We start from the raw sequence: 72,089 nt of genomic DNA, 5'->3' as shown, positions 1-72,089 counted from the left end.
CCTAGAGACAATCTTACTGAGAAGATAGTCTTACTGACACTGGCTTTTGGACATTTAGTCTCTAGAACTGTGAGAGAATAAACTTTTGTGTTTTAAGCCAATCAGTTTATGATACTTTTTATGACTGCCTTAGCAAACTAGCGTAAGACTCAACGGAGATCAACAGCACACTCTTCCCCAATCACAGTGGATTAGATGCACCTTTAGGTCACAATGGAACATTTTCAAACATAATTTATATACTAGGCCACAAAACAAACCTCAATTCATTTAAAGGTTGTTATCATATGAAATAATTTCACAGAAATGAAATTGAAATAAAACAGAAAAATTAGGAAATTCATAAATATGTGGAAATTAAATGATAAAGTCCTAACTAATGTTAGGCTCAAAAGAGATATCACAAAAAGAATCAGAAAATACTTTAGCATGAATGAAAAGTAATGAGGGAAATTTGCAGGAGTAAATCCCCACAATGAAACAAGGACAATCCTAGATCAATACCAAACTTCAACATGATGACAATTGAAAAAGAAGAACCAACTAAAACCAAATGAAGCAGAAAAAAGGAAATCACAAGGAAAGTATGGAAACAATGAAAAAATGTATAAAAAATCAGTAATATTAAGAGTCGGTTCCTTGAAATCATCAGTAAAATTGACAAAAATTTAGCTACAAAAATGAGAAAGAATATTCGAGTCATAAAAATTAGAAATGTAATAGGATATGTATTATTATTTACCTTATAGAAATTTTAAAAAGTATAAGAATACTCTGAACAGCTATATATCAAAAAGTTCAAAAAAGTGAAGCAAAAAAAGAATTAATTTCCAGTAACATTTTATAAAATCTTATGAAACCAAAGTAGCCTTATTCTATTACTAATTTGTCCAATATCATTGCAATTTCCCAAAGAATCTTATGACTCAATATAAGTTACTTCAATCTGCTTTCTTTAAATTCCACATGTAGGTTTGCACATACACACAAGGTCTTGCTGAAACATGTGCTTTCATAGCAATGAACCTTCTAAAATATGCAGCTTTTAACAATGAATTCCTTCAAAGTTAGACTCTCTTTGATAGTAGTCTTGTAAAGTTGCCCATAAACAAAATTTTATTTCACTTTTGACATCATGTGTAACATTAAAAATATTCTAATTTATCTGTCAGTATAATTGTGGAAACAATTTCCTCCATCATTTTTAGTTTCCTAATTTTTTTTCTTTTTTTTATTGTTGTTCTAGGTGGTGGTACATTGTGCCAATTTCTCTTCAGATCATATAAATCTCTCACCTTTTCCTAAAATTTTGAGACATATTTTCGCCTATCTTTTGCTAATTAATATTTAAAGAGAATAAGAAGTTCCCATTTGATTTAGAGAAGTGCTACATACTAAAGTTATAGACAATACACTCACATTTATAAACACCAATCCAGAACAGTATAGATGAGTATGAGAATCAACAACAAGAACATGAACATTTCTTTCTTTTTTATTTTCTCCCTAATTTTTTATTTTTTGTCTTTTCTTTTTTTGATGCTGGGATCAAACCCAGAGCATTATGCATGCTAGGCAAGCGCTCTACCACTGAGCTAAATCCCAGCCCTCTCCCTAGTTTTTAACTTCTTTCTCCATTTTTATGAAAATTATGTGCTCTTACAGTAATGCAGTATGAAAATTAGGACAAACTCTCTAGGAAAAATATCATCAATTTCACCAAATAGAGACAAATACTATTTAGTTCATTGCACTTTTCCTTTCAAGACTTGTTCTAATTCTACTTTTGATAACACACACATACATACCAATACTTACACACACATACATCTGCATGTATAATTTCAAGTATATTATATTTCTCAGTTAAGATGAAATCATATTTGTCATGGAGATATTTAACAATCTTTAAAATAGTTGTGTCATATTCAACATATTATTTTTATTTCTCCAATCAGGATTTTTTTCCTTTTACTCATTAGTTCCTGCACAAATAGAAACAAAGGGATGAAAGTGTTGTACCCCATATAACCACCATATAACATTTATTAGGCTGAATAAGTCTGACAATGAATAGATAACAAAGGTTAAGTCTTGTGACCTCCAACTGGAAGTTTTGATATCATGGCATTGAGCTATATCTCAATACATCAGAAGCAAAGTGCATGTCAAGGCACCCAACTATGTATTTAGAGCCCAGTTTCATAGTGTGCCCCAGAAGATTTATTTTCTGTACCTTCCTTTCCACTCTCAGATCAAGATAGGAATACTTCATTGTTAGTTCAAGCCTTTTAATGCCATTTCCTGAAAAGAATGGACAGCCTCTTAACTGACTTTTGTTTTCAATCTGGAGAATAAGACCTAAATTTTGGAGGCTAATTTGTTAAGTTTTGTTTTTGGAAGGGGCAAAGAGTGAGATAATAGTAAATCAATTAATTTTAATTTATTCTTTAATCAAATTACATGGTTAAGTCAGATCTCCTGTCTTCACCATTAAATCCACCCTTGCACTCCCTTTCCTTCAGCTGTGAATGCTGAGAAGACTGTTCATGGAAGATATTATCCAGACTTCTTTTTCTTTTTCTCTTGACTTCCAACTGAGATCAGCCTCTCAAAAATTTTTAAAAAGTACTCAGCGTTTAAAAAGTATTCTGCTGGGTGCCAATGGCTCATGCCTGTAATCCTAGATACTCAGGACGAGGACGCAATCAGGAGGGCCTCAGTTCCAAGCCAGCCAGGGAAATAGTTTGGAAGATCTTCTCTAGAAAAAATGAATCATAGAAAATGGCTGGTGGAGTGGCTCCAGGTGTAGGCCCTGAGTTCAAACTCCAATACTACACACACACACACACACACACACACACACACACACACAAAAGGAAAAAATTCTATATTTGAACATGTAAAAGGTAAAAATTTGCTGACACATTTAGTGTGCTCCAAAATTCTGCTATATATAAAATTAAATTTTATGTATTTATCATTTTGAGGTTTACTTTGTGCTTTGTTATTGATGTCAATTTTCCTCTTACTGTTTTCAGTATGTATTGTTGACATGTGCTATGTGCCAGCTAGATTCCAGACCAAAATATAAAAGCTACTTTCAAGAATATAAAATATAATCATATAGAATTCTCCTTTGACAAAACAGCTAAAACCTCTAACATTTCAGAACTAAGCCTCAAGTCAATTGCTATAGCATAACTGCCTTCAAAGTCTACTTAAATAACACACACTAATGAAAGTCTCTACTGTAGACAAGCCAAATATCTACACTTCTAGAAATGCCTAAACTTCTCTGATAAGCCAATTTTGGTCACTTTTGAATTATATTTTTCCAATTCCCTGAAAAAATTAATTTCTGTATTTTAATAATACTTTTCCTTCTGCTTTATTTTTGAAATGGAGCATAAATTGAATAAATTGTCTTAGGGGCATATTAATATCTAAGACAGAGATTGAAGAATGCTTTTCGCTTTGTCTGGAATTTCTCACATATTGGCCCATCTTTAATTATTTGCAGAGTGTAGATTAAAGGATTTGTTTTCATTAACTATAAATTTGACACTTTTTAAAATTAAACTTTATAAATTGTTTTAAACTTTATTCTAGTTGCTGTCAGGGGCTCAGAGTTCAATTTAAGGCCAAATATAGTAGGATTAATTAATAACAATTACTGTCTTATGTTTTTAATCTTTTAAGTAAATATGAAATTTCTTATCATGTGTGTGATTTTTTATCATGTTTTGAAGTTTTGAAGTGGGTATCAAAGCCAGAGCCTTGTAGAAACCAGGGAAACCACTCTACCACTGGACATATCCCAAGCCCCAAATTTCACACTCTGGAAATCTTTCCAGACTTTTCTTTGTTTACGTTTTTCACTTGTTGTAACATTTGAACTTTGAGAAAAGCTATTTTAGAAAAGCTTTCAACTTTGAGAAAAGCTATTTAAAATGAGATGACACTTATAAAATTATCATGACTCTGCATCTAGGATACTGAATGAATATACAAAATATAGAAGAGGCTTAGAGACCAGCTAATAGTTGAAAATAAGTTGTTGGAATCATTTTGAACAGTTTTTGCTTCTAGTGGAAATATCTTTGCCCTCTTCAGTGACTTTACTTTAGGATTTTCATAAGCTCTTAATATTTTTCATAGAAATTCCATCACATCTAAAGAAAAGAGTGTAGTTAATAGAATTAAAATGTTTTTAATTAACATTTGTAACATTTAATTAAAATGTTACATTTTAAAAAAGCAGATACCTTAAAACAACTGAGGCCAATAGGAAAAGGGGAACAGGTACTAGAGAAAAGGTTAGATCAAAAAGAATTAACCTAGAAGGTAACACCCACACACAGGAAATCAATGTGAGTCAATGCCCTGTATAGCTATCCTTATCTCAACCAGCAAAAACCCTTGTTCCTTCCTATTATGGCTTATACTCTCTCTACAACAAAATTAGAAATAAGGGCAAAATAGTTTCTTCTGGGTATTGGGGGGGTAGAGGGAGGGGGCGGAGTGGGTGGTAAGGGAGGGCGTGGGGGCAGGAGGGAGAAATGAACCAAGCCTTGTATGCACATATGAATAATAAAAGAAAAATGAAAAAAAAAAATAAAAGGAAAAAAACTAAAACTAAGTTACTTATGAGCTTCCAAGGAAAGAAACATGTTTGCAACATTTATACCTCTTCCTATTAAGCTAACAATGTAAAAAGTAATGATTGATATCTGACTTTCTTACCAAATAACTACGAACTGAATTATATGGCATTACATCTGTTGTATGAAAATCTCCAAGGAATTTTGAGATTCAAAAAGTCTCAAGATAAAATCCAGTAAAATATTACATAAATGTACTAAAACACATTCAGCACTGCGACTAAATCAATAGAGACAATCAAGAACAGAGAAATGTATTCACATTTGATTTTAAAACTCAAGATCATATAAATCATCCCATCTATTTGTACTATATATGTCTTTTTATGTTTTCTATACTATCCTTCTCCCCTATACAAAAGTAGCATATCTTACACCTTCCTTTAAAAAGTGATCCTTACATTATGTTAATCAAATTATCCCCCCCCTTTCCTTCCATAATAGTGAGCTTAAATATCAAGCAAGATTAATTGTATTGTTCCTCTTCCTTAGGGTACTGAATATTGAAGAGAGAGAAGTGGATAGGGAAAGATAATATAAAGATAACTGAGGACTTTCTGGTGTTATAAAACCATGGAAAAATTTGAAATGTAGTACATGATACAGAGAAAGTCTATCTGCCACAAAAAATCAAGTGAGGAGATAATAGAGATCTGAAAAGAGAGAGACAAGGCTATATAGACAATCAATAGATAGATATAGATAGATAGATGGATAGATAGATCTAAATATATATGTGGAATGCAAACACAGATATAGATATGTCTATCTCTAGAGAGATAGCTATTTCTATTATATCTATAGAAACATGGATAGTTGATGATATAAACAGATTTTATACAAAAATGGATGATAGTTTCACATCCCCCATGAGCTTGTCCTACAATCCTGACCAAGGACAATAGGAGATGCAGAAAAGACAACAGACAGAGGATCAAACATGCATAAAGCTGGGGCCAGGTAGGCTGGGTGCTTGGATGGAGACACACCAGTGCCCTCCACCTCCAGTAAGTTTATTGTATACAGTGGCAAAATGAGGTAGAGAAGCAGTTCTGAAGGGAGGGAAGAGGAGGAACCTGTGAGGTCTTCTTTCTGAATGTAAACATCTTAGGAATAAACAGCTGTACTGCATCTTGCCTGCTTCTGCAGCTGAGGATGAGCCAACTCAAGTATGCAATTTATTAGGCATAACTATGCTTGCCCCCTTCTGTGATTTGGGGCTGTGCCAAACTTAAACCCAAAATTTGATACACCTGTGCTTATTTAGTCTGCTCTCCACATGATAAACAGATGGATAGATAGATAGACAGATAGATACCTGAAGAACCAATGTGGAAAAAATTGATTAAAAGTGGACAAGATGCAGTACAGTTGTTTATTCCTAAGCTGTTTACATTCAGAAAGAACAGCTCACAGCTTCCTCCCCTCACATTGGTTCTTCTCAGTTGCAATAGGAAATACATTTCTTATTTTGTGTAAGCTAATTTTGCTTTAAGGTCATTGACTTCTGGTCAAATAAACAAATTTTTCTACAATTATTTTAAGCAATAAAGCTCCTTTTTTCCTGATAATATGTTGCCTAGGGCTCATTATATATAAATTAGATTAAAGCAGAGGCTAAGATTAAAGATAGAATGTAAGGAAGGAAAAAGACATATTTCATTCAGCTACCACAGTAATCTTTTTCATACCTTGGCAAGGTTCTATTAAAGTTTAAATATTGGTCATTTAAAATATTATATTAAATGATACACGAGTCAGGTTTCAGTCATATTTAGATCTTGGGCATCCTACATAAGTTAATTGGCTAAAAATACTAGGGAAACAAATCTAGTCTTCATAAATGCAAAGATTCAAGGACACTTTTTAGTGCCTACCATCTTTGACTCTGTTGATATCCCTTTAAACCAACCACTGTAAGTCCCTTTTCTCTATTTTTAATTTCTTATCAAATATAATCATTTATAAGGCCTTATATGTTGGAATGGACATATTAGGTGACATAAGATTTACTAAGGGGATAAAAATATGTTAAAAACAAATGTTAAGCAAACTGATCCGTGAGCATCTTAAAAATCCAAGAAAGTTATAAAATGCTAAACAGTAAAATAATTTTATTTCCCAAAAATTCTTCCTTAGATTCAAACTAAAGTTGGAATAGAAACATGGGCTGGAGAATTATATGAACTCTCAAAACATTTTATAGATATTCTTATTGAGGGTTCACAGATTACAGTGGTGTTTTAGTTGAATTATGCTACCAGCCAGAGTAGAATCCTACAAACTGGGTAATTTGTGACGAGCCAAACTTTATTTGGCTCATTGTTCTGTTGCCTGAGAATCTGACAACATGGTGCTGGCATCTGGTAATCTTGCTTCATCATAACATGGTGGAAGGCAGAGAGAAAGAGAGAGAGAGAGAGAGGGAGGGAGAGAGAAAACTGAAATCGTTTCAAAATGAATATACTCTCCCTGTATTGCATCCACTCATTCACGAGAGCAAAGCCTTAGTGACCTACAATGCACTTTAAGTTCCCAGGTCTGAACATTATTGTTGGAAAGATTAAGTTTCCAACACATGAACTGTGGGGGACACAGTCAAACCATAGCACAGGGGTACATAGAATTTAGATGTTCTATAAACTTAGATTTTTTTCAACAGGACATTATATGTTCATGAATTGTATCTAAAATAAAACATTAAAAAATTATCTGTATATGGAAAATATTCAAATAGTATCAAACCTATGATTAACAGAAAGTATAGGTGATTTCATACCACATCTGCATTGTGGCATATATCACAAATAATACTCTCTTAACAAATAAAAATCATTGACTCAATATAAAATTTAACATACTAATAAAAGTAGCACATATATTACTGTATTGCCATTTCTTATAATATCTTGTTAAATTACATTCAGCAAAATTTATTTCTCTATATAACACTATGAATTCTATTTTATATTCTTAAAGCATTATTCTGAAGAAGGACCATGTTATTTGCAAGATTGTGTCCATAGTCCTGCCCCCCAAAAATAATAGTTAAGTGCCTCTTACAATAAAGAAAGAAACAAATTAAACAATGATTGATATGTGTCCTCACAAAAACAAGCACAGAGATATTTATCACATCATAATTTATATTTTTTCATACTTAGGAACAATCAAGATATCATTCAGTAGGTGAATGAATTTAAAAAAATTAAAAAGCACTGAAGGAACATTATTCAGTACTATAAAGAAATGAGATAACAAGCCATGAATAGATATGAAAGAAAATTAAATATATATTATTGAGTGAAAGAAGCCAATCTGAAAGGGGTTTATACTGTGTGATTCCAGCTACTGTTTATAAAATTCCAGTAAAAAGTGAAACTAAGGTGACACTGAGAAGATTAGTGGTTGCTAGAAGTTGGGTGTAAGAAATAAGTAGAATATAAAGGAACTATAGGACAGTAAACATACCCTGCATGTTACCAAAATGGTGGATACATATCATTATTGATTTGTCCAAACACTCAGAGTGTGCAGAACCAGCAATGAATGCAATGTAAATTATGGACTTTGGGTATGATAATGTGTTAATACAGATCTATCAATTGTAACAAATACTTGGTCTTGATGGGGGTAGTGATATGGGAAGCCTATGCGAGTGTGGAGGCATGGTACAAATAGGAAATCTTTGCTTGTTCCTCTCAGATTTGTTGCTGATCCAAAAACTGACCTAAAAATCCTAAAAAATCAAGTATTCTCAAAAACAGTAACTGTTAAGTAAATGCCAAAAGTCATTTAAATGTCCTTTGGCAAAGCTCAAAGTGATTTGAAATTCCACAGTACATTGGTACTTCTAGAATTTATTTTAGCTATGTTACTGTCACGAACATACAAGATACATATATCTTTTCCACAGTTGTGGGAGTGGGAGAAGAGTGAAGAAGAAGAATGTAATGGGAATTAGTGAAAAAAGTCTTTTGTAAGAGAGGTGGCACCTAAATTCAGTAAATTTTAATTTGTTTTTCTGCAGAAAGATGATTTTCTTGTTCTTGTTCATTGCTTGTCTGTGTTGCTTAAAATACACCTTTACTTCAGGGCGTTCTTTCAGTTCTGTCCTTATACTTAAATTTATTTTAAAGAATCCTTTTCTTTTATGAACTTTTCAAATGGTAAATTACAAATAAGAAAATTACCTGCGCAATTTTCTTTCCAGGCAACAGTAGTAATATGATTTTCAACTTGGTTCTCATTCCTCATTCATTTATAAAACTTGAGCATGGCTCTGCACTATTGAGCATGTTAAATATTGGGTCTTACATTTATTTTCAATTTCATGTTTTTGCCTTGAGGTAATGGGAGATTATTAAATAGTATAGACACACACTGTGTATGTTTCAACAAGTTTCCTCCAATTGTAATATCTTGTAAAATGTAATGTAGTATCACAGCCAGGACATCAGCATCGAAATATGGTCATGACACAATGCCTCTTTTGCCATAAGCATTCCTACCATTTCCCTCTTACACCAGCTACTTCTTGTTTGTCCCAATTGGTCCTTAAGTCCGTGTATACTTTAATTCATTTTCCATTTTTACAATTTTATGGTTTTCAAAATGTTATGCAAACGGAACCACACAGTATGTAACTTCATAGGATTAACTTTTTGTTTGCATAGTTTCAATCACGGTAATACCCCTGATCCAAATTGTATCGATTGTTTTTACTTTTAGATGTACCAAAGTTTAGTACTCTGTATGCACAGGTTGGAATGCTGTGATCATTTGAATACAGGCTGTTATATCAGCTTGAATGGTCATTTTCTTGGAATACATACCCCAAATATAATTACTCAGTTATATGATGCCATATATATACATAAAAGAAACAAAACAAAACTTAGGTTTTCAGTTCATTAAAGTATTTTCTAAATTAATACTGCATGTTTGCGAGGAAAATACCACAGTTTTTGCTTCTATAAGTCTAGCTTATATCTAATTGTGAGCTCTGAAAAATGTTTTGGCCATGTCTGGGTAAATACATATCCTATACCCCAGAAATTGATGCCCAAAGACACATAACTCAGCTTCAAATGGTATGTAGTATAATGTTCACAGTAGTTTTCAAGCACCAAAAAGAAAGTCCGAACCTGAAAACCACTCAAATTCCCATTAAGTTTAAAACCAATAAATAATTTATGTTCTGTGGACACAATAGAGAATTGCATACCAATGAAAACGAATGACCAGTCTATTATATAAATCATCACAGACATAGTTCCTAAAAATAAATTTGAATATACCAAGGCAGACACAAAATAAATATACACTCTGTGTAATCCATTTAGATAAAATATAACTACAGAAAGAGGTTTAATTGGTTTATGTTTTTAGAAATCATGAGAGTAGTTGTCCTTGCACATAAGTGACTATAGGAGAACACAGGGGAAGGGGTCTTCCCTTGTAATTTCTTGTGATTCTTGTAATTTTTTTTTTCAGTGCTGAGGACTGAACCCAACATCTTGGTCAGGCAGGCTAGGCACACACTTTACCTCTAAGCCCAGCATGTCACTTCTTAAGTTAACACACATTAATTTTTCTTGCATTTTTATATCTTATGAAGTAAGGTGTACAGCTTAGCTGGGTCTGTTGCTTGTGTCTCCGACGGTTTAAAATGGAGGTATTGCCTAAGGATGTAGTCACCTCAAGACTTACCTGAAAAAATTCATTTCTAAGGTCATACTTGTGGCTTCAGGAAGGATTCAATTTCTTGAGAGTTATCGGTCTGTCAACCTAAATTTCTTTCTGGCTGTTGGTCAGAAGTTCACCCCTGTTTTTGTCCTGTGGGGCCCTCTAACACAGACATCTGATGAAGCAAAGCCAACAAGACAGGGTCTGTGTTGTCATGAGAGAAGTTATAATCTTTTGTAGTCTGATTATGAACAGGACAACCCTTTAACTTTGCCAGTTACTACTGGATGGAAAGTGCTCAAATGCAGAGTACAAAAGACTATGAAAAAATGTGAGGATCATTGTGTGCCATTTAGAGGTTGCCCTGTCACCTTTGTCAACTGTAAAATAAATACATGATGTGGGGGGAATGGGGAGAGAGAAGATGTGTGCATGACTCTTAGTTAATTCTCTATTCTGTTTCAATGATTTCTATATTGTTTATATGCCAATGCTATGATGTCTTGATTACTGAGTTACATATGAAGCCATACACTTAGGTAATAAAGGTCATGTAATACTGAACCTCTCTCTCTCTCACTTTCTTTCTAGCTTTTTCTAAGTCCTTTCCTACTCATTCAGAATTATCTTGTCATTTTCTACAAAGCAATCCACAGAAAATTTGCTGGAATAACATTGAATATATAAATTGGAAATTGGAGAATTGCTATCATAGTAATGTCAAGTTTTCCAGTATGTGAGTGAACTTGATACATAGTTTTACTCAGTCATGCCTTATAATTTTTTACTGTCTAGGGCTTGCACACATATTTGTAAAGTTTTCCTCAAATAAATGTTCCCTAAAGCTATTGAAAATAACATTTCTTACATTTCAATATCTAATTATTCATTGTTAAAGTAGTACAGTTTTGCTATGAATAAGTTCTACCAGCTTTTACTTCTCTGAAAATAAGATTTTCATCTTGACTTTGGCTTAAAGAATATTTTTATTAAATATGAAATTCTGGTTTGACTTTTTTTCTTCATATTTTGAGTACTTTATTTATATTACTCCCTTCTTATTGCTTTCATAGTATCTAAATAAAAGACTCAGCCTTCATTTATATTCTTATATTTGTCCCATTGTGTATATGATATATTTTTCCTGTTTTACATACTTGTATTTGTCAATATTATTTTAGCCATTTAAATTATTACCTGAGTTATTTTGTATGTATAATTTTCCTTTTTGTGGTTAGTTAGCACCTGAATGTTAGTTCATAATTTTGATCAATTTTAGAAAATGTTCACTCAATTAAAAAAATTTTTTTTGTTCCACTTTCTCTTTTTTCTTTTTTTGTGGCTCTAATTGCATACAAATTATAGTAAATTGTATTGTAGCCAGCTCACCTTAGTTTCTCTCTTCTCCTCCCCTCCCTTCCTCCATTTCTTCCTTCCTCCCTCCCTCCTTTCTTTCCTTCCTTGTTTTCCTTCTTTCCGTGCTTCCTTTTAGACAATTTTAAAATTTATTTTTTAATTTTTTTTCTCTGTACTATTTGCTTATAATTTCTTTTTCAAAAAATTTTTATTTTATTCATATGTGCATATAATATTTGGGTCATTTCTCCCTCCTTCCCCTCACCTCTTCCCTTACCCCCCTACTTACCCCCCATTACCCCTTACTATCTGCCAGAAACTATTTTGCCCTTATCTCTAATTTTGTTGAAGAGAGAGTATAAGCAATAAAAGGAAGGACCAAGGGTTTTTACTAGTTGAGATAGAAGGTAACACACACGCACAGGAAAATAATTTTTAAATTTAAATATTCATCAGTCTTCTGTAATATTCTACTCATCTCCTTCAATAAAATTTTCTTTTCCGATAGTATATTATTCAATTGTAGAAGCATTATTTCTTTATTTATTGTCTTCTAACTGTTGGTTTTATTTAAATTTTTTAAATGAATACAAATAGCCTCAAATATTTTTGTCTTTTATATACATTGTGTCTATCTTTTTCAAAGTTTGTTATATTTACTGACATTTGCCTCTTAATTGGTTACATATCCATCCATCCTGGTATATCTTGTCATTGTTGGTTAGATGATGGATACTGGTATGATGTGAGTATTTTTCCAAAAATTGGTATGTTGAAGACTTCACCCCTAGGATGTTATTTATATATAAGGCCTTTAGGGAGATAATTAAAATTAAATGGAATCATAGAATAGATCCCTGATTGGATATGATTGGTGTCATTATAAGAAGGAAAAATGATGTCAGAGAGTTCTTTTCTTTCTCTGCATGCACTGAAGAAACACTCTGTGAGGACACAACAAGAAGACAGCTTTATTACAAGCCAAGAAGAAAGTTCTTACCAGAAATAATTGCATCTTTATTTAACCAGTGCTATTTTTTATTATTATAGCAGGCAGTTAAATTACATGTGGGTTAACCTGATTCTTCCCAGGCCTTCTAAAGCTTTGTTAACAAGGTCTAAAGTACCTTACACTTAATGGCTAGCACATCCTATTGCTAAGGCACATCCATTTAGGGCATATTCCTGACTGTTCCCTTGATCATTGGCTGGATGTAACTCATCTCCTATCCTGTGTGTGTTTCAGGAATTGTTAAATTTGTAATTCTCTGGTCTGTTTTTATATAAGTGAAGAGAACCTCATCCTCACATGCACTGTAAACATTCAAGCGGACTCCTGCACACATCTGGATTTCTTTCTCTTTGTAGCTCCCTCTTCTTTGCTATTCTTTGTTTTAACTCTCAGCCACTATGGACTGTCCAAATGTTAACCCCTGTCTCTGCAACTTAGAAATCTGATGACATCTGAATGAATTCTCCTTTCCTGGCCCTCAGTTTGGAAATTTCCACTGGGCAGAGAGCTATGGAAATCATATAATTTATTTCACTTTTATTAAGGATCACAATTCTGTGTTGCCTTTAGTACAATTTCTGAAAACAAGATAGATAGATAGATACTGTAACATATGTTTATGAGGCTGAAGTGATAAAGGTAAACTTCCTTCCAGATTCAGAGCTTTAAATTGAAACTCATTTGTATGCATCATAAAGTTGTGGTGCATGGCCACTAGAAATCCCTTCACCTAGAGAAGCTTTGTTATTTCTTGTAGTCAATAAAATTCTATCACAGGAAACCTGAAAGAAATGAAGGAGATTTTTGACTACTAGAAATAGTGAGGGCAATTGTTCTGAAGTATAATGTTTGACAAATCCTATTCTTGAAGACCATCTGGATGGAAAAAGGGAGGGTAGTAAAATCTAAGACATCGTTTGTGAGTCCAGAATCTAGTTTTTGCAATTTGTGAGCTTGGAATCCAGTGCAGACGTTGAACAGTCTTGATCAGTTCTGATCTGAATTTTTAAAAAGACTGCTCTATGGCATAGTCTACAAATATAAACTGTAGAATAAAATGGGTCCTTACTGTGTAATGTTCTTACTATTTTCCAGGCACTCTTCTAAATACTTTCCATTTGTTAATTCATATAATTCTCACAAACTATAAGGAGATGTGCTAGCATTGCCCGCATATTACAGATGAGGGAATTAAGGAATAGAAGATAAAAATTTCTTCAAATTTACACAAGCTATTTGGCTCAAGGACTTTGATTCACTAGCTATAATAAACTGTAAGAACTTCTAAGGTTTTCACAAAGAATAGCTGAGATAACCCATATACAAGACATAAAAGAAAGGTCTGGTACATGGTGCTGAAGAAACATTAGTTTTGATGATCTATTTCTAACCATCTGACCATTCTCACCTTACCTTTCATATTGAAGCCATATGACACTAATGGAGTTCCTTTAGTATTCATGCTTTCCCTGACTGCTAGTTTTTTGCAGACATTATCCTCTCTTAAACTTGCATCACTCTAGATAAACTTTACATACACTTTGATCTTTCCTGGGTAATCTAAAATATGAACATATGACTTTATGTATCAGTTCAGGCTCATGTAATTCCATGTATCCTTTGGCTACTAATGGAATAGCTGAATTGTTTCTCCACTTGTCATGTATTTCCCTTAGAAGGAAAGCAGTAATTTTCTGGGCCTGTAAGTCATTTTGAGCATGTTTTAAGTATCTAATGAGAATGGAAATTTTTGACCAATTCCCCTTGAAATAGCAAATGTGCTAGTCATAAAATTATTTCCCTATTAAGAATTTAGTGTTAAGTTCATATTTACTTGTTTATACATTTACTTATTTTCATATTTCTATAAGAATTCCAATCAAAATGAGAAATTTTTCAAAAATTTTATATAAAATATACAAGATAACATAAACACAAAATTGACAATTTTTCTGCCAACTGTAAAGAAAAATTGAATGAAGAGATATAGGCTTTATGTAGCAAAAATATACCTAAATTGTTAATCAATCAATCAATATTTAAGTCATTACAATACTATTTACCTTTAACTGGTCAATTATGCTAAGTATAAGTTGTATTTAAGTGAATCTATCTCTTTTGAACAACTCCATAAACTACCTATTAATATCCTGCAGATGTCAAATATTGTAATGTTATTTAAATTTTCTTGCAAACTTAAGCAAATAGCACTTCTCATATACATTAAAAAACTAATGTATATGTGCATATTTCACCATTTCATAAAAGTGATCATTATAACCAAAGAAACATATATCTATATAAAATACAAATTGGAAAAATTATAAAGAAATCATTCATCTAAAAAGTATTTTTATCTTCTTTAAATTGATCTTTTATCACTAAAATTAACTTACTTTAGTCAAATTTCCTAATTTACATTTTTATCTTTTGATATTTATCCTTTTAATAGCACTCTTCACTTTCAATACCTGTCTTGTTCTATATTATAGGTTTCTTGTGAAAGGAATCATGTCTGGGTCATTTAATATAGCACCCCATAAGTCAACAGAAAGCCCAGCTCACAGAAGATTCTTAGTAAGCATGTGTTCAGTAAATGTACAAAGAAGGTTATGGTTATGAGATGAATTCTTTTCCTCAACTCCAATTCATATGTTACAGATCTAAACCCCAATGAGACTGTACTTGAAGACAGGTCTTTTACTGAAACAATCAAAGTTAAATGAACTCAGAGAGTGGGGCCTTCATCCCATAGAGCTGATGTTTTTATAAAAAGAGGAGACACGAGCATATCTTCTAGTGCACATACAGAGAGGAAGGCAGGTTGAAGACAGAGAGGGTGGTAATCTGTCAGTCAGGAAAAAAGTCCTCACCAGAAACAAGCCCTGACCTTGATCTTTACTTTCAGCCTCCAGAACTGTGAAAAAAATAAATTTGTGTTGGTTCAGCCACCCAGATTGCAGTATTTTGTTATAAAAGCTTTAGTGGACATAATATAGGTAGTCTTTAACAAATTATATGCATTTTTTTTTCTCTTAGAACAACACTATTCTTAATGTATGAGGTTAAGGGCAACATGAAAAAATATATAACTCTATACAAACACACATTCCCTACATAATTATTAAGTATGTTTGTTTCTTTCCAGAATTTATGAACAATCTGCCTATGTGAAATTAATACTAATAACAATAACACATTCCAAGTAATTTGAATGCTCATTAAACTGTTCTCAAAATCTTCTTAAGCACAACTATTTAAGAAGAACGTTGGCTGCTTAAATTCAGTGTACTAGAGAATGACTCAGGCCATAAAGGAAATAAAAAGCAAAAGTTAATCTTTTACCTCCAGTTGCTTGTAACCTACAGTTTTATTTTATTTCTTTCTGAATTGCAATGGCCCATAAACTAAAAGGGTGTAATAATTTCTAAAAATGGACAATATGACACAGCAAGTTTACTTCAAAATTCCAAAGTACTGCAGATAAGAATGGCAATTTTCACAAAATAAATTGGAGTTCACATAAAACAATGTGAAATTATTAACAATCTGCCAAAGTTATTATTTATTTCAAAAATGTTTTTCACATTTGAATAATAAAACCTCACTAACCATGACAATTAAAAAGCAAAATGTTTCTCTTGAACAGTGTTGTAATTTCTAGAATAAGTTCAGGCCAAGAATGCTTAAGAAAAATTTATTGCTCGAAGGGTACAAAAGGATGTTATTATTTTATTCTGCTTTTATAGAAAGACTGCTGTATATTGAAATATTTGCTATGGCTCTTAGAGTCAGAAAATCTTATTTTTATTTTTTTCCTTAAAAAACTTTAGAAATCAGTGGAAGCAATGATCCATTTTGTATTTCTTAAGTAGATAACCAAAAAAATAACTTTAGACTTTTATGTTTAGTGAATGTAAAGATACATTTTTCTCTGGATTAATTTTACTCTAGTACTACTAAGCCTTCTGCTCCTGGAAATAAAACCATGATTAGAGTTTTTTTTTTTTTTTCTCAAAGAAAAGAGATTTATTTTGGCTATGGTTCTGGAAGTGCAAGATCTATCGGCCTAATTTGATGGTCTTCCATTTCAAATAGTCCTGAGGTTGCACAGGAAATCACATGACAAGAGGCAAGAAGTGTGTGGTGATGGGCGTGTGTGTGTGCATGTGTGTGTGCACATGGGTCAATCCTGAATATTTTTGTCTTAGGCATTTTCTGTACAATAAAGAAATAACTTCATGATTTAACTATAAAATCCATGTTGGCTTTTGAATTGATAATCTTCAAATGTGAATAAGTCACATCTAACTAAAAAATGTCTTTTTATTTTACATGTGTTGTAAATATGCCATGTATCATATAAATTTTGAGACAATTTGCAAATATCTCATTTCTTCTTCCAAAATATATAGGGTAAAGATTATCCTCATTTTACACATAAGAGTCTTGGAGTAACTTATTCAACCCACAAACCTATTCAACAGTAGGAATGAGATTAAACATATTGCAGTGATAATCACAAGACAGTGAATGTCTCACATCTGAAATGTGTGCATTATCTCACATTTCAGTTAAAGACTTATTTTTAAGATTTTTAATGAAGTTTTATCTACATGACTGGTATAGTAAGATCTTTGGTATTTAATTTAAATTTACTTTAAAAACTAAATATCTTTAAAATTTTTTTAATTGTTTAAAATATCTTTTTTAGAATTTTTAATTTTTTTCAAAAATAAAAAATATTTTAATTTCTTAAAATTGGAAAGTATTTAATTTAAAGTAAGACATATATCTCATAAACTGTTTCTCTTCTGGCTTGGTAATAGTGGCCCATGGGTGTAATCCCAGCACTGGAGAGGCTGAGGCAGGAGGATTCCAACTGAAGGACAGTCTGAACTATTTAGCAGGATCTTTTCTCAAACAAAATCTAAATAAAGAAGAAAATACATGACTTGTGTTGTACATGTACATTTTGATTTTTTTTCCCATTTTTAATTCCCTCTCTCTGTTTCTGGTCTGAAAACTACAAATATAAGTGAACTATTTCTTCCTGATTTTCATGTTTGTGGCTCTATTATTTTTACTATGTATGTTCCTACACTATTAATGTGCATTTATCGATTAAATTAAGTAAAAAATTTGGCAAAAAGACATTGTGCATTTATTAACAGTCAAAAAGAGGTGAGTTGTATGAAATGCAATCATCTGGTTGAGTTAAGAAATTCTCCCAGACTGTTTTGACATCATTGCATACTATAAAATCCTACATAGATGTGATATACTTAAATACTATATTAAATGAGACCATAGTTTAGGAACTTAATTGGTATTTATAATTTTTCCACTTTAAAAACTCTAAGTTATTTTGCTCTTCTATTTTCTTCTGTTTCTCAATAGATTACACTGAATTTAGAGGCTAATAATTCTTGAAAATGAAAAGTACCACTGTTAACAGTGTAGTCACCTTATAGGGGCATGCCTTTTTCCCATTTTCATTTCTTAAATGCAGGGAAACTACATTTGAATGTAGGAATTCTGAATGATATTTAATGACTTTGGGATAAAAGAAGTATATTCAAAATTCAGCCGGAAATATGATTGTATGGATTTATAATTTGCTAGTTCAGTTTATTATAATACCCCTCAAAGATATTCCAGAAACTTAATATCCCCAAACTTTAAAAAATCATTTAAAATTTTTTACTTCATCAAAGAGGTAGTGCAATAGTACAAATCTTAAAATAGCAATGCCTCCTTTTTCTTTTTTGAACAGAGAACACAGAAATTGGAATTGGTTCCTAATGTCCCAAGACTCTCAGAAGTTCTTAGACCTCTTTCCCCAAGATGGCACCTGTGACATCAGTGATTCATTTTGAATGAGCTAATTTGAGGCTTAAATAAGATACCTTTTCTCCTGATGATTGGCATGTATTTCCTGGACTTTTCAGAGAGATGATATATTAGTCTTCAAATTCTTTGCATAGAAGAAGCTTAGTTGGGTGTTTTTTGTAAGATAGAAATTTGTGTATCCAGAACACTCAGAAAATGAAGTAGCTGAATAATATTAGGACTTCACTTTATAACTTCTCATTAAACAAATATTCATTGATGCCTATCACAGCAAAAGTCTGAGCTCTGGAGATGAAATAATGAAAATGAAGATGAATGAGCTCTGCTCTCATTGAGTTTATAGTACTCTGAGGAAAACAAGTATCAACCAACTACCAAAAATGCATCAAATAAGTGCTCTGAAAATATTAAATAACTTAAAAAAGTATCACTACAATTGTCTTAAAAACATCAGAAACAACTAAAAATTGATTATGTGATAAAAAATAGTTCTTCTAATATATATATATTTTTGTGTTTTCAAAGACAGCTTATCTGACTTTTAGATTCATACAGAATTTCTGGAAACACTTTATGTACGTAACATACAGCAAATATTTTCTTTCATTAAACCACTTCAGCTAACTTCTGCTGAAAGTGTGTATGGATATGCCCTCTTTTGTATGTATTTATGCATGTACTTTTGTGATGATAATATTTTATGTTATTTTAATATCTATCTTATCTTTATAGTTTCCTATTTGTTCATAGTGATACTCAGAAAAAATATGCTATTTACATTCACCTAATGTAAACAGAGGAACTTTGAATTTTCTTATCATCAATGTTCAACTTTTAAATATTTAGCATTTTTCATAAGGTACAAAGTAATTCATATTGATTAAAAAGAGACTTACCAAGAAGGAAATCATCTTAAGTAACTGTCTGGAAAAGACATCTTGCAATTACTTTGCCTTGTTCTTATTTGCTTATTTCACCAAAGTGAATGCACTTGTGTACAACAGTCAGAGATAAATGCTTCCATGGTCCCACAACCATGGTGGTCCAATTCATGTGGCTGTCAATAGTGCTCTTACTCAAAACAATATTTATTTTGTAATGATGCACATATGCAAACTAATATTGGTTGTCTTAGTTTCTTGGACTACTGAAGAAAATATCACAAATTAAGTGGCTTGAAGAAACACAAGCATTAGCTCAAATTTCAGAACATAAGAAATTTGGGATGAGTCTCATTGGACTAAAACGGAGGTGTTGTAGTCAAGGTTGCTTTCCTTTTGGAGGGAGGAGCTCCAATTAATTCCAGACTCTTAAATCCTTTGCTCTATTCCACCAGCTTCCTCCAGCCAGCAATGGTGCAAGAAGTCGTTCTTACAGCTAATCACTCTCACTCTTACTCCTTCACCTTTACCCTGTTCCACTTTTAAGAATCTTGTGATTACATTTGAGTACATTTGGATAATTCAAAATTCTATTTTATTGTCATCTGCTTACATAAACTTTATTCTATCTGCAACAATACTTCTCTTTTCCCATATAATCTAACATATTTACAAGTTCTAGGTATTAGTTAACAGGCATCTTTGGGACCTTTATTTTTCCTACCACCTAGAATAACTCTTAAATCCTAAATATTTCATTCCAATTAATTCAGTATTTCTATCAGTTAAGTATTTACTACTCACCCAATTATGAGTGAATAGTTAAATAACATTCCTACTTAAATGTGTTTCTCATAGTGGAAGAAATTAAAAGAGCACTGATATTGTTTTGTTTGTGACCAAAACAAAATCATTTTCAAAATGCTTATATAAAGTAAAATCCATAGCATGTGTGTGAAGCATTCTTAAAGATTTAGAAAATATTTCACATTCTTTGTTTCATTTGGTCTTTGAAAAATATGCAGAATGGACAAGCAAGAGAAAATGTTAGTACCTCTATATTCTAGACAACAAAATTCATAGAATGTATAATTAAAATGTAAGCATAATGAAAGGGACAATAATGAAAAGGAAAGACATCATCTTTCCATACTTTCCACAAAACCTAATTTATTAAAAGCTGGCCTGATAAATATTTGGCTTGCCTTATATATATATCCAATTCAATCTTTTATAGCTAAAGGGAACATGAGAGGGATTGTTATTCTGTACTTAATTCTAACCAACAAGAATTAACTGACTGCCAGGGAAATTGAAAAGACAGAAAATCTGGAACTCACCTTGGAGTCTTAGAATTTATTATTGTCAAGGTTTCCAATTTGGGCTTAATCAAATATACACCCTTCATAAGGAAAGATTTTTTTAAAGAGTATAAGTAATAAATGAGAACATAGACATTATAGTTTATGCATTTATAGTGTAATACAGAATTTATTAATAGGAAAAGTATTAATAAGAGTAGATTACTTTCAGAACTAAAATTCTTCAGATTCAATCACAAATAATCCTGAGAGAAGAAAGTAGTAAGAGTGTCTTCAGAGTTCCATTATTGAACTATGATATATAAAAGGTGGAGCAGAGCATTTAAACTCTAAGGTAATTATATGAAACTGACAGGAAGTTGGAAACACAGATTTTTCAAGAAAATTAGTGTGAATTGATCTTTGTGAAAAAATACAACCATAAATGGTTTTTGACTTATATTTAATATAAGGCAAAAATGCTTTAAGCAAAATTAAGTTTACTTTAAAATAATGATTTATTGATAACACACAGGAGCAAAGAAATGCATTTTCAGTTTTGGCTGGATGGATGTCTACCCAGACAATGAAAGCCAGACTGAACATTGGTAAAGTGATAGAGAAACATGATAGGAGAAAAGATTTTAAGAAATATTTTTAGGGAGCTCTTGCTCTCTAAAAATATAAATCTCTTGGCTTGGATGACATCTATTCAAGAACGTAGAGAACAAAATTAAAGATGAAATCTCTGAATAGCTGTCACCTGTCTTAGAAATATTGGGAAGAGTAGAAGGGAGGGGAGATGAAATGATGTTTTAAGTTTCATGATGGAAAATGGTGATTTTTCCCAAATTACAGAACATGATGTAAGTTAATACAGTGTTTAAAATGTTAATTGTGGAAATTTTATTTTATAATTTAGAATAGATTTTTGAAGTTATAATTCATATAAAACTACACATATTTACATGTACAATTTGATGAGTTAGAATAAATGCATACCCTGTGAAACCATCACCACAATCGAGGTAAAGAACAAAAATTTCCTTGTGCTCTAACCTCCATTTTGGAGTGGGAACATTTTTCGTGAGATCTACATTCTGAAACTTTTAAGTGTACGATACAGAATTGGTATCTATATGAGCTATGTTGTACAACAGATCTCTAGAAATTATTCATCTTATATAACTGAAAATTCATACCAGTTGAATAACATCGTTTTCTCCTCCTCCTAACCAATGGTAACCACCTTTCTACTCTTGTGTCTATAAGTCTGACTATTTTAGAAACTTTATGCAAGAGAAATCATGCTGTATTTGTCCTGTGTCTGATTTTACTTTGCTATTAAGTATCTTCCAAGCACATACATGTTGTAGCAAATGGCAGGGTTTTCTTCTTTTTGAAGACTGAATAATTTTTCATTATTTTACACAATTTCTTGATCATTCATCAGTGGGCATTTAGATTGCTTCCATCTTAGCTATTTTTTTCTTTCAATTTTTTTTATAAAAAATCTTCAGACACAGAAAAGTATGGTGAGTATCTGCAAATTTACAACCTTTATTCAATAACCATTTTTTATAAATTTAAATAATATGTATGCATGAGGATACACACACATATTTGCATGTGTGTGTATACAATGTAAGTCTGCAGTTGAACTGAATGTAAATCTGCAATGCAGATAGATGTACAGATATTTCTTCGAGATCCTGATCAAAACTGGTATTGGTGCATGTTGTGGCAGTTCTATTATTAATCTTCATTTTGCATTGTAACTGCATGATTTAATACTCTCAGTAAGAATGTACTGGTTTGCAATTCATACATTTGTCAGTTTCTAATTATATAGATTTAAAAAGAAAACAGTTTTATTTCACTGACACTTTTGGACTGGAGGCCAAAAATCCAAGATTGAATAGTGGTATGAACTTGGCCTTTCCAAGAGCCCTCTTTATGGCATCACATTGTGATAGGTTGCAACACGACAGGTATATATGTAGAAGTGAATGATAGTATTGCCTATCAGAAATCAGCAAGTTTCAGGGGAGGTGCTCACTATGATAATAACTCATTCTCCCAATAATCACCTTAATCCTTGCCAAGAGAAGCTCTCCCAATGACCTAAGAGCCTCCCTTATATTCTATGTATCACTGAATTTCTTGGTCCCATCTCTTAAAAGATTCCATTGCCTTCCACATCACAATGAGGACAAAGCCCTCAACACATGAACCTTTGTGGGACAAAGCACATACAAACAACACAATTCCATACACTTGCTAGCATTGCCTTTGTGTGTGTGTGTGTGTGTGTGTGTGTGCCACCATCACAGGTGTGAGGGATATATTATTGTAGTTTTGATTTGCATATCCCTAGTGATTAATGATGTTGAACATCTTTTCATATCCTTTTGGCCATTTTATGTATTCTTCAGAGAACTCTCTAATCAAATACATTTCCCATTTTTAATTGAGTTTGTTTTTTTATTTTTGTAAAATGTTTTTTGTATATTTTAGATATTAATTCTTTATCATATATGGTTACTAATAACTTCTTCCAATCAATAGGTTTCTTTTACAGTCTCTTGATTGTTTTCTTGCTGTACAGAATCTTTATTCAGATGTAGTCCAACTTGTCTAATTTTGTTTTTGTTGTTTGTGCTTTAAGTGTCATAGCCACGAAACCATTGCCAAGCCCTATAGCATGAGGTATTTCACCTTATTTTGATTTTTTTTTTTTTTGCAGTACTGGAGTTTGAACTCAAGAGTCTTCACCTTGAGCCACTCTACCCGCCCTATTTTTGTGAAGGGTTTTTCCAGATGGGTCTTGTGGAACTGTTTGCTCAGCTGGCTTTGAACCACAATCCTTCTGATCTCTACCTCCTGAGTAGCTAGGTTTACAGATGTGAGTCACCAGTACCCAGACTATTTTTCTTCTGGTAGTTTTACAGTTTGATGTACCATTTTGACAAAATAGAAGGTAAAAATCACATGACCATGTCTATAGATGGAGGAAAAGTATTTGACAAAATTCAACACTCTTTCTTGATAAAAATCTCAACCAAGTACATAATAGAAAACATTTACCTACAAATAATAAATACCACAAATGAAAGCCAACAGTTAACATACTCAACTGTGAAAAACTGAAAAGTTTTTCTCAAAATCAGGAGTCAGGTAATGCTGTCCACTCTTACCACTTACAAAAGTACTAGCCATAGAAATTAGTCAAACAAAGAGAAAAGAAAACAAAGAAAGAAAGAAGGAAGGAAGGAAGGGAGGGAGGAAGAAAATAACAAAGGAGGGAAGAAAAGGAAGTAAGGAATGAAGGAAGGAAAGAAAAGAAGGAGAAGGAAAGAAAGAGAAAAAAAGGAATGAAATTTAAATTGGAAAGAAAGAAATAAAATTATCTGTTTTCAGGTGACATGGTTTATGTGTAGAAAACCCAAAACACTTTAAAAATTAGAACTAATCAATATGGTTTCAAGATACAAACTCATCATAAAAAATGAGCTCTATTTCTGTACTTTGACTACAAACTGTGTGAAAAGGATAGTTTAAAACATTTTCATTAGCAACAACATTAAAAGGAAAAAAGTACTTAGGATAATCAAGGAACTGGAAGAGTGGGTTACACTAAACACTGCAAGTCATTTATGAAAGAACTTAAAGAATGCATATATAAGTGGAAAGACCTTTGTTCATGGATCAGAACACAGCATTGCTAAGATGTCCTTAACCCACAGTGAGCAATGGATTTGCTTCATCCTTAATGGTGTTTTTTTTCCACAAGTAGAGAAAAATATTTCTAAATGTTTCTGAAATTCACATAGAAACCACAAAAAGGTTGAATAGACAAAGCAATCTTGAGAAAGATGAGCAATGCAGGAGTTAGTTACCATGCATCCCTATTTCCAAATACAAAACAAGAGGAGAAGCAAGATGGCTTGATCCTTGATCTCTCAGGATTCCAGAAGAATACTTCAGATTCATGATAGCAAGGATCACTCATTTTTTGCCATCTAAGATATCAGGAACACATGGGGTGCACATAATGCACAATGACAAACACTTAATGTTTTATAGCACATAACAGCTCTGGAGGCCTGGGTACTGTGGACTGGTAGCTGCTAGTCAACCCACTGGTAAGCCATTTTTCCCTTTTTTGTTTTCTTTTCTCCTCTCTTTGAAGAGCAAAAACACAATGCAGAGAACATCAGAATGAGCTCTGCAAGCACCTGGGATGTCCTGGACTCACCATAATTCATAGACACAGAACCCTGGACTCCTGCCTACCTGGTTTGTCCATTAGCTGACCCGATTACACAGAATAAAACTGCAATACTGCCAGGTGAGTGTACCACATCATCTGCTCTGTAGGGAAGCACATCCAGAGCAACTGGGGGGAGATTGCACCCCTGTTGGACAAAACTGGTGACCAAATAAGCAGAGGGGAAATTTCATGTGCATATGGCAGGGATAGGGTGGAATACTGAGCTGGCCCAGGCTATGTGGGGGCGATGTGGCCCAGCTGCAGTATGGGGAAAGTAACAACACATTTGTCTACTCTGGAGAAACTGTAGGGAGCTGAAACTGACACACTTCCAAGAGAAAAGCAGTCCACCAAAAAGGTCAGTTCTAGTTCCCAGGCTTGCCCTGCTGGCATTCAGAACTGGAGACTGCTCAGAAACAACTTTGGAGAACCCATCTACACCAGAAGGCCCATCCTATCAAGAAGAGACTGGGCTTAAACACCCTGAACAGATTCTCGCCAAAGCTGTCTCATAAGGAAGGACAGCATCCATTCAACCCAGCACACCAACTTTAAGAAGGGGCAGTGACACAGAGAAAGCCCCTGAATAAAGGGTCAGAATGTGGATTAGAAATCAGAGGAAAGAACCCAGAATGCTCATTGAACTGAGAAGAAACTCATTCCTCTCCATAACAAAGGAGATATTTGGACATATATTCTTTTCATTTTTTTTAATTCTTAAATTTTTAAAATTTGTTGTTACCTATTTCCCTCTTCCATTATTTCCAAATTTCACTTTCCTTAACCTTTCCTTGTTCCACTTTCCTTTTTCTCCTCCTAAGCTTCTTATTCTCTTTTCTTCTTTTCTCTCTTCCTTTCTTTTCCTTACCTTCCTCTCCTCCCCCTCCCCTTCACCCCATTGTCGTTACCTCCTCCACACAAACCAATCACTGAATAGTCTATTATACCAACTTTACATTTTACCCCCATCCTTCCTACCCCTCTTTAATTCCTGACAATAGCACCCTTACCCACAACAAATAAACTACACCTTTGCACACATTAGGGACTTAGTACCATTTAGCATGTGAGAATCAACAAAAGTTATGTCTTTTCTGTCAAATTTGTTAATGTGAGATACTAGCTAACCTCCCTGAATTGCTGCCTACAAGCTTTGTGAATGTTGCTTAACCCTGAAAGGTCAGACAAGGAGCTGTTTACCGCCAGATGCCCTAATCTCAGTCTGCTTAATAAGTAAAATGTTAGCCCTCTTTTCCTATCTTTATACAATTATGTGAGTCTATATTTGTATGTAGGCATATTGCCTCTGCAAATAGAAATTAAATGTTATATAAGACATTTCAACAGCTTAGCATCTAAGAATAAGAAGACAGAATAAATAAATGTTAACATCCTAAGTAACATTAGGTTTTCAATTATTATAAATGGATTGCTTATTGATTACTTTCAATGAGATATTGAAAGTCTAAAGTATGATTAATCAACAAGAAATGGACATGCTGACATCTAACTTTGTTTTGCTAAGCTACCAACTCATACAAAATTCTACCTGGCTTAGTGGATACCAGGAGTGGTAGAATCTCAGCTATGCCCAACCTCAAGAGAAAACCGGTGAGACTGTCTTGCAATACAACATGTTGTAAATATGAATTGAATTTCAAACAAAACCTAAATAAATGGAATCATAAACACTGATAAAAACATGTAGCATCATGCTATTTAAATTACTTTGATAAATTTATAGAAATTAAATAGAAAGAAGATGAAATGAAATAAGGGCACATTGAAAAAGTGTATCAAAACAGAAAGCCAGGCCGGGCATGATAGCTTATGTTTGTAATCCTATGTACTTGGGAAGTGGATATGGAGAGGATTATGGTCAGAGGCTATCAGGAAGAAAAAAGTTCATGAGACTCCCATTTCAGAAAAAAAAAAAAAAGGCAAAAAAACTAGTTGTGGAGACATGCACCTGTCATCCCTGCTAAAATGGAAGTGAAAAGGAGGACTACAGTCTATACCTGCTGGACAAGAAAAGAAAAGACTAGCAAAAATTGTTGGTAGTGTTACTAAATTTGTAGAACACTTGCCTAGCAAATGTAAGGGCCTATGTTAAAACTCTAGTACTGCTGTAAATCAGAAATGTACAGTAAAAGGGATTACTTTTATTATTAATAAGCTGAAGAAAAACTTAAATTGGCAGTCCTGGAGAAAAGAAGAATTTCATACATAAGTGGTGAGAATTTAAGTATTTATGATGATTCTTGAGTTTACTGGGCAATACCTAGTAAACTAGCAGGTATCCATACTATGTGTTAAGATAGTGTCACTACTGTGAAATGGGCAGAAAATCTCTTACATCTGGTAACAGTAATGATGAGTTTAATAAGTAGTTATACATGGCTCTATGGAAACACAAAAATATATGAAAGTATCAGTCCATTCATATATAGGAAAGGTTTAAATCCTTGAGCAGAAATGATGGTGATCTATTGAATAAGAAGAAAAATAAAATTGGGGGAAATAAAAAGAATACTTTAACTATACATCACTGGCAGAGTGGCTCAAGTGGTAGAGAGCCTGCCTGCAAGTATGAGGCCCTGAGTTCAATACCCCAGGCCATCAAGCAAAAAACCATAAACAACTCTTTGTATGACCTTTACATTTTTTCTGAAAAACATGTGGCCCGTACTAGCATTCATTAACTATGTGTTATGCCTATAAGTTTTAAAAATTATTTCCTACTCTGTATATTTTATATATACTATAGTAAATTTAGAAGTACTGCAAAATTAAAAATAAAACTTTCAAAATCACTCTGAGTCAAAGAAGTAATTGATATTGCTTTAGGGTAGTACTATTCCAAATCATTTTGAATGTAACCAAAGAGAGGCTCAGAAGAAAAAAATATTGCCTTAAATATACTCTAAAATTAAAAATTGTACTTTTAATTCCAATAAGCACTTAACTTGAAAAGTTAGAGTTTAGTGTAAATAATGGAAATTAAACTTAATGAAAAGGAAGAGCACTTAGCACAGTGGTTAAGACTGAATTACAGACCAAATACTTAGTATAAATTCACGTTCTGCTGCAGCCAGCTGTAAGACACTCAAAAATTTACTTAGTTCACTTTGCATAAGTTTCTCCATCTTTTAAGTGGGATGATAATAGTGTTATTTTCATAGAATTATATCAGGATTAAAATTGATAATTTTAAAGCACAAGAATTATGCAATGATAGATAAGGAATTTATTACTAAAAATAAAGGAGGACTTAACAGAAAAAGTAGAAGTTAATTATATGTTAAACAAATCAAAACACAGAGAAAATAATTGATTGGATCATTAATACATAACAGTGGAATTTGAAATGAAGGGTATAAACAGTCAGTCCAGTTGAATACAAAAATGAATACCAAAGAAAGTTAAACAACATTAGGAACAAGGAGGCTAATATAAACTGTTGTTATTCAAGGAATAAGATAAGGAAGTGTGGATGTATTATATATGCAGCTCTGAGAAAATTTGGCAGTTTATCACCTTATAGCATTTTTAAACACAATAGAAATGAAGAACTAATTATTATTGGACTATTAGGTAGTATAGCAACTGCCTTTTTAAAAATTCAGCAATGATTCAGTGCAATTTGCATTAAATTTTATCTATATAACTCAAGAAGAATTTCTATCAAAAGAAAGACATTATTTTATTTAATATAATTTTAAGATGATTATATTCCCTTGATCAAATAATAATAATAATAATATCAAGTTGAAATGATTACAAAATAGATAAGCAATTTGATAAGCGGTTGACTCTTAAAGTGTTTCCTAAATCTAAGATTATCATTACATGATTGTGCTTTCTGAATGGTATTCATCTTAATAAATGACATTACTATTAGAGAATACCTTTCAGTCCAATACAGGAAATTTATAATATCTGATAAATTACATGGTGCCAACAAGGACTTCTGGAATGTATAAAATAATAAATTACTAGCACCTGTATCTATAGACCATATGGAAATGCTGTGCATTCTTATCTTCCTGTGACCAAAAATCCTGTGCCCAAATAGGGATAGGCACAGATGTCAGGAGAAATGCAAAGTTAAAAAGCATAACCATCAACTCTGTATGTTGGAGGAAGAAGGAACTTTTTGAGTAAATAGAATAATGCATGGGATCTCTGTATAGTTGAAGTATACATGTACACTCTGAAAGTCTCAATAGAGAAGTCCTTTGACTTAAGGAAAGTTATTTTATCTATTTTTTGAAATAGCATTTTAGTGGGTTTCATTTTGACATTTTCATATATGCATTCATATTTTATTTTGATCATATTCAGCTCCCCATTATTCTTTTTGTCTGCCTTTTCGTGGGCCCCTTCCTTTCCCCAAATAGTTTCCCTCTTATTTTCATGTTTTAAATTTTTTTCCAAATCTGTATTTCATATATGATAAAAACATACAATATTTGTCTTTGGGAGTCTGTCTTAATCTGCTTAACTTAATGATCCCAAGTTCCATCAAGTTTCTTGCAAATAACATAAGTTTATTCTTCTTTATGCCTGAAAGAAACCTCATTTTTGCATATATACTGCATTTTCTCTACCCATTGTCTGTTAACAGTCATACAAACTAATTCCATAACTTGTTTCTTATGAACATTGCCATAATAAGCATAGGAATGAAGGTATCTCTATTGAAAATTGATTGACTTAAATTCCTTCAAGTATATACTGAATGCTACAGCTGAATGATACAGTATCTCATAAGAGAAAAGATTTTTGTAAATGCCACAGTATCTTATTCATACTACCTCTTGAATCTCATGTCAGTATAAATAGAATTTTTTCTGAAATTTGGAGTATGGATATAAGCATAAATTCTTGAGGATTTTGTTCATATCCCTTGCTTCACTGTGGTGTCACATATCACAGAGGTTAGTAGAAGGAGGAGTAAAAGAAGTTTCTTGCTTTGGCAATCAATATGAAGTTTTTACTCCTAATAAGAACAACCTTTAAATATTGTACCAGATATATAAAATAAATATTGTACCAGATATAATTTTGTATAATGCTATGCTGCCACAGAAATGCTTATGTTGAGAAATTTAACATAAAAACAAAAAGTGAGTTTTGTAATAAGAAAACTTAATAGTGCAGACAAGGAACTATGGGCCTAAAGAAACAATATTAGTTAACAAATTCTCATTAAGAAAAACACATGAAAAAATGTTCACCATCCCTGTCCATAAAGGAAATGCAAATCAAAACAACACTAAGATTCCACTTCACTCCTGTTAAAATAGCTATCATCAAAACCACCACCAACAACAAATGTTATTGAGTATGTAGGAAAAAGGAAACCTTATACACTGCCAGTGGGAATGTAAGCTAGTACAACCACTTTGGAAAACAGCATGGAGACTTCTTAAAAAACTAAACATAGATCTGCCATATGATCCAGCAATTCCACTCCTAGGAATACACCCGAAGGAATGTCAGTTAATTTCCAATAAAGGCACCTGCACACCCATGCTTATTGCAGCACTATTCACAATAGGCAAGTTATGGATAGCCAAGATGTCCCACTACAAATGAATGGTTTAAGAAAATGTGGTATTATGCACAATGGAATTTTACTCAGCTACAAAGAATGAAAATTTGTCATTCGCAAGTAAATGGATGGAATTGGAGAACATCACCCTAAATGAAGTAGGCCAGGCTCAGAAAGCCAAAAACTGTATGTTCTCCCTCATATGCAGATTATAGACCTAAAACAATTGCAGTAATATTATTGGACATGAGTCACATGCTAAGGGGAGAATGCATACAGGAGGAATAGGGAAAGAAAAGGTAACCTAAAACTTGAAAGTGTTTTGATGTGTCTACTGTAGAGAAGTTAGTAGAGTAACCTTAAAATGACAGAAGTCACTATAGGAAGGGGACCAGGAAATAGTGAGGAGGTCTGGTAGAGATGAACCATTTGGGTTGTAATACACATATGCATGAAAGCAATGCAAGGAATCTCTATATAGCTATCTTTATCTCAAGCTAGCAAAAATGCCATGTCTTTCTTGTTATCATTTATGTCCTCTCTTCAACAAAATTGGAGAAGAGGGCAGAACAGATTCTGCCTGGAAGTGAGGAGGGTGGGGGGTAGGGACGGCAAGGGCAGCGGGGAGAGATGGCCCAAGCTTTGTACACACATATGAATAAATGAATAAACAGTAAAAAAAGAAAATTTATAAGCATTCATGGTTTGACCTTTAATGCCCTTCATCCACAATGATATCATTTTTGCCCATTTTTGTTACCTAAACGTATTTGTCATTTATCCTCTTATTTCCACACTCAGTCTATCATAACTTATTATCTGTTACTACACTCCCTTCCAAATCAGGATTTTATTACTTTTAAATTTGCTACAATATTCCCACCATCAGTGGATAACATTTCCTTTTTCCCTGTACCCTCACCAACATTTGTTGTTTTTTGTGGTATTTATGATAACCATTCTGATTGGAGCAAAATAAAATATCAATGTTGTTTTGATTTGCATTTCCTTTATGGTCAAGGATATTGAGGATTTCTTCAGATATTTATTGGCCATTCATACTTATTCTTTTGAGAATTGTCTCATCAGTTCATTCGCCCATTTGTTCATTGGGCTGTTGATTCTTTGATTGGTTAGTTTTATGAGTTCCCTGTGTATTTTGGTTATTAGTCCCTTATTAGATATATAGCTGGCAAAATTTTTCTCCCATTCTGCAGGCTGTCTATGCAGTGTACTGATGTTTATTCTGTTGTAAAGACATTTTGCAGTTTGATGCAGTCCTATTTGTCAATCCTTTCTCTTAATTGCTGAGCTACTGGAGCTCTATTCAAGAAGTTATTATCTAATCTTATATGTTCTAGTGTTTTCCCTATTCTTTCTTTTTAAAAAACTTCATTTATTGATATGTTCATACGTTGTTTGGGTCTTTTCTCCCCATCCCCCAGCCCCTCCTTCTCCCCCCCACACCCTTTGCTTCCAGGCAGAACCTGTTCTGCCCTCTTCTCCAATTTTGTTGAAGAGTAGACATAAGCAATAATAAGAAAGATAAAGCATTTTGGGTAGTTGAGATAAGGATATCTATACAGAGAGATTCCTAGCATTGCTTCCATGCACAAGTGTATTAAAACCCGAATTAATTCATCTCTAACTGACCTCTTCACTACTTCCCGGTCATCTTCCCATATTGACCACTGTCATTTTAAGGTTACTGTATTAGCTCATCTGCAGTGGGGACATCAAACACTTTCAAGTTTTGAGTTTCTTACCCATTCCCATTCCTCCCATATGTGCTCTCCCCTTGTCATGTGACCCATGTCCAACAACATTGCTGCATTTGCCCTAGATATAAAGTCCTCATATGAGGGAGAACATACGATTTTTGTTCTCCTGAGCTTGGCTGACTTCGCTAGGATAATGTTCTCCAGTTCTACCCATTTACTTGTGAATGATAAGGTTTCATTCTTTTTCATGACTGAGTAAAACTGCATTGTGTATAAATACCACATTTTCTTAATCCACTAGTCAGTAGTGGGGCATCTTGGCTGTTTTCATAACTTGGCTATTGTGAATAGCGCTGCAATAAACATGGGTGTGCAGTGCATATGGAGTAATCTGAGTTGCATTCCTTTGTGTATATCTCTAGGAATTGGATTGCTGGATCATATAGGAGATCTATGTTTAGTTTTTTAAGAAGCCTCCATATTGTTTTCCGGAGTGATTGCACTAGCTTCAATTCCCACCAGCAGTGTACGAGGGTTCCTTTTTCCCCACATCCTCACCAGCACCTGTTGGTGGTGTTTTTGATGATAGCTATTCTAACAGGGTGAGATGGAATCCTCATGTGGTTTTGATTTGCATTTCTTTTATGGCTAGAAATGGTGAGCATTTTTTCATGTGTTTTTTGGCCATTTGAATTTCTTCTTTTGAGAAAGTTCTGTTTATTTCATTTGCCCTTTTCTTTATTGGTTCATTGATTTTGAGATAGTTCAGTTTTTTGAGTTCTTTGTATATTCTGGTTATCAGTCCTTTGTCTGTAGTATAGCTGGCAAATATTTTCTCCCACTCTGTGGGTGGTCTCTTCATTTCCTGTTCTTTCTTGTGGTTTCACATCTAATGTTAAGATTGCTGATCTAATTTGAATTGATACCAGTACAAAGTGAGAGGCCTGAGATTTAGGTTCAACCTTCTGCAGGTGAATTCCAGTTTTCCCAGCAGCATTTGTCAAAGAAGCTATCTTTTCTCCAATATCTTTTGGTCTCTTTTGTTAAAAATAAATGTCTGTAACTGCATCAGTTTGTGTCTGAGTCTTCTAATCTGTTCCACTGGTCTTCATGTTTGTTTTTATGCAAGTACCAAACTGTTTTTATTACTATGGCTCTGTACCATAGAAAGCAATATGGAGGTTCTTAAAAAAAAAACAAAAAAACTAAACATAAACCTACCATATGATTCAGTGATACCACTTCTGGACAATTTCCTAAAGGAATATAAGCCAGGTTACATAGAGCCACTTGCACATCCATGTTTATTCCAGCAATATTCACCATATCCAAGCTTTGGAAATAGCCCAGATGCCCTACAACTGATGAATAGATTAAGAAAATGTGATATGTATACACAATGGAGTATTATTCAGTCATAAAACATAATGAAATTACATTGTAGGCAAGTAAATGGATATTAGAACTGGAGATCATTATACTAAGGCAGGCTCAAAGGTCAAAGGTTACATGTTTTCCCTCATATGTGGAGGACAGGCCCAAAAAATAAATGTATACATTAATGTATAATCATATATATGTATATATATATGTGTGTGTGTATGTGTGTGTGTGCAGAGACAGAGACAGAGATAGAACATGATTATAATAGTGGTTTGTTGGAGGAGACAAGGGAGAGAAGAGAGAGGCAGGAAAAGAAAAGAGAATGACAGTGAATAATATTGAAATATATTGCATTTGCATATGAAGACAGCATAACAAAATGCACTGAAAGCTGCTGAATAATGGGAGAGGAGGGTGATAAAGAAAGAGTAAGTAATAGATGAGGTTAATCTTATTAAAATGCACTATATGCATGTGTAGAATACCATGTCAAAATCCCTTGTAACTATCAATATACATATAAAAAAAAAGTGAAGTCACACAGGTAAGACAGGTCCTGTCTGGGGATGGAAGGAGAAAGGGTAAAAGGAGAAGGTAAAGAAGGGAGAATATGGTGGATGTACCTTGTATAAACGTATGAAAACAGTACAATCAACCCTGTTGAAATTGCTGTAAGCAAGGAGGGAAGGGGATGAGGGAGATTGATGGAAAAGATGAATCTAATTTAGAAACATTGTAAGCACTGTTATAAATGTCACAATGAACCCTCTGGTTCAACTAATACATGCTAATAAAAATGTAAAAAGTTCCAAAATGATCTTCTAAAAAAAAATCCCAATATATCCTATGCTTAATTAAAATTTCACAGTAGTTTACCACAATTGCAAACTAAGTATGAAAATATACAAAGCCCTTTATTACCCTGTCTTGCTTCATGAAACTGTTGTAATATGCAAAAAGCTCTCTATTATAACTTGTTCATTCTTTTAATTTCTGTACAGTTTTGCCTTTTCTAGCTTATTTAATTGTCTTTTGGTTCTGTCTACTTATAGCTTAAAACAATGTCTTACAGGTAACAATGCTTGATTGTTGAATGATTGAGTAACTGAGTACATAAAAACTGAAGAAATGCTTATTTCTGTCTATACGGCATATTAAATAAAATAATATGCTATTTAAAAATATTTTATGAAATGATAAATTGCATGAAAAATAAAAGCCAAATACTTTATGAACTTATATATAATTTTGACATGCTCCCATTTAATTTCAAGTTATAAATATATATATATATATTTATTCTTCATCTAATCTTTCCAAAAGAGAAAGAATGGGGTCAACATCCCTTTTATAGCACATTCTTCCTGGAAGGTGGCCTTTAAAACACCTATTCTTTTCCAAATGCTAGTCACTCTCCCAAAGGACAGCAGCATACTAGGTCCCTAGAGAAAATTTTGGAACTGCACTAGAAACTCCAAAAAAGGAAGAGACACATCCTAAGATTTTTCTATCCGCAATACTACAACTTCTAATTACTGGAAGAATAGTGCTTCTGTGAACAATGTAGCCCAGAATGTAGCAGGCTCCAGCTTCATCATCTAAAGTTACAGTGTTCTTTCACTATGCTAACTTGAAAGTTTGAAAAGCAAAAGGTCACACTCATTTCCATATGCTCCTCCTCCGCTCCTTCCATAATACAAATTCTCAAATCCCCTACACTTTTCTTTAACCATAGTGATTTAACTTGAATAAATAAAATTAAAAACCAAAAGACATAAGCAATTTCCACTGACTTTGTCAGTTGTTGCAAATCATAGATAAGCAACTTTATTAGTTCTCATGACTTTTCTAGCTAACTTTCCAAGACAAATGCCTCATGACAAAGTTCTACATATATTACCAGAAGCATAAATGATTTCTGGTTACAATCACCCTGAATGTTTATGAATTTCTTTGAATTTCTTCTAACTTTTTGAGAGTTAAAGAGTAAATCCACAATAAAAATGATTGCAACAAATTAAATACTAATTTAGAGCAGAATGTACATTCAATGATGAAAACATGGAAAAATAGTATAATTGTCACTAAAAACCAAAAAAAAAAAAAAAAGTGATGTTGCCTTATAATTCAGCCATCTCATTTTTGGGTGTATTCCCAAAAGTATTGAAAGCAGAGTCTTGAATTATGATGCTAATAACAGTATTATTCATGATAGCCAAGAGCTGGATGCAAACCAAATAGATGAACAAAATGTGGCTTATACATACAATGAAGCATTGTTCATTCTTAAAAGGTTTATGTCTACAACATAGACAAAATTTGAGGACATTATGCTACGTCAAATAAACCAATCACAAAAGACAAACATGACATGAGTCCACTTATATGATGCATCTAAAGTAGTCAGACTCGTGAAAAGAGAATGAATAATGGTAGTTACCATGACTGAAGGGAAGGAGAAATTGAGAATAATTGAATTATAGGTTTAGGATTTCAGTTTTTCTAGATAAAAATAAGCTTTGGAAATCTGTTCATCAAAAATATGAATACACTTATACACAGTAGAACTGTACACCTAAAAATAGTTATGATGGGAAATTGTGTACTTTGAGTTTTACCATAATTAAAAATTGAAAATATATATGATGTGTGCATGAATATATGGAGCATATAGAAGAATGCACAATTTATAAAATGTAAGAATTATTCAATTCTTGATAACCTACTCAGGATATCAAGTATATTTTCCAACATTTGTCATTTTTACACATGACAGAATGGATAAAAAGGAAGTAATGTGTTTTGCAGAAGATCATTTAGCAGGTAAGTCAGGTCCAAAGTAAGATCTCTTGATTTGGTCCAAAGCTCTTTATACTCATTAAGATGAGATTTCTTTCTTTTCAATTCTTTTTTGGTATTTAAATCAAACAAGGACTAGGTAGCTTTCTATCCTAAATAATTGTCATGGTGTATTAAATAAATCATTTTAATGTTTCTTATATGAAAAAATATTTACAAAATATTTTTACCCACTTTTACTGTTTCAATGTAACATAAAAATAAGTTATTTTGCTATAGCACTTTTGCAGAACTCATTGCTTTGTGGATATATTTGTTATATAAGTTAAGCATTTCTACTCCTTTGGCATAATTCATAAGAAAGTGTGCTTCCTCATGTCAGGTATTTACCCACTGAGACTCATTTCTCTCTCTCTCCTAACTTCTAAAGAGATAACTCAATATCAGCAATTAAAAAATTTGTACTTCAGGGAAAAGGGACAAATGTTTCCCCTATGAAAGAAGGAATCACAATAAATTTTATGAAGGGTAAGAATGCTGCATCTTACAGGATTTAGGTGGATTTGGGTTTGCTTTGGCTTTCTATTAACAAAACCAATAAACCCTTGACTTCAGACTACTCAGGAGAAATATTAGGATTTTCTAACATTTCTAATAAAGGTTTTTTGCATATAAATTTTAGGATTATTATTTATTCCTATTATACAATCTCCCTTTTGAATCACTTAATTAATATCCTATGTAACTCAATCTCAGTTGACTTGTTAAATTATAAACTAGAAGCATTGCGAATGCAGGAATTAGAGAATATATTGAATAAAGTTCAGGTGTAGAGAATAGTACATATTGCCATTTATTTTTACCTTAAATTTCAAAACCCTTTTAAAATACATTTATCAATGTAACATCATATATGCTATTAAGGTATTTTCTATCAATCAGAATTTTCCCCTTCCTCCCTCCCTCCCTCCTTCCCTCCCTCTCTTCTTTCTCTCCTTCCTTCCTTCCTTCTTTTACTCCTTTCTCATTAATAGAATAGAAAAAAGAAGGTTGCAGAAATATGAAGCAAACAGAAGATGCTTTTGTTCTTGAGAATCATGCATATATTACAGGAGAGCCCTGAAGATGCTACATTCGTGCAAAGCAGTGCAGGTACATTCAGGCTACTCATAAGGAAACTCAGGCAGTACCAACTTTTATTAGAATTAAACATGGTCTTTTGTAAGTTAGTACTTCTAAAAACAGCATGGCCTCATTAAGAATCCACTGAACTTTTATAATTGAATATAATTGGAATTTAGCCGTTATTTTATGAAAAATGCCTATATTGTGATACTGGTTGCACATTTTATTAGGAAAACTAATTTATATTTTAATGAAATAGAGAAAATGCACAAGAGTTATAATATTTTTGATAGATCCAGGCAGGGTCTGGAAAGGTCAGAACAGTAGAAGTTAGCATCAAATACGAATAAGACTTGAGAAGAGAAAGGAGGGAAAATAATTTTAAAATAGGATTGCTTTTCAATGAGTTCCTCAAAATTCTTTCTTCCCTTTTTAAAAGATATAAATAAAGATACCTCAGAATCTGTGTTAACTGCTGTATTCCACCAAGCATTGGTCCTCACATCTTAAATTTAACATAATTTACAAATATGAGATTTTATGGTTTTCAATGTCTGTCACCAGTACCATTCATAGGAATTTCCTAAATTCATGCCTCACCTTAAAAATCAATTTCCTATCATTATTTAAGTGAATTTTTTCACAGTGTAAGTCTACAGTGCTTTTCTTTCTTTAATCAGCTTCAGAGTCCTAAGTGCTGCTCTGTCTTCCACTGTTTGCTGAAAAAATATATTTTTACAATAAAATAACATTGAAGATTTTCATGCTGACCTCAGAACTGACAATTTATTGTACCAACAAGCATATTAACTAGATTATTGGTATATTGATTGACATAAAAATGGCAAACATCAAAGTACATATTTTGAGTTATTCTCAAAGTTTAGGGCAAGCCAAAGGTTAATCCCAGCCTTATATTTACAAAACTAAAATACTTTATTGGTACAGAATTGTGGCTCTCTTTGTCAGGGCCAAATTAAACTTCCACTATAAAATATACAAATCATACAACATGGTTTAGACATAATTACATAATTATACTCATCACTATTCTTGATAAGTACAATAAAATGTTTTGCAGGACATTCTGAAGAGGTGAGTGTGCTAGAAGAGGAGGAACAAAAGAAGAGGAAGAAGAAGAAGAAAGAGGAAGAGGAAGAAGAGAGAGAACAAGGGGAAGAAAATAGATTCAAAACAGCATAATATATTATAAACATTCATAAAGTATACTCTGTAAGTTGACAAATTCCTGATGACTCAGTTAAAAATTCATTGAAAACAAAAGTGAAAAATTAGTAAAAACCAGAGTCACAAATGTTTGGACTTGAGGAAAGATCACATATGTTCTAAGTTTCTATGTCTATGTCTGATTAAAATAAGACTAAGATTTCTTATTTCATCCTCATATGAAGTGAGTCAATTTGTTTCTCTTTATTTCAGAAACTGTGTCAGATATTTGAAATGCAAGAAGGAAACAATCTCTGGTTTGTAGCTCTGATTTTAGTCATTCTTACAAAGACTTGGATTTTAGTTTTTCCCAGGGAAGTCTGGATTGGACCTGTAGCTCCTAGTTTTAAAGTTAGGAGCAGGAGCTCTGACCTTGGCTTTCTGGACTTAGACCTTACCAGGAAACATTTCAACTTAGACTCTGCTACAAAGGTTCCTTCCTCTTCATTTCCACTGGCTTTTGTTCCTCTTGTCCTTTGTATTGTACTGTACTCATTCTCACTTGATGTAGTTCCTACTTTCTAGGTGATTATTTCCACTATCTCTTCTCTTCTTCTTTAATTCTTTATTTTTACAAGCCTTCCATGCAATATAGGCCATATATTAGGTGGTTACATGTATTTTCCCATCATGGAATTTACAAGATACATGAAATTCTATAATAATGGGTGCCTCCAATTCAAATGTTAAGTCCCAAAATGTAAATGATATATTTGTTTTGTTTACAGTTGTATACTTTATGTACTACATGTGGAGAATATCTAGCATTTAAAACCTTTAGTAAATACTTGTTGAAAGAATAAGTGAAACCATTTTTCTGGCTGGGGCATTTAGAGTAAAATACTGACAATTCAAGATATAAAAGACAGGTGGAGAAATAGAAACCCAGAAGCAGATTTACCCTCATTCTCATCTGTAGATTGATGTTCCATCTCAATTCCAAGAGATGGTGTATGAATTTAATCCAATAAAATGTTTTATAAGAATAAAAGTAGTTATAAAAGCCAAGATTTATAACTAATGACTCAAAGTTTTAGAGAATTTGGTAAAAATAAACATTGGCACTGTAAGACATAGACTTCTAGATGAGTTTTAGTTTTATTTCAAATTTAATCAGGATATGAGGAACTGAAAAACACTTGTGATTCCTTGGAGAAAAATAATTAAAATTAGGCATTAAAGTAAATTTTAAAATAAATATAATAAGCTCCCCCAAGCTTAAATACTATGACAGCATTTTGATAAATAACTGATTTCCCATCTTCCTTCTCCAGATACAAAAATATATTGTTGAAACAACATCTGAACTAATTTGACTCACAGTGGCATATGTGGTGAATATAAAACCTAATTAGGAGGAAGGTGTTTTTTGGATGTTCTGGGGGTCAAACTCAGGCTTTTCACTTGCTAGGCAGGTACCTTACCACTTGAGCCACTCTGCCAGCCCTTTTTGCACTGGTTATTTTTAAGATAGAATTTTGAATTATGCCAGGCTATACTGGGTCATTCAGTGGATTAAGTTCATTAGACACCTTTTCAATTTACAATGTTTCCAGTTTATGACATGTATCTAAGGATATGACCCCAACATAAATCCATAATAGTGTATAATAAAGACCTTTTAAAAATTGATGCATATGTATATGCATCCATTAAATTAAAAGGTAGCGTGCTTCAAGCTCTGTCCTCAAGACAGGTAACTAGGTTTACTGTATGGGCTTTGGAATGAAACTTCTAACATAGAAGTCCTTTCCTAGTGGGTATCTTCTTGGTCTTGATAGAATGTGTGTCCAATACAGATTTCTGCTCTAACTATAATATCAATACATTTTGTTTCAGTAGAATGGTGTGGATGCCACCTTTTCTAGAGTCTTCTCATTCTCTTTATGTTGATTGTCAGGTTTCCAGTCTTGAAAAGTTGAGCCAAAATCTTATGGATGAAAAACAACACCAACAACAAGCAATTGTGTACTTGAAATTATAACTTTTGAATATCTGTGGCAGAAATAAACATGTTAAGAATATAGAGAAATATGAAACCTTTTCAGGAAAACGTATTGCTCTTAACATTTCAAGTAGGCAATTATCTTGCAATATAAAATTTTAAAGTGACATTTTAAAGGCGTTCTTCTAATAGAACATATCTTTTTCAGGTGGTTAACTGTAGTTTTGGATGGACAGTTTGGCATTTAAAATTGAAAGTAACTTAGTTCATGAAAGCAATTACACCCTCAGCTATTTATTTAAAGTATACAATTTCACACAAGAAAGTGATTTAGATGATATAAAATGGTAGGAAACAACAAATGCATATAAAGGTATTAGGCTATCCGTGCTGTTTATGATACTGTCTTTTCACTCTATACAATATCACTGGCAATCTTCTTGAATCTGTCACTTTGACAATGATATATAGCCTTACATTTGCAGGGTAAGAGGTTTTTGTTCTGTGTTCAAAGTGCAGCAATAAGCTCCCCAGTAAACAATTCCACCTGAGTGCCTCACAGACACAACACACATCGTGCTCTTGTGTCCTGTCTTTGTGTGCAGCACTGTTGTCTACCTAGTTGCCTTATCTAAAACTTAGAAGTGCTCCTAAACTGTTGCCCTGAGACTTCCTTTTTCAGCCTATTTTCACCTCTTTCAGTCACAGTGTGATTGTGAAGAGAGACCCTGCATTACCGCCATAAAGTGAGTATGTGGTTCTGGATAGCTAATTACTATTCAAGACCCAGTAGGTCCAGGTATGGGACAATATCCCTACTTCAGAGATGCTGTAAGTCACAGGATCATAATTTTCACACTGGAGTAATCAACAATAAGTTGGTATAAATATCTGAGAATAAAGCCTAAACTTTGAAAGCAGTGTGGAAGACTAGAAAGAGAGTCACATTGTTGATAAGGATTTTACCCCAGCCGAAAGCCAAATTCAGTCTTTGGAATTCCAAGTTAAAACATTAAGTAAAAGAATTTTATTTCTTAAGCTGATAGGAATTGGGTGTCTTCTATTTATAACTAAAAAATCTTTAACTATAGATCTATGCCCAATTAATTGTGAATTTTAAATCTTAAATATCTTCAAATTCTGGTTCGTTATTCTGATGGTTTTAGCTTTCTTACACTGGCTGTTTTATGCTTTCCTGTCCTCTTGCCATTAACTTTTTGCACACATCTCACTCCTCACTGCACTCCTCACTGCACACATCTACACTGTCTAGAGGGTAAGATAAAAACAAGTCAGAGGCTCACTGCTCCCATAGCATCACCTGACGATTGGACAATACTTTTCCTTCCTGCTCACTCTAAATCACAGTGAAATTAAAGTAAACTCTTCTTGGTTTTCCATAAATTTATGTTTTTGCAAAAGTAGTTCATTCTGGTTGTGATGCCTGCATACACTGCTGCACATCCATCTGGTGAACAGCTTGCCATCCATTCAAAGACTCTGGAGATGACCCTTTTGTTGCTTGTCTATCTTATGTGCTCTATAGGTCCACAGACTCTACTTCACTGTACATATCCTTTCCTTGCAGTAATTTTTTCTATGCCTAATGATGATTGCAAACATGGATTGAGTGTGTTTATTCAACACTTTGTGTCATCTAGCGCCTTATGAGAATTTAAAAATAAACTGAATAAATCAATCAATTGTATAAAGGCTTAGCTTTCTAATAAAATAACTTATACTAGGTTCTAAATGAATCATGAAATTAAAATTAAATGCTTATTTGGATAAAGGGGATTTCTGCAGATTAAGATAACAGGCAGATTTAACCTTACAAAATTTAATAAAAAGAAGCTTGTGATAACAGACAAAAATCCCTGGATTCAAAAGAAGAAAAACTGGATTCAAGGTTAAGATTACCCACATTACTCCAGGTCTGACCTTGGGCAATCTTTTAATCTCTCTATGTATTAATTTCCTAAATGGTAAAAAGAAAAAGATTTCTGCCCTACTTACAATAGGATTATTGTAATCGAAAGAGATAAATGTAGTGAAGTCACTGGGAAATCTGAAGAGAATTATACAAATGCTGAATGTTAATAAATTATGAAGGTAGAAATTTAATATACTATAAATGTATCAAACAAAGAAATGGCCTAGTGTCTCAGATTCCTTATAAAAATATGGAAAATATAAATCAAATGCATTATGATAAGGAAAAATAGATGTATTTTAACTATGTAGTGATAAAGTGGAATGGTCCCAATCATTATTTTGTATATACAACGACTGTTTTATAAATAGTTTTGTAGAATTCTTACTTGGCATAAATATTAAAAAAGTGATCTGGGTATATAAGCTCTTTAAAAAAGTATAAAGACCTCTTTCAGTGTTCAGAACTCAGCAGCTGGTGGGAAACATAGACCTCTTATGTAATTATAATGCTTGTTTGTTAAAAGCAACTTACATTCAGTGATACATCAAGTTACTTCAATGGATAATGGTCGTGTCTCCATAAATATTTTTTCTTAATACCTAGGCATTATATATTACATGTAAACACTTAATAAGAACATTCACTGTAATAGATTTGAAGTAATTTAGGACAACATAGTAAGCAAGGACATAAAGGAGTCAAGAATGTAGTAAAATGTGCCCAGATTGTCAGTAGGTGTAACACTATCGCTTAATTATCAGAAATGGAATGTTTATTTTTTATTTACTATTCAGTCCTTTGAACTGATATTTACAAATATTTTTTGTTTTAAAGTTTGAAAAGATAAATTGATCCTTAAAATTATCATTTGGTCTTAATGATAATACGGGAACCACTGTTAGTGATATTTATCATCACATTTTTAGCATGATACCTAGCAGATGGTAAGAATAACTAGTTATCTAAAGTTACATTAGAAGTTTATTGGGGGATAGTACTGGGAACTTGTGCTTGTTAGATAGTTCCTCTACAACTTGAGCCATGCTCCCACCTCATTTGTGCTTTTTTTATTTTTCAGAGAAGGTCTCACATTTTTGCCTCAGATCTTAATCCTCTTACCTACAGCCTCCTGCTACTTGAGATTACAGTTTTGTAACACCACACATGGCTTAATTTTTAAGATGGGATCTCACTAAATTTTTGTCCAGGCTGGCTCCAAACTTAAAAATTTCATATACCAATGTACTGTGAACAAATTATATGAACTAAAGCAATGATGCCATCTTACTACCTATCTAGCACTATAGCCATGTGTTGTGCATAAGAAGAGCCTGGACTTCTGTTCATCATCATTTTGAGTAAAAGTCTTGGTGTTCTGAGCCAGAAATTCCTCATCTAAAAGTGAAGCAAAGCACATGCCTCAAAAGGAGCACAAATACGCAATTAACTGCATAAGTTTAGTAATGAAACATGATTTTGTTATCATGAATTCTAAAAGTTCCTGTGTTTGTTTCTGGGTGATATTTTTCAGATTATGATGACATAGGTCACTCCTTGAAAGATATCCTCGGCATGATAGTTATTATCTGGAGAAATGAATGGAATTGGCTAAGCAATTTTTTTTTCAGTGCCAGGCTTCAAACACAGGATGTTGCATGTACTAGGCAAGTGCTCCTCACTGAGATGCATCCTCAACCTAGCAGTAATTTTCCCAAGTATTCTTCCTGATAATGCATCATCAGTTTTTATTTTACAGTCATATTCCTCACATTCACCATCACCCAACTAAGTTTTACTCAACTAATTATTAATTGGAATATACTATGTGGCAGAAAATAATCTTGATTCCAGAAAACATTAAGAAAATGGAGGAAAACATACAGCACACACAAAAAAGTAGACCAGTCTCCTGGAATTTATAGAACAGTGAGAAGACAAACATTAACTAAAAAATCACAAGAAATACTAAACTGCAATAATAACTGACACAGAAACATAACTATTAAACAAAATCTTATTTCTTATGGACTTTGATCTGGTTAGGGAGATCAGGGAAGGATTGCTAAGGATGGAATACTAGAGCTGACATTTAAAAGCATATAGTGATTACAAAGCTGAAAAGGAGTGTGTGGTAAAGGAGAAGAGCAGTGTTCCAAGGAAGAATAGCATGCTCACCTTTTCTGAGCCAGGGAGAACTGTGTTGCATTTGATGAGCTCAAGGCAATCATTATGACTGGAGTGTGGCAAGCAGAGGAAGAGCAATACAAAGGGGAAATGTTTTACCTTATAGTTATACTTAATTCTAGACCTCCAATTTCTATCAATCACTTTTCATCAGCTGTTTGACATTATTTCTTGGCACAGTTGTGCTCCATATATGTTATATTCCAGTTACAGCCCATAGTAGACCCTGGGTGCCTTCTATAACTATTGAATCAAAATGAGAAAGAAGGTTTATTCTTCCCTCCTCTGTTCCAATGCCAGTGGCAAAACTCCATTGATGAGTGCCATTGTACAGATGGCACTTAATATTTCTTGGCTCAACATCCTGCTAGTAAGAGTAACTTTTTACCAAATGATACACATTTTTTTAAATGCAATAAAGGAATTTTTCCTGTCTCACTAAGAGTAAATGGAAAAGATCAGAAAACTGTCACTCCAAGAAGGGAATATACGTTTTTTCATATACTTGAAGCTAGTGTTCAAAGATTGTGTTTTGATTTTATGTGGGCATAGCCTACACAACTTCTAGATATCCTCCTGAGCTGTACATACTGCCAGCTTTAGTAAATTTGATTAGGCTCTTAAAAACAGTTCATTTAAGTGAAGGCAAATATGTTCCTGTTGTCCACAGAGGCAATGTTTTCTTTCTCATTACAAGGATAGAGTGGGAGATAATAGTCCTACATTCATGTGCTTCTATATTTAATTTCATCACTGAAGAAATATGTCAAGGATACTGAGTTCTAGTATGTTTATAAAATCCTGCTAGTGAGAAATAAGTATATACCATTTTGATGACTTCCTATTGCAATTCATAGGAATTGCATTCATTATGATTCTGCAGGCTTTGAAGTTTACATCTTACTTGACTTCAAACATACTAGGAATAGTATCCCAGTTAGACCTAGTGTAAAATTATATTAAGAAAATTATGAAGCATGAGAATTCATTTTTAGTATCCATATAAACTAAGATCTGCACAATTTGGAGCTCTCATGGCACTCTCTCCATTTACTCTGGAGCCCTCATACTGGTGCTGCTCTTTAATAAGCCCATGTCAGATGTTGATTTTTGCATCTCATTATTCTTTTATATGTATTGATTAGATAACTCATGTTTTGAAAAATGCTTCTTCTTAATTAATGCATTTAATAAAGACACCATTGATTCCTATTCTATTCAATAAGTAATAATTCTCTGCTGTCATTGCTTGCTTTGATGCTCAAATTGTCCCTAATTTGCCCAGTGCAAGGCTGATAAGTAATTACTGCATGCTTTAACATATCAACATTAGTCTCTGGGTGCTACTTTACTTTATGGCACTATAAACATATTCAAGGATTATCGTTTACTTTCCTTGCCATAGGGATGAAGTCACCTGGTTCACACAATAATATTAATTTAAGAAAAGCCATTAAGAAATATAAAATTGATGAAGGTGGTAGGAATAATGAGATATTTACATGTGTTCAATTGCCCCCTTAAATACCATATCACAAAATGCTTATTAATTAATTACACTGGGAAAAAATTTTTAACTTTACAATGACAATAATGAGTAGACACTATCTTAAAAAACTGATTAGAGATGGGAAATCATGATTAATGGGCAAATCAAAATATGTACCTCCTGACCTGTATTTTCAGGTCATGAATTTGGTAACTTTCAAAGCCACTTGTAAGTACAATTAGGAAACATTAAATAAACAATCCTTGAGCAATATTCTACAAAATAACTGGCTAACTTTAAGAATGTCAATCTCTTGACACTGGAAAACAAATGAAAAGAAACTCTTGTAGATGAAAGCTTAATAGTTTCTGTAACCTGGAATTTTATTTTGTTATAAAGAACGTTATTAGTACAATTATTAACTCTGTTAGATGCTGAATGATTACATACTTTATTATTGTTCATTTTCTGATTGTGATAACCAGACTAGAATTATATTACATAATGTTATTATTTTGAAAATAGATAACAAAGTATTTAGGGCAAATAGGTACCTTGTTTGCTAATTCTTTTCAAATGATTATTAAAATTATCCATGTCAAGAGTATGTTTATTAAATCTTAACATTTTGGAAATCTAGGTAAAGAACATACTCATAACTTTTTCTGAGTTTGAAACTGAATATTGTACAACTAAAATCAAAGAAAAAAGACAAAGGAAAATATTTAAACTAAAAATTTTTGAAAGTGTGTTTGCCTCTTAGAGTGACATGCACTGTGAAGTTGACATCCAGAAAATGTCCTTTGTTTTTCATTTATATGAATAACAATCTCCAACAGAAGTTAATCATGAGTTCATTTAAATTTTTTAAATATTATAATCATGAGCAATTAATTTAAATTTTGTGGCTTTATTTTTATTGTGAGAATTTTAGTGATATTAAAAGAAAGACGTTTCCTAAACTTAAAAAATAAAATAATTGGCCCAGATGATGAAGAGCAATATGAAGCAAACAGAAGAAATCACTGCCTACTGACTCCAGCGTCTTACTGACTTTAGTAGAAGGGTAGCGCTCAGAGAACATTTGCTATTAATTATTTATAGTCTGAAGTTGCAAGACTTAAAAAAAAAAAGAACTTAAGATCAACTTACATAGGTCACAGTTCTCATTGGATTTTCTTTTTCCACTAAAGATGAGACATTTATTCCTACTCTCCTTCCTTCCCTACATTTGTTGGGCCCCAATGAGTACTGCTGTTTCTCTCCAGAGTAATCTGATCAAAAGAAAAAAAGCCAGTAAACTTTAACAAAACATTTATAATGTTTTAAAATATATGGAAGAGAATGCTTTATGTTTTTTAAAAATATCTTCTCTAAGCATTGCCAACCACCAGGTAAAAGCTTATGAGTCACACACATTGGGAGATTTTAGTTTGTTGAATGATTATAGAATTTTTTATTCACTCTTTTATATGGCAAAATATATGAGAGAGTGCTTAATTTTGAATGAATGATTCAAACCTTAAAGAATTAGATAAACAAGAAATTTAGTCACTATGGTGCCCAACGTATATACAAGTACTTTGACAGTAATTATAATAGCACATTTATTACTAAATCAAATTTAAATTTAGTAATAAATGTGCTATTGTATTATTATACATATAAATGTATATGTTATATATATATGTAAAACCTATAATGTCTTAAAATATATTAAGGCACATTTCCTTGGGTCATTATGTATATAATAAATATTAATATATATTGTGCTTACTATAATTAGTAATCATAGCTATTTTTCCTAATCAAATTTAATAATTAATTAATCAAATTTAACATCTTTAAAATACAATTAGTAGGGCCAGGCATGATGACTCATGACTGTAATCACAGTTTCTCTAGAGGTAGAGATCAGAGGATGGTAGTTGAGGCCAGCCTGGGCCAAAAAGTTAGTAGGACTCCATGTCAATAAACAAGCTGGGTGTGGTGGCTCAAATCTATAATCTCAGCTATGTGAGAGGCATAGGTTGTAGAATCATAGTCTGAGACTAGTCCTGGGCAAAAACATGAAATCATACCCAAAAAATAACAAAGCAAAAGGGCTGGGGGAATAGCTTCAGTGGTAGAACACCAGCCTAACACTAGTAAGGCCTTGAGTTCAAACCCTGAGTACTGCCAAAAATAAAAATAAATTCATAAGTAAAATAAAATACAACTAAAAACATGTTTTTGTTCTGAAATTATGCTAGCATAGCTTTTACTGAGATTTAGGTAAAGTAAAAACACGTTCTGTCACCTTGGCTCTATTTATTTTCATGAATTTTTGGAGGGAAGAGGGTTGTTTTGCTTTGTTTTGCTAAGCATATGTCAATATTGAGATAATTAAAACATACTGCATCCTTATGGAATTTAGTGTTAAACTTTAAGTATGTTTCTTTTTATTCATTTTGTATTCTACATTATAAATTCATTAGAATAAAAATTTTTGCAGGCATTTTTCTTTGTTTATTTTCTAGTTACTTATTAATTTGATTAGGTTGAAGCAAACTGTTAATCATATACCTAGTGAGGAAATACTCTGTTTCCCTGTATTTTTTGTCTTTTACATGCTCTAATACAATCTCATATTTTCTCCAACTTCACAATTAAGGTTGGTCAGGTTTTAGCTGTTGTGTCTAGCCTAGGAGCTGTTTTGCAGTTTCAGCCGGGCAAACATTGGCTCCTGGCTCCATACTGTAAGAAAAATGATCTTTTCTATCAAAGTATTTGTTATCCTCTTAGATTACCTCAAAATTCCTCAGGTCACCATCTTAAGTGACTTGCACGTTTAAAGGGTCCTTGCTTCTTCTTCCAGATTCCTGTGCAACTCCATTGCCTGCCAAACTGCATGCCCTAACCCATCCCCCAAGCCTTTTAGCTAATTGGGAAAGACTGAGAACCTTTGACTTGGACAAATCCCAGGTGAGGGGCAGGTACAACTGAATCAGGGATATAAGAAGGAGCCACTGTCAGCCATTTTGTTCCTGCATGTTGCTTAGTGTGAGTGAGCTCAGGCTTGCACACTCTTGATCAAGAGAAATTGCCTTATCAAGATTTTCTGTTCCTTGTTTGTCTGTTTTTGGCACTGGAGAGTTATTACTTCCAACAATTTGGGGGCTCAGTCCAGAATTTTTCATTCCAACTGGGAAGGGAGTCCCTGCCTGCTGCCTGATTGCAGCAGCACTGAGGTTGGGCCGAGGACGACAACTTTCTGGATCTGCAAGTGAACTCGGACTGCAGAATTTCTTGACAATGTGGGTAAAAGAGCTCTGAAGACAGGGACCGAGGTGACCACATAAGTTTTGTACATAAACCAAGACAAGAAACATCACAGGGGTGACCAAGTAATGTCTTGGTGGTCAGGATACTGAAAGCTGTCTGAGTGAAACATGTCGGGTGACATACAGGAGATGGGTCAGGTGACACTTAGGGAAAGTGAAGTATACTGTTTATTGGTGGAATTAGATTCTTAAATCTAATCCAGGTTAGCAGTTTATACTGACCTGCAGGCTACCAAGAGATGCCTCAAGCTCCCACAAAGTACATGAGCAGAGATGAACAAAGCAAAAAAGAATCACAGTGCAAGAAACCTCCAAGGCAAAGGGGGATTGAGCTCCTGATAGAGCACAGTTGACCAGAAAGGAGAAATGGGAAATAAAGGCAGCAAAGAGGGGGTCAGAAAACAAAGCCCAGGATAAAATACCCTCTGGGAGCCTCCTAGGGAAGTTGTTAAAATATTGGGATGATAGAGCCCCATGTTAAAGGAAAGATAAACAAAGAATGGTTAAATATTTTTGTTTTATCTGGACCCAAGAACTGATCTTAAAGTCTTTGGTTTTTATTTTGGTCAAAATTTGGGTCTGGGGCTGGTGGAATGCCACAAGCAGAAAGAGCACCTGCCTAGCAAGTGTGAGGCCCTGTGTTCAAACCCTAGTGCCAAAAAAAAAAAAGCATGTTAATGACAAAAGCTCAGTCACTCAAGAGGAGATAGAATATGACCTCTGTTGGAGACAGAGTCCTGTTGTCTTGTTTCCACCAAGGAGGGGGACAAAAAACCAAACCCCTTTCTAACTGGGATTTATTCTCCTCCTTTCCCTTCCCCTTTTGCCTACTCTTCCCTCTGGCTCAGGCACCAGAGCTGGCCCCAGCCCTGCCCTCCAGGCTTCCACCCCTCCACCTCCACCCCCTTCAACTCCCAGCCCCTCAGGCTTCTGCTTAAAATTACAAAAAATTAGAAAATTGGAAAAATAAATCCATAGAGGAATTATTAGGAGAGGCACAAAAGGTATATGTAAGGAGAGGGGAAGAAAAGCAAAACCAAAAAGCAATGATTATGCTATCCAGGAGCAAGTTAATAGAGAAAGGCCAAACCAATATCCTATTGGGCCTCAACTGGCCTGGCCTCCCTTATGGGGTATAAGAGACCAGAAAGTCAGAAGATGAAACAAAGAAGAGGACAAAGTAAGTGCATTAAATGTGGGGAGGTTGGACACTTTAAGAGAGAATGTCCAGAAGTAAAGAGAGTGTAGGAAACTGTTCCCTTAATGACCTTTGATGAAGAATAGGGGGCCAGGAGCTCTTTTACTTTGAAGGGTCCCACTCAGAGCCCTTGATAAATTTAGAAATGGGACCACAATGTGAAGTTGTCACCTTCCTGAATGACTCAGGCACTTCCAGATCCTCCCTCTGTCTTCTGCTCAGGGGTTTAATCTATTCCCTGGAGAGGATACTAATTTCTGTGGTAAAGGAAGAAAGTGTTTCAGTTAAAATATTCCAAGAAACAGGTGTTTATTTCCAAGACAGGATCACTAAGATACAATTTCTCTTAGTCCCTGAGGCAGGAACCAACATATTTAAAAAGATCTAATAACCCGATTAGGAATCGGTTTACATGTAAATAAGGGAGTTGCCCTTGGGGTGCTAACCCAAAAAAAAAATGGGGGTCAACATCAACATGTGGCCTTCTTATCTAAATTCCTAGATCCTGTCACCTGAGGTTGGCCTGAGCACATTCAGGCAGTAGCAGCTATAGCCCTTCTAACTGAAGAAAGTAGAAAAGAAATCACCTTTGGGGGAGACCTAATTATTAGCACTCCCCATCAAGTTAGAACAATCTTAAACCAGAAGGTGGATAGATGGCTGATGGATTCCAGGTTTCGCTTGGGTAATCGAGGGGAAAAGGTCATAATGGATATTCTATAGTAGATGGGGAGGCCATGACTATAATAGAATCAGGCCAACTCCCTAACAATTGGTCAGCACAGACTTGTGAATTGTTTGCCCTAAATCAGGCCTTAAAACACTTAAAGGAGAAAGAAGGGACCATATACACTGATTCAAAGTATGCATTTGGCGTGGTACACACCTTTGGAAAAATCTGGATGAAATGGGGTTTAATCAATAGCAAGGGCCAAGACTTGGTACATGGAGAATTAATTCAACAAATATTAGCCTAAAATTACCTGAAGAAATAGCCATAGTCCATGTGCTAGGTCACCAAAAGGGGATAAACTTTGAGATTCATGAAAATTCTTTTGCAGATGAGACAATAAAACAAGTTGCTCTCATGTCTGAGGCCCCAGTCTTTTATCTCATTCCACACCTCCTTGCTTCTCACATCACCCCTATCTTTACCCCCTCTGAGGAAGGACAAAAAAAAAAACCCAACTTGGGGCAGTTAGTACTGAACAGGGAAAATGGGAGGGAGATGATCTGAAAGCCCCTAATAAGAGGATTCCCTACCTATCTCCATCAGGGGAGCCACTGGAGACCCCAAGCCATGTGTGATGCAGTTTTGAGAGCCTATGGGTGTATAGGGATCTATACACTAGCCAAAAAGTATCCGAAGGATGTCTTAGGTTATTACTAGAAAACATAATCCCAAAATTTGGGGTTATACAAAATATAAACTCAGACAATGGGAGTCATTTCACTGCCAATGTCCTTAAGGGACTTATAAAGGTTCTAGAGATCAAATGGGAATATCATACTCCCTGGCATCCACCTTCCTAAGGGAGAGTTAAAGGAATAAATCAGACTTAAAAAAAAAAAAAAACCTCACTAAATTAGTTTTAGAGACCAGATTATCTTGGACTAAATATCATCCCATAGCACTACTCAGAATTGGGACAACCCCTCAAAGAACATTGGCCTCTCTCCCCTATGAAATGCTTTATGGGCTTCCTTACCTTAGCTCTGTTATTGATGTACCTTTCTTTGAAACTAGACTATTTCCTCAAACATTATATACTTGGATTGTGCTCTACTTTACTTTGTCTTAGGAAAAAAGGATTGTTAGCATAAGCTCCTCCACTTGACTTTCCTGTTTACCCACACCAGCCTGGTACTTATGTGCTAATCAAGACCTGGAAAGAAATTAAGTTTGAGCCAGCTTGGGATGGACCCTTCCTTGTCTTGCTGACCATGGAGACAGCCATCTAGATTGTGGAGCAGGGATGGACTCATCACACATGGTTAAAGAAGGTGCCCTCACCTGACCAGAAGGAACAATGGACTGTGCTCTCACATCCAGACAACACCAAAGTGACTTTAAAAAGACTATAGTTAAAATATCTTTTCCCTTTCATTTGGGAAATGGTATGCTTATTACTAATGTAACTCAGAGTACTTTTCCTTTAAATGTTGAATTTGATGCATGCCAGATCTTTCCTTGTCCCAACTCCAGCTCCAAGGATATTCCTTTTATATGTGCCCCATCCCGGAACCCACAAGGAAACTGCTATCTGTCCAGAGTGATTGAATGTGGGGTGAAACACTGGGTATAAAGGATACATTTCTACCTTTTATGACAATCCTAAGGGCTGGACCAGACCCCAGGGCACAAGAAAGATTACAATTTCTACCATCTAGAACAATCAACAGTCTTTTAACAGACTACAGTCAAAATTATAGCTGTTTCAGACATACCCCTCTCCTACTTGTAAAGATAAACAATATGACCCACTTAGATTAGTCACAGAAAGTCCTTGGAGTATGACACAAGGTCCATCCATATTTCATAGATATAGGATGGGGAAGATGTCTAAGGGACAGACCTCTTAGGTGCCTTTAAGCTCCATCTAGCTCCCAACCTCTCTTAAGTGACACAAAGTTCTACCTCCATGTTTGTACAACAATCAAACTCAGGTAGCTGTAGTAGAAGTCAAGGGCTTAAGACAAACTATGGCTATTAAAATTGGGTACAGGGATACAAATACTTGGATAAGTGGATAAATGCTATCCACACATTAAATAAGAGTGATTACTATGTTTGTACTACTTAGAGGCCAGAGTGTCTCGTGGTCCCATTTTCATTAAAATGGTCCTTGGACCCAGATGGAATGTATTGCATGTTGGATCTGTTTTAGGATACTAAGGCTTGGGGCAATGAATCCTGCTGGATGCTATCACTACTGTTCCCAGAGGCCAGAGGTCCTACGGGTCAGCCCCTGAAGACTACTAGGCCACCCACCCTACACATCAATTATATCCCGTGTCTCACCAGACAGGGGGGACTATTGACAAATGTGGGAAACCTGACAGGATGCAGTGAAAGCCAGTCCTTCAACAGCTTCACAAACCAGTTCACACTCTCCATGGGCAAAGCCAATGTCTGGTAGTACTGTGGAGGACTTTTACTTGAGACTCTCCCAGGTAACTGGGCAGGCACCTGTGCTTTGGTGCAATTGGCAATCCCTTTCATCCTAGCATTTAGATCCCCAGCCCATGACATAACATCTAGAAAAGGGGAAATTTGCATATCAAGCAATACAGCCCCAGAGGGAGCTATTACTAAGGTCCAACAGGGATTAACTTTCTAACAAGCTACCTAAAAACTCAGATATAAATGATCTCTTCACTGACTTAATGGAAATTGGGTTGGGAGATGGAAGGGATGGATGACCTCAATTTTAACCTCCTTGATTGTAGTAGCTACAGTTTTTATTTTAGTAGGATGCAGCATAATTCCTTGTGTCCAAGGACTAATACAACAGTTAATTGAGACAGCCCTCACCAAACAATCACCCTCCTGCCCTACCAAAATAACTTGTTTCTATTAGAAACACAAGAACATGAGAACCAATGGCTCCTAAATGAGTTTGAAGAAAAGACTTTAAATTAAAAGAGGGGGAATTGTGAGAAAAATGATCTTTTCTATCAAAGTATTTGTTATCCTCTTAGATTACTTAAAAATTCCTTAGGTCACCATCTTAAGTGACTGGCATGTTTAAAGTGTCCTTGCTTCTTCTTGTGGATTCCTGTACAACTCCATTACCCACCAAATTGCATGCCTTAACGCATCCCCCAAGCCTTTTAGCCAATCAGGAAAGACTGTGAACATTTGACCTGGACAAATCGCAAGCAAGGGGCAGGTACAACTGTGATAGGGATATAAGGAGGACCATTGTCAGCCATTTTGTGTCTGCATGTTGCTTAGTGGGAGTGAGCTCATGCTTGCACCATCTTGATCAAGAGAAATTGCCTTGTCAAGATTTTCTGTCTCTTGTGTGTCTGTTTTTGGCATCAGAGGGTTATCAATTCCAACAGTACGTAGGAACCATACCATTCAGTGATGCTTCTGGTCTCCTGCTCATGTTTCTCAGAGCTTCTAACAGACCTCCTCTAAAATTGCAGCATGTCATGGGTCATAATACTGAAAGTAGACAAGAAATTATATAAACCAGAATGACAGAGTAATCATGAATCAGCCGAATCAATGTATTTATTGCCTTCTTCCAAAATTCTACATGTTTTAAAAAGAGTAACCCAAAAAGAGTCTGAAAAATTAGGTTGGAAAATTGGAATTTGAAAGTTGGTGCACAAGTTCTAGCAAGAGTAATTGGAGGGGGTTGGTGGTATTGATTAAAAGAGAATAGTGGGCAAATTACAAGAAACAGGAAGTCATGTAAATTGCATGATAATGGGGGGAGGGGATAAAGGAGAAAGATGAAGGGGTGAACTCAACTATGATATATGTAAAAACTTTTGTAAATGTCACAATGTACCCCCAGTACAACAATAAAAATAAATAAACAAGTAAAATAATTAAAATGTTACAGATTTCTCACGAATCTGATCCTTGAGTATTAAGAGAAAAGTAACACTGAGTTAATTACAATGAATTAGGAATAGGACAACCAACTTATGATTTTATACCTATGAGACGCCTCACAGTGCTGAGCAAACTGGAATGATTTGTAAATGACATATAAGACTAAGATTGATATCAGTAGTTTGTTAAGGACCAAAGATTTTGTAGGAAAAAGTAGACACAATTGTCAGGAAGTAGCAATAAAAGTAAAAAGGGAAACTTCTTATATGTGTTTGGTTTGTGAAGAAAAAGAAAACAAACCTATACTGAGAAGGCCAGTGAAACAGTTTTTACAGAGGATAATAAGGGGTGTCCAGGATAAAAGTGGTTCTCAAAAAGAGCAGAAGTACATGAGTACATGGTACAAGAGTTTTGGAGAAAGAGAAAAAAGAACCAGTGAGAAACCATGAAATTGAAGTTCAGGAAGTTAAATGATAAATGATGACTTTGGTGGTGACTGTAGTAAAGAGCCAGAAGCAATAAAGTCAATTACTAAGTCTCTAGAAAACCAGGGCTACTAGACTATGGTCTGGAATGTTTTATTGGTAGTATGTTGGCTTTGGAGCCTCTAAAATTTGGGCTGCACAAGGGCATCTCCCTGAGGCTGCTGCCCTGAGGTGGGGAGAGGAGGCTGCTGCCTCACTTTTGCTGCAGGAAATTTCCCTTGAGCTGACCCCTACCATGTGGCTAAAGTTCATGTCCTGCCCCAAAATCCTGCTCTGCTGTTTCTCGGGCTTGCATGCTCTTTTGTCTTCTTGCTACCTGAGCTCCTCCATTTCAACAGGGAAACTTCTCTTACCTCCCAGCTTTTGTCTTGTTCCGTGTTCCTATGAGCCCCTTGAGGTACAGCTTTGCTAGTCTTGTGTTCAGTAAATAAACATCTGCTGGAAGAATAGTGACATACTGTGTGTACCACAATTGCAATGAAAGCTTTTGTGTTCTTATCTATTTAATATCATGATCCCTATTTAAACTATAAGTGATGTGAAACTAGGGATTATGTATTTTGTCCTTCACAGTGACTCACACATAGTACAATGCTTAATAAACACACATTAAGTGAAAAAAAAAAAGATGTAACCTCCTTATCTGGGATAAAACCACATGCTAATAGTGATTCCCAGCGCTATGTTCGTTCTGTTCATTCCTTTCATTGAATCTATATGGTCTAAATCACAAGAACTTCCTATATACAGATTTTTATTTTCCTTTTATAGTGTTGGGGATTGAATCCTGAGCTGCACATCTACTGCCAATCTCCTTCCTTTTTTATTTCTTTTCTTTTTACTTTTCTCTTTTCCTTTCTTTTCTTCTTTTTTTGCCAGTCCAGCTGACTTTGGAATGTAAACCAATCTATATTATCTCATGCACTTTAAAATCTTAAATTTATACAGTACAATTTTAATCTGTAAGAGGAAGAATGCCTTGGCCTTCACACACTTAATCTTTCTGTGTGTCATTCATTGTGCCACCATTCATCTAAATGCCATGGGGAAACTATTGCTGCTTTACATTTGCTTCAGCCTCTATCAGTTTGGGAATTTTGATTTTACAAAGAATACCAGGGAAATAACTCTGTTAGCTACTAAATATTTGAAGATGTTGGCTTTCATAGAGTTGACATATTAGGTTAAAGCATTGCTTGTTTATTCAGCTGCTTCTGGAGCATTCTTATAAATTCCTCCTCACATTGTCTTGAATTAATACTTTGTATCTACACTCGAAATTGTTCTGAAATTTATATGCTACCTTCTCCTTTTTAGATGTTATAAAACTTGTCAGATATCACAAAATCATTTACTAATAAAATTAAGCAGATTGATTTTGCACTAGTTGAGGATAAGTTTAAGGGGCAATTGTTCAACAACAGAAAATAAAACTTACTTGAGCTATCACTTTTTGATTATTATTTTTCAGAATGAACAAGTCTCTGGTAGACACTAGATTGAGAAAGAGTTTAATATAATTATGTACCTGAAAAATTATTACTAGCTTTGACAGAAATGCCTCCGAGAAGTTTAACAACTTAATTAAAACCCGGGGATCTTATATGCCTTTGAAGAGGAAAAGGAAAAAGAAAATCTGTGCACACTAATATTTTTGCATTTTAAAATGACCAACATAATGAGTTTTCTCCTGAAACCAGGTAGAATTCATAGGATATAACATTAATATAGACAGAGAACATAAATGAAATAGAGCTGTTTAAGAAATGAGAGGAAATTTTAGGAAAACAATCAGGTATGCCACAGTGAAATCAATAAACAATTGATTCTTTCTGCAAATGATGATGATTATTTTACATGAGAATTTTGTGTAGCCCACAGTTTGGACGTTAGTAGTGAAGTGTCAGAAGTATGACTATTTTGGCTCTTTTAGAGTCTGATGCAATTTTTGAAGATGGATTCAAACTAGTGATACAAGATACTAGTGTGGATTGCTAGAACAACATTTTAAAACATCATAAAATACAGAAAGTAATTCTTATGACATCATGGAAAAATATTCTTCGGCTTAACTTAGTTTTTAAGATGCCTTCTTTAAAAGAGAAATTGATTATCATGTTGATTATCACAAAGGCATCAAAGCGGGAAAGGACAAGCTACATTGTTTCTGAGATTAGGGAAGAAAGAATTAATGCTACAAACAGTTCAGAATGGAGAAATGTTCAGTGAGTAAATTGAATTATGGAAACTTGAAGAGAGCAATTCAAGTTATGCCCTCTCAAAGGACAGCATCGAGGAAGATAAGGAAGCATAGGGAACCTGTCAGTATTAATGCAGAATCTGTACAATTCTACCCTTTTTTATGTAGCAAAAACCCAATGTGCTGACTCTCATGTATAAAGACATGATTGATCTAGAAATAATAAGGTCCCTTCTTACTTCCCATTGTCCTTCATGTAATTTTTTATACTACTTATTTTTGTTGTCTAATTATTTTAATAAATTGGTTAATATGTTTAATTAGCTGCTCTAAACCAAGCAATAATATATACAAAAATCTGAGAAGAACTAACATTTCTCTACATCTCTGTTAAAGTAAAATTTTATACTGTTTTGGAGTAAATACAGAGGAAAAATTGGAAATTGATTTAACAAAACTAATTCTGTTCCTTAGAATACACTTACTACATTGTTTCCTTATGCCATCCCTCACTTTCTCCCTCCTTCTTTTCCTTTGTTGCTGTCTTTCTAAAATTTTGTGCAATTACACTTTGAAGTAAGTCCTTAAATTTATTTTAGCTTTCCCTAGTTTCTATATGCTATAGCAACTAATTTTCCCAGCTATTTTAATGTCTACAATAACACTTACCTATAATTTTATGTAAGTTTGTTGTTAGAGTCTTTATTTCTTCTTTTCCCATCTAATACCCAACTTCAGTTTTCTCAGCATACTGCATTTTGAGTAAGAGGTAGTCTTGTACCTTTTTATTTATTGGTAGAATATCAATAAATATTTACTGAATTTGAATTCTTTGTTAGGCTCTGATCTAGGTGTGATTGGACAGCCTTTTTAGGATGCATATCAAGAGAGAAACATCACACATGTATTTGGACACATAATTAATTGTTATCATAATTGAACTAAATGAAATTTTTATAAAAGGTGCAGTTATGTAAAGAAAAATAGATTGGGCTGATTACTGTTACCAACTTATTTTCCTTCATGTGACCATAGCTTTTGATGTGACTTGCTTTGGCCACTGGAGTGTGAAAAAGTTCATTTCCAAGTTCACGCATTAAGAGACAAGACATGAGTCTCCTTGTACCACTTTCACATTCTTGCCATAAAAACAACTTGTGATGGATACTCCCTGAAGAGGAATAAGATTTTATAGACAGAGATATCTATCAGATCTCTGAACTTTCACCTGAAACCAAATAAACCCAAGAGATTCAAAGATATTTAAGTAAAACAAATGCTTAATGTTTTGTACCACTGAGAATTTATAATGGGCTGTACAATTCTTGAACATATTTATCAAGTTTTTCAATTCTGTTGTTGTTTAAAAGACATGATCACACATATAATGTCACATAAAAAGTTGCTTTATCAAATTTTTAATTAAGATTAAGCAATCTTTTTAGCATTTCTGCATTAATTATTTATGTTTTTCTTTTCAGCTGCTTAATAATTCTACTTTTCCACATTATTTCTTCTGTACTATTTATAGTGTAATGACGGGTAAGAGGGTTGGTTAACATACCTCTTGAAGCAGTTTCCTCCTGTCCCTTCTCTTTAGTCACAGTTTTGGATGTGAAGTAGCACTCAATATGAGTTCCTCATATCTGACACAAATTTTTTAAAAAATATATGAAGGTAGATAATAGAAAGGATTTAATGGCAAAGGGTTATGGGGAGAGCAAACATCTGTAACTTAATGAGAATATAAATCAGATTATGTTCATGGCTAGTGATGACTGATATAAGTGGTCCTTTATACTGTCCAAACATTAAATATCATTAATTCACTCTTTCTACCATTGTTTAGTAAACATTTCATATACTATCCTCTAAACTTCAAATGTGCTTATATTCAACATATCATTTGCTGCCAATTTCAATGAGAAAAATAAAAACAATTAGAAGGAAACCTTCACCTTTTCACACTGACCTCCTACCTGTGTCTCCAGCTTTATATACCAACTGTCCTTACTCTTAGAACCAAACCACTTCCTTTTTTTTCCCCAAAACAGGCCACAAAGACTCATCTCCTGGAGATTTACTTAGACTATGATCATAGGAAAGAAGGTAAGGAATGGGAAAGGGGAACAGGGAAAGGAGTTAAGTCAACAAAGGATTTTAAGGAGCTGGTGACTACTCTGGGCATGTGAGGTCAATTATCTACTGGGCATCCTTTGAAGAGTTTTTAGAGGATGATTCATAATTGTCTCACCAGAACATCAGGAAGGAGGAGCATAGTTTATGGAGACTATGGTCACCCACAGTTTTCCCTAGAGGTGTTATACCTGCACTCTATGCCTCTAGCTTGTGCTTAGTGTCAGGAGGACATCCTTTGCAGCACCAGAGATGTTAGAAGAAGAAATCCACAGCATACAGGTTCTACTGTAATTGTGTATAACTCAGCAGTTGTAAGGATATAGGATAGGAGGTCAAGACTTTGGCTCTACATCTTTCTTTCACTTTCATCCTATTTCTGCCTGACTTTCGCAAAACTTCTCTAGAAACCCCTTTCCTTCTTCTGATCAATTTATTTTTCCTCAATTGAATCATCACTTATTAATTTTCAATCAATTATTAATTCTTCCTTAAAATTTTTTCTAATCCAAGTTAGTTGGTATATGCCTATAATCTCAGCACTTAGAAAGCTGAGACAGGAGGATCACGATTCACAACTAGCCTGATCTACACAGGCAGATCCTGTGTCAAAGAAAAAAACAATTAAAAGAAAAAGAACTTCTTGTCCTACATTTCTTCTTTGACTACTGGCACATTCCTTCCTCCCTATTAAGAAAGATTCCTTCAAGTATTTTCACAACTTTGCTGTCTCCAGTTCATTTTCCCCCAATTTCTCTGACCAGGACTTTGCTAGTTTGATTCTAAATTATCAGGCACTTTCAATATCAGGTCTCTGCATTCCCCTTACTAGACTTATCATCAGTTCTTAACACACATGATCATTGTCATTCACAAGATCCCACATACCTGGCAGCTTCTCCTTCTTCTTCCTAGCTACTTCATGCTTCCCTTGCCTCTTCCTCCTAACCTACCAGGCCATTTTTAATTTATACAAGGTCTCAATCCTTGCATACCTTCAATCTCTCTCTCTCTGTCTCTCTCTCTTTTTCATCTGTACACTTATTTAGTTATGTCACTTTCATAACCATGACATAAAAATATAAATGAATCCTAAATTTATAGCACAACTTCTCTAAACTCCAGACATAGTTATTTAAAAACCTTACTTTACAAATTCACTTGGATATCCTAAAATAAGATATCAAACCTATCCAACATTAAATTTATGAAGACTCTTTTTCTCAACCATCCTCTTTCTTTCTCACATGTTCAAATTCTAGGTGTTTACATGATCAGACAAATAAATTCACATTTGATTATTTTGTCTTATACATCAGCTCTAAGGTTTAGGAAGATTGAGTCAGATTTAATTTAGGATATATGAAAATAGCACTACATAGCAACACCTGCACTATCACCAACTTGCCATAATCCACACTGTTCTAGAGAATATTGGAGTAGCATCCTAACTGGATTCCCTGATTTAACCTTTACTCTTTGCAATCTAGTTTCAACACAGAAGTCAAGGTATCCTGCTAAATATGGGCATCCAGAGACATACTGCATATCACTAATTTTTCTTATAAGATTCCCAGTATCTACTAGACCTTTAAATGATCTGACTCTCTTACCTAAGCTTCTATAATACTTATCTCCCCTACTTTTCTCTAAGAAGACACTAACTTCTTTTCTTTTTTTCAAACACATTACATGCACTTCTGCCCCAGGCTTTTGCCATTTTGTAGTTTTCTCTGTCCTGAATGGACTTTACCTGATAAATTATAGCTACAGGCCTTATTCTCTCTTTTCTTGAAGTCATTATTTAAATGTAACCTTTTCAATGAGTCCTGCCAGAGCACTTTATTTTAAATTTCCACAGCCTCCTACCTACTCACCATCCTATCCCTTCCCTGCTTGATTTTATACTTTGTATGGTTTACTATGCAGACACCCCTCCACATAGGATTTCTCCCAGTAGAGCTGGTCTGTCTTTGAACTGCAACCCCACTAAGCCATTAAGAGTAGCTCTTGCAAAGTGTGGTCATCTCAGCAGGAATGCAGTTATGGATTTCAAAGAGAGAAGTTGGGGACACGAGCAATTAAAACCCTTGGCAGGGCAGTCACAGAACACTTAAGCACATTTTCATGACCACAACTTATTGGTTTTCTATTAGATTATATTTTGCTTTTAAAAGAATCAATAATTTTCTTCGAATTTCCTTAACTTAACTTTATTGTAATTTTCATATATCCTTGAATTAACAACTTGGAATTGAACATGAAAAGTTGTCACATCACATTACTTGAGATCCCTGAAGGTATTTAACACTACTCTACTTCCCATTCCAAACAGCTCTCCACATGCTTCCCCTTTTGCCCCTCCTCCACAGTTGTCATGTCTCAAATCAACATTTATAATTTTACCTTGGTCTCTTGTGTGCTGGTTGATATTTTACTCCTGGTATCCCTACATTCTAACTGCAGGACTCCACTGCACAGATGAATGTCTCAGCTCCTGTGCTGTCCCTTTGCCCAACTCACTAGGTACATGTCATCAACATTCTTCCTGCTCAAAAATGTGAATGACATCATGTCTGGAAAATCAATCTTATAATCTTGGGTGACAAGAATAAAGACAACAGCCAAAACTCTAAAGAAGATTGAGAAAAAACAATTTAAGTCTATAATGACATGCTTGAAATGGAATGCCAGGCCGAGCCCAACAAACTCAGGACTTCCTGCCATATGAGGAAAATAAACTCTGATTTCTTGATTTGTTTACTAATTTTTCTTCCCTCACAGAAAGTTGAAGACAGTCCTAATTTATACACTACAATAAAATTTGTATGTTTCAACCTTATGTCACAGTGTATGTATGTGTGTGTGTGTGTGTGTGTGTGTGTGTGTGTGTGTGTGTATCCTCACTGAAGATGAGCAGACAGAGAAAGAGTGGAGTAATATTAAATAAGTTTCTTGTATATAGGCTACAAAAGTATACAAATTTATTGTTGATTTGAGGAAGTGTGGCATTAAAATGAATTATAATTAAACAGTTTAAATGCATACAGATAATTACTAACTTATTTATAGTAATTATTATGTATTGACAAACCAAATTTAGGATACTGTGCTTTTAATTTTTTTTTCAATATCATCAGAAAATGAGGTAGGATAAGGAAGCTGTTTATATTTTAAAACTGTAAAAGTAAATCTGATCTTTGAGTGGAATATTAAATACTATAACACTTGAAAATCTCGAATGGGGGAGGGGGAATAAAGGAGTATGATGGAGGAGGTGAATTCAGGTATGTTATATTTATTTGATACATCATAAGAACATTTGTAAATGCCACAATGTACCCTCACTCAGCACAACAATTAAATGAAATTGTAAAAACTGTAAGGTGATGGCGATATCACTTTTGTTTCAGGAAAGTAGGATATAAGAAGGCTGATGTATGCATAAGATGTAAGTAACAACAAAGATTCTCAGAAAAATATAAGTTTTCTTTATAATATTGCAAATGGAGAGCAGTGCTAGCCGAAAAAGAGGTTGTACATAAGTTTTATGTTTTAAAAGATCAACGTTTGGCCTCTGTTAAACTGAAGTGAAGCATGGAAGGAGAAATGGTCAGAAGCTTAACATCAACACAGGCTTTTTTTGGGAAAGAGAGCCTGCAGAGGGATCTCCAGCACGAGAGCTAGACCACATTGCCATATACAGGCCTGGGGTAAATATAACGGGAGCTGGTGGAAAAGTATCAGGAAGGTCACTGGGTAGGAAAATGTTCTTTGGGTCACTAAAGAATGCTGTTGCTGGCCAACCAACGAAGATAAGTTATGGTTAGGTCACTCATCTGTTCAACTGCCCTTGGTGCCCACCTGGAGGTAAATGTTAACTACTGTCTCTGTCAGTCTTTGGGGTTGGGTGGGGAGTTTCTAGAAAGACATCTGCCCGGGGGAGTTGGTCTGATCCTAACATGTCTTCCCTTATTTCTTACCCTAACATTCCTGCTTTTTGATAATTTTATCTATCTATCTATCTATCTATCTATCTATCTATCTATCTATTTTTGGAAGAGGGGCGATGAAATTTTATCTAGCTAATTCCTGCTGAAGAGGGGTATTGAGGACTCCTAAGGGATGGAGTTATTGGCAAGGTCTTTTTGCTGTAGAGGGCTATAGCAGGCATGTTGGAGGGACAGGATCAAGTTGATCTGCTTTTGGGTAGTGTCTTGGACAAAAGTCTAGTCCCTTTGAATGAGACAAGGCCACAATGAAGAAAATAATAAGAGGTCCCAGCACAGGGAGGACCCATGGCATCCACTTAGCCCAGGAAGACCACTCTTCCCATCTGTTTCTTGTTTGTTATCTGAGAATGGCAGCAGTTCCAAGGTCTCTTAGGCATCCCTGATAATCTCCAAATAGTTGATCTAAAAGCAGCATTCTTCCTGTAGAAGTGACATAGTTTTGAGTGGTAACCTGTATAAAGCAAAGTAGCCTTTGGGAGATAAAGTGAGACATGCAGTTAAATACACACGGGCCAATGGTTATCAGCATGAGAAGGAAAACTAAGGGATCTTGGGGTGCAGACATGGTCCGTAGGTTTAAATAGACAAAAGAACTGAGGGTAAGGGACAAAGGTATTTATAGTTAAACAGTCTCAGCCAAGGGTAGCCTGGTTGGTAAATTCTTGTTTTTGGGAGAGGGTCTGGAGTGGTTATCTGATGGTGGTTCATCCTGAGCAGAGTCTGTTGTTGGGGGTAGTTTCAGTCCCTTCTCATAAAGATGTTGTCAATCATTCCTGTCCTTTCTTGATTCTAAGGTGACCACAGGAGAGAATGGCTCAGAGCAAATTACAATTGACAAAATGGAGAGATGCCATGCTTTTTATTTTTAGTTAATTTGTGAGTATAAGAAGTCAGTGCTTTTCAGCAAAAGCAATTTAAGAAACTCTTATAATATTTTTAATGTTTGAACAATTTTAATTTTGAGGCAATTAGGTATTCTTGGCCAGTAATAAATTACTACAGGGGAAGGGCAACTAAGATAGCAAAAGTACTTTTTATTTAAGTCTATAACTAGAAGCATCTTTATAAAGTAGAATACAGAGTAAATAAAAATCATAATATTCCCAGTTAAATAGATTGTGTAGGAGAAAACAACTCCATGAGCACAGACTACTAAAAGATAAGTTTGGAGTCAGGAAAAGTGTCATTTTTGTCCTTACTTAAATGGAAGACCTTGGCCAAAAATGAGTTTGCCTTTTGTCAGAGGTGCCTGCAAGGGCTTCAATGTTTAGTAGCCATGTGTGACATCACTTCTTTAAAACCTCTTGGCTCTAGTAACTTTTGTGAGGTCTAACACAGGTGACTCCATCTGGATTGTAACAGCTTTTCCCTCTTGTCTCCAAACTGTTTATCGCTGAACAGTCTCCCCTGAAGATTTTGCCAATTAACAATTTTGTTTAATGAAAGTCCATCATCACCAGGAATAGCCTTTCTCAGATGTTCTTTTTAGATCCCACATTGGAGGAGAAGTATCAGGCAGGTCAGATGGGTGTCAGGGCCAATTAAGACCTGTTTGGCCAAATTACAAGCAACAAAGAGGTTTAGAAGAAGTGGGCTTACTTGGCATCCATTTTTAGTTCTGCCTCCACTAGCAATGATATCTTGACATCTTAAAAATGTTGCAGAATGTCAACAGACAACATTTAAAAGATTTACAAAGGAAATACTAAAAGCCAACAAAGGAAAATATCCAAAAGCCTAACTCAATTAAAAAATAAGTACTTGTTAAAGTCATTTTTGGGGTTTGATTGCAAATGCTCCAGAGAAGGACCCAGACTGCTAATGATAAGACTCAGAATGGCCATGGTTAATATGCTGAAAAGCAGTTTAGGAATTGTCAGAACATCTAGCTATTTCCAGTGCAGACAGCATTTTAGGAAAATATTTATGAATGACAACATAAAAACTGTAACACTAAGTACTCCTTGTTACAATTGGGAACAAATAGACACCGGCCTGCAAAATCTAGGATCACTAAAATTTTAATTTCAAGAACATCTATATTGTAAAGGTTTCTTCCTAAGAAACCTGATATGTTTGAGGAGTATAAATACATCATAAAGGACAACAACAATTAGCAACTCAGCCTCATGGATGTCATATATACATATTAATTTAGCTTTTTTCCTTGGAATAAAATTTAGAATTTTTGGCTACATAAGGTATACAGCACTGATAAAAGTAAATAATTTAGGTCTCTAACAAATTGGAGGGACAGTGCCTGTGATCCCAAATAGCCTTATTTCCTAATGCACAAGTACATTTCATATATACAGTAACACTTATTTGGTTAAGACAAATATAGGCCAGATATTAAATAGAAGGTTTGCTCAATGGCAGGGTTTTTTTTAATGTTACTGATTACAAACAGCAGAACTGCCAAAAGTATGATTAACCATTTTGTATGTCAAAGGTTGAAATGCAAAGCTTTTGGATAAAAGACTTAGCTGGACATTTTACATATATTAAATTGATCCATTCTGCAAATGTTTGTACAAAGCTTAGGTCTGGACACATAGCTCTACATACTTTTATTCACACATCTGTAGTGTACTAACTATATTAGAATTACTTAAAATGATCTTTCATCACAGTTAAAGATGGTCATTCAAGAGACTTTTAAATAAGCAAATACTTAAATGAACTCTTATTTAGCTAAGGTTTAGTTTCCTAAGTTGTCAGAAGTTTGGCAAGATCAACAGGAAATACGCATAATAATTTTGATAATATCTTTCCATAAGACAGTTTCTTACAGATGTTACTCAGAGCAGAACAATATTAAGATAGCCTTTTTTATTTTATGGACATAGACAATCAGGTTCTACTTTAATACGACCCTAGAAAATTTTTTCAGGCAACTCTTAGAGTCAACTTAAAAAATTTTGCTTTTTTCTAGTAAAATAAAATACTCTGTTAGCCTTATATTTTCTAATGCACAGAATATACATATTTTGTATTTATATAAATGTATGATTTATTATTACATATAGTAATAAAGAAAAAAGGCAATCTTAAACTGTTTCTACTATAAGCAACTTACAAAAACACATTTGTTAATAGATCCAATTATAAAAGAGTTGAATGTAAATTACACTTATGTCAAAATAAAACTAATGAAGGTTATTGTCCTTAAAATCCTTTTCTTTGGTCCTAAGGCAGAGGACAATTCTTGAGTGCCTGAGTTTTAGTTAGACCTGGTTGACAAAAACTTTGAAAAAGACTTTTTTTTAAAAAGTAGCAGCAGAAGAGGTGGGGGAAAACAGCAAAGTAACAATTTTTTTACATTAATTTTACAATAAGATTTATCCTAAAGATGTCCGCATACATGCATATGTGAAAAAAGTTTTAAATTAGACATGTTAAAAATGTCAATTTAAATGAGAATAGTTTCAAGAGCTCAAGAACATGTAAAAATTAATTTAGTGGCCCCAAGTTTGTTAGTCAGTTATTTCTTAAAATTTCTGGAGCAAATTGAGATGTGTCCCACGTTCTTTTTAAGACTAATTCTGGGAAACTTGAGAGCTGAAGCAAGAGTCAATGTTAGAAAAGTCAGTCTCAGTATTTAAAAAGATTCTTGCGAAAAAGTCAATACAGGGAATTCCAAGATGGCGGCTAGAGGGAGGAAGCAGAAAGCGACCCTCCTATAGTGAAATCTTGGAGAGACGCTGGAGACACACTTTGCAGGCATAATCACGAGAAAAGGCATAACTTTGACCCCTCCACACCTCCAGCCGGCGCAGAGAATCTCCACTTCACGTTAAACGGAGAACCGAGGAGGCCCCCGGGCCGCCAGTGGCCGGCGCCCATATGGCTTGGGAAGTCGCGGACCAGGTGAGCTTCACGGTACCACGGTTCCCCCACAGACAAGACTGGGCCAGAGCAGCATAGCCCCCTGGACAGACTGACCTCCACCCGGGAAAAAAAGAGAAACTGAGTAATAAGCAATAAGAACAGTTAAGACACTCTGGAAAGAGGGTGGGGTGCCCTGAGTGCTGAAGATTGGGGGAAGGGAATCCTTCCCGGGACTGTAAATAAACCAGCCGGGCAGGCCGGAGAGGCTCTGGCGGGAGCGGGGCGCACCCAGCAACCAGGAGCGGGGACGCTTGTGAGAGGAGGGAAGACCCACTTCCCACGTGAACTGTAAATAAACACGCAGGCCTGACAACGCGGGGCAGTGTCGCCTTTCCCAGTGCTTGGAAAGGGAAAAGCCTGTAGCAGAGGCCCCCCTCCCCCGCACAGGAGAACTCTGAGCAAACAAAGCCTGTGGGACCAGGTGAGTGCTAGCTCACCCCAGAGATCTGCATAAATAACGCCGCCAGCTACAGGTGGAGAGCAGCAGGCAGGCAAGCCACAGTTGCAGATACCACTCTCAGAACTGCCTCCAGACGCTTTTTTTTCTTTTTCTCCCTACCTTTGATGAGAGAACAACAGAATTACACCTGCAAGCCGAAAAACTTACTGAAACTGTATTGCATTTGAACTGGGGACACTTGGTGGGGCTTTTTTTTTTTTTTCTTCTGTGTGTGTGTGAGTGTAGTTTTGTTCTACTTTATGCATCCCCTTTGATGAGACAACTACAGAACAACATCTGAGGCACCAACTCCAGGACTGGAGATTGAGACGGACATCCAAATTATTAAGACTGAAATTGCATTGCATATAAACTTGGAAGTTTTTTGGTTTTTTGGTATTTTTTGTTTTTTTTAATTTTCTATTTTCCATTTTATTTTAATTCATTTTTATAAATAGATATTACTTTCATATACTTATTTTTTATTTTTTTTTATCTTTGATTTTCAATCCTCTCTCTGTCACTCTACTGTCTGTTCAGCTTACTGTCGATTAGTACACTAACACTCCCTGTTTATACCTTTGAAACTCTCTTGTCTGATACCTTGTTCTGCTTTCTCCCTCTTGTCTGTATATTTGTTTTCCCCTTTTCTTTAACTTCTTGCTTTCCATCTCAGCTTACTCTTCCATTCTCAATATTACCATTGTTATTATAACAAGCTAGAAAATACTTAATTACACACAGTACAGGGACGTAACAACACCAAGGACAATGACAGGAAGACAGAAAAAACAAGGAAACCAGTTTCCCCACAGCAAAAAATTAGTACAGGAACCAGAGGGGAATGAAGAGAACAGAAACTCAGATCCAGACTCCAACAAAATGAAGATAAACTATGCCAAAGGACCCAATGAGGCCCACAAGAATAATTTAAAAGAAGACATACTACAAGTACTCAATGAGAATTTTATAGAGATGATACTGGATAGGGTCAACCAAAATGTACAGGAGACACTCAAGAAATTCCAAGACAATAAAAATAGAGAATTTGAAAAAGCAAAAGAAGAAAAAAAGGAAACCATAGAAGCACTGTATAAACACCAAAGTGAAAGAGAGAACACAATGAATAAATGGATAAATGAACTCAGGACAAAAATAGACAACAATAAAGAAGAAAACAGCCAGGATATGGAAAACCTCAGAAAAAAGAACGAAACAGAACTGCAAAACAACACGGAAGGCCAATCCAGCAGAATAGAACAAACAGAAGACAGAATCTCAGAACTTGAAGATGAAATGGTAATTAAAGGAAAAACTGAAGAACTATTAATTAAACAACTCAAGACCTGTGAAAAGAAAATGCAAGAACTCACTGACTCCATCAAAAGACCAAACTTGAGAATCATGGGCATCGAAGAAGGAGAAGAGGTGCAAGCGAAGGGAATGCGTAATATATTCAACAAAATAATAACGGAAAATTTCCCAAATCTAGAGAAAGATATTCCCATACAAGTGCAAGAGGCCTCCAGGACACCAAACAGACCAGATCAAAATAGAACTACTCCACGACATATCATCATTAAAACAACAAGTTCAGAAACTAAGGAAAGAATATTGAAGGCTATAAGAGAGAAAAAACAGGTAACATACAAAGGTAAACCCATCAAAATCACAGCAGACTTCTCAACAGAAACATTAAAAGCAAGAAGAGCGTGGGGTGAGATCTTCCGGGCACTGAATGAAAATAACTTCAACCCCGGGATACTCTACCCAGCAAAGCTATCATTCAAATAGATGGAGCAATAAAAGTCTTCCATGATAAGCAGAAACTAAAACAATATGTGACCACAAAGCCACCATTACAAAAGATTCTGCAAGGGATCCTGCACACAGAAAGTGACACCCAACTTAACCATGAAAAGGCAGGCAGCACCAAACCACAGGATAAGAAAAAGCAAGACAGTAGAGAGTAACATCAAGTTAGGTACACACAATCAAACCTTCAAACAACTAAGATAACTAAATGGCAGGAATCACCACATACCTATCAGTACTAACACTTAATGTTAATGGACTTAATTCACCCATCAAAAGACACCGTTTGACAAAATGGATTAAAAAAGAAGATCCAACAATTTGTTGCTTACAGGAGACTCATCTTACCGACAGAAATAAGCATATGCTTAGGATGAAAGGCTGGAAGAAGATTTACCAAGCCAATGGCCCCCGAAAACAAGCAGGAGTAGCAATACTTATCTCTGACAAAGTAGACTTCAAACCTACATTGATCAAATGAGATAAAGAAGGACATTCCATACTAATAAAAGGGGAAATAGACCAAAAGGAAATAATAATCATCAATCTGTACGCACCCAATGTCAACGCACCCAATTTCATCAAACATACCCTGAAAGACCTAAAAGCATATATAAACGCCAACACAGTGGTTGTGGGAGACTTTAACACTCCATTATCATCAATAGATAGGTCATCCAAACAAAAACTCAATAAAGAAATCCAAGATCTAAAATATGCAATAGATCAAGTGGACCTAGTAGATGTCTACAGAACATTTCATCCAACCTCTACACAATATACATTCTTCTCAGCAGCCCATGGAACCTTCTCCAAAATAGATCATATCCTAGGGCACAAAGCAAGCCTCAGCAAATATAAGAAAATAGAAATAATACCATGCATACTATCTGACCACAATGCAGTAAAAGTAGAACTCAACAACAAAAGTAAAGACAAAAAACATGCAAACAGCTGGAAACTAAATAAATCATTACTTAATGAAGAATGGATCATCGATGCAATAAAAGAGGAAATTAAAAAGTTCCTAGAAGTCAATGAAAATGAAAACACAACCTACCAGAACCTATGGGACACAGCTAAGGCAGTCTTGAGAGGAAAGTTTATAGCCATGAGTGCATATATTAAAAAGATTGAAAGATCCCAAATCAATGACCTAATGATACATCTCAAACTCCTAGAAAAACAAGAACAAGCAAATCTCAAAACAAATAGAAGGAGAGAAATAATAAAAATAAGACTGAAATCAACGAAATAGAAACCAAAAAAACCACACAAAGAATTAATGAAACAAAAAGTTGGTTCTTTGAAAAAATAAACAAGATCGATAGACCCCTGGCAAACCTGACTAAAATGAGGAGAGAAAAAACCCAAATTAGTAGAATCAGGAATGCAAAAGGGGAGATAACAACAAACACCATGGAAGTCCAGGAAATCATCAGAGACTACTTCGAGAACCTATATTCAAATAAATTTGAAAATCTAAAAGAAATGGACAGATTTATAGATACATATGATCATCCAAAACTGAACCAAGAGGAAATTAATCACCTGAATAGACCTATAACACAAAATGAAATTGAAGAAGCAATCAAGAGTCTCCCCAAAAAGAAAAGTCCAGG

This window comes from Castor canadensis, chromosome 4, assembly GCF_047511655.1.
Source record: "Castor canadensis chromosome 4, mCasCan1.hap1v2, whole genome shotgun sequence".
NCBI lineage: Eukaryota > Metazoa > Chordata > Mammalia > Rodentia > Castoridae > Castor > Castor canadensis.
Note: the sequence above shows the minus strand (reverse complement) of the source record.